This window comes from Pinus tabuliformis, chromosome 3_1, assembly GCF_031772625.1.
Source record: "Pinus tabuliformis cultivar Carrire ecotype Pingquan chromosome 3_1, CPIR1, whole genome shotgun sequence".
In the NCBI taxonomy this organism is placed as follows: domain Eukaryota; kingdom Viridiplantae; phylum Streptophyta; class Pinopsida; order Pinales; family Pinaceae; genus Pinus; species Pinus tabuliformis.
Window position 1 is genome coordinate 651,159,018 of NC_142301.1, and position 72,089 is coordinate 651,231,106.

The following is a 72,089-nucleotide window of genomic DNA, read 5'->3' on the forward strand; positions in this document are numbered from 1 at the left end:
TGGTGCTTGATATCAAAACAAAGATTATAAACCACTTGGAAATTTGATTCCAACTCCTTATACTGAGAAACAATCCATGTGTTGTGGGGAAAAATGCCTATGCAGGACGATCCTATCCACCTAAGGTGTGACAGTGCCTTAGCAACAAACAGAGACAACTATTCTAGTATTCTTCCTTTACGAATTAAGAATGAAGAGAGAGAGATGGGTGGACTAACCGGTGTCTTCCGTTTGTCCCTCGATCCAGCTTCTCTTCTCTTGGAGAGTTCCCAGCTACTTGCCTTCTCGCTCGCCCAGCTTCAAGAGGTTTCTGCAAGATCACAAGAAGAGAACACTACACAAGACATGGATTCATATTCATAACTAGTTTAGGATTAGAAATAAACTAAACATACTAATGCATTCATACATCAAAATACACCAGTATATAGGAGAAACCAAGATAGCTTTATTGATGAATAACAAGGTTCAGGAAATGATACAACCCAGAGGGCTCCAATCCAGCATCTCCTTCCCAGCAAATGGAATTCCTATCTTCACCCCCTTCAAAGCATTAAGCACCCAATGATTCCAATCTCAAACCAACAACAATTCTTTGCAATAATAAAATTCCAGCCTCTAGATCTCATGGAGGAGAGATCCATATATAAATGTTTGGAGAGAGGATGAGTCAGCTTGAGATGTGACTAGTGTCCTCTCCCTCTGTCAGTTCTTGAGTCCACTTGGAGGTTCTTGCTTCCACTTGGAGATTTGGAACCTCTTACTCATCACCAGTCGAATTCCCTGAGGCAAGTGTCATTTTGGAAGCTTCCTGGGTTTTGACACCTTGAGAAATGAGCTTGCCACATGTCCATTCTCATTCAGCGCAGGTAGCCAGTGTTCCAGTTGACATTCAACGCAGGTAGCCAGTGTTGACTTTGACATTCAGCGCAAACAGCTAGTGTAGCCACTGAAATGATCCTGATTTGACTTGTTTTGAGTAGTTTTTGGTGGAGAACTTCTGTGAACTGCTGTGGTTTGTTAGCCTTGTTCCTCTAGGGGTAGGAACAACATGTTTAGGGACTTTGGATCCCTTAGATTATGGAAATTTCATGCTCAATGCTGTAAGGCACAAAAATGTCTATAACAGTTGCCCCCTAAAGTATGAGGCTGTTTATCGGGCGAAATGCTTTATCAGGGGGATCGGAAGTTCATCCAATGCTGAGAGGAGACCTGTAATAAGATACAATACAATACATTATTTTTCATACTGCTTTCATGATCTAGCTGAGGCGGGCATTCCCATGCTCAGCTTTATAAATTCATTTTTCTGTACATAGAACAGACAATTGTCTGATGGTAGACTGATAATTTTGATGAAATTATCATCCTTTGAGTAGGATGATTATCTGCTGCAATGATGTACATGTCAATGTCTTTATCTTTCTTGAATATATATCGCAGCCCAGATGGATGAAACTAGATCTGGGGTCTTCAAACTCGTTCAATATTCACTCTAAGTACAAGTCGATCCATGTGAGAATTGTTCTGAAGTCGAACATGGAAAGACATCGCTTGATTACCGGTCAATGATGTAAACCGTTAACAAGCGCGAGAGGAATCACCGATAATGATAATGACCCTCAAGGTATTGCAGTACAATTCACGTGGTGTGAATAAAGGACTTGGCATCGAACACCACGCAAAATCTTTCGGTCGAAGGTCATTGATGTATACCTATCGCCGGAAGTGAGAAACTTGCCATTGAGGCATGCAAGCTTCAAAGTACTGAAGGGGTTGTTCCTAGATCAACTTCTCAGATAATGAGCTGATGTCGACAAGAAGCGATCCATCACAGGAGGGCCTTAATGAATCCCACATCAGTGACACGGAACGGAGCTAATGATTTTAATGGAGGTGAAAACGATCTGTGACATATGATTCAGGGTGGCGGTCATGAAAGGATGAAGGATAATGTATGGCAGTGGATGGGACACGGTTGACTTTTCTGAACGACTTCTCTTGAACATGTGGCGACACTGATGCGATGGATCAGTAGCATTACCCCAAATATGGATGGTATGGCGAGACAATGGATGTGACCGGTGAATGAAACAACCCAACCCGATTGTGGTACGGAGGAAAAGTGTCATGTTCAAGAGCGACTTGCTACCATCAAAGTTTTCTTTAGTTTCTCCCAATTTTTCCCCAGTCATTGCTGACCAGTACCTCTTTATTTTTGTCAAGATTGAGGAGGATAACATATCCTTGTTCTATAACCTGCCCTTCGAGCAAGCCCATCGCTATGTTTTAACGAGCCTAGCGATAGTGAAACTCGTTCTCGTCTAAAGACAAGTTTGTCGCTATTTAATGATTTTAACGAGTCTAACGACAAAGATAACTCGGTCCTTTTCATTTTTAGAGAGTCTGAAAAGGTACATAAAGTTAACTCCAAAAGTCCTTTTTCGTCATCTAATCCCTTAAGTCCGAAAAAGTATAAAACAATACAGAAGGGATGGGTTTTCGATAGTTTTAACGAGCCGAATAAAACAAGCGCTCGATCTTTTTGTGCAATAATCCCTCAGGTCCAAAAAGATTAAAATCTAGAGGAGGGATAGCTCTTCCGGTCGCTTTAACGAGCTGGAAGGCCAAAACTTGGAAATCTTTTCATATTTTACGAGTCAGATGAAAAGAGCTTAAAGAAGACTCGTCTTTTGAGGAACGAGTGATAAACAGGGTTAGCAGCTGATTCTAGGTACAGGTTCGAATTTTCCAATCACGGCAGTGTCACAAGGATGGCTAGGTGAAATCACTCTTCGCAGCTGTTCCTCAAAATGGGTAAACAATCATATGGAGGTGAACGATCGGCCAAATGAAAAGTGGAGGTGACGGTGCAAACACGACCAAGGATTTAATGGTTGATGATATAACATTCACAGTGGTTATTTACCGGGATAGTTCATTTTTTAACGAGCTTAAACGCGGGTGTAAACATTTGCTCGGTCTTATGTTTATTTTTTAAGGAGCATGAACTATGTGCTAAAACTGCTCGGATCTTGCGTTTATTTTTTAACGAGCATGAACTTTGTGCTAAAACTGCTCGATTACCCAGTCATATGATAAGAGTGTCTCATCAAGATTCTATTTTTTATGGAGCTTCATCTCACTAAGCTTTGCTCCGCATCCTTTCGTTATGCAAGTTCGGAAACGACTAATCCTACGAGTTTAAAGGGTTAGACCTACAGGTTTAAAGGGAGGACCTAAAAATTTAAAAAAATAAATAGTCGCCCCTTGCTTGCACTCCAAAAGGTTTGCATGCCCCCAGGCATAAAGTGCGATTTCAAGGTTACCTCTACTTCATTTCCGTCAAAACATTCGTTTCACCGAGAGAGGCCTACCTCTTTCAGGTTACCCAAAGATTGTCTTGTTAGTAGTTTAAACAAAACACTTCCTCGGCAATGTCTACCGAAATAGACAAAGGTGAGCGACGTAGCCCGCCAACTCACATAACTTTGACAAAAGAATCCTATTCTAGAATAACCCTCTTCCAGCATGGGCGGGGTACAGACTAGTCATATTCTCCCGCGGAAACCTACCGTATACCCAAAGTTTTCCTGCCGAAGCAGACTAGGACGCATGCCCCCTGGGTTCCAGTCATATCCTCCCGGATTACTCGCACTCATCAGGAGGACGGACCGTGGGTTGAGACACTTCTTGTGTGAATAGACCATTTAGGGGTGGTATATGACTATTTGCGATGCGTGATCCAGGAAATGAAAGTTGGTCCACGAGCTTGACCACTCTTCCTTCGTGCGGAAAACACATTACTCTAAAGAGTGAGGAGACGATGGCTCCCATGCAATATATATAGTCTCGTCCAAGGAGTAGGTTATAATCCAAGGGTCCTTGAACGACCATCACGTTCAGTTGAACGATCTTCCCTTTCAATGTAATGGGCACATTGGGGAGGATCCCTAAAGGTCGACTGGTTCCTTTATCAAAGCCTCATAGATTTCTCATTTCAGGCAAAAGCGCTAGCGAACCAAGCGCTTTCCAAGCAATATAGGAAAGGATACTCACAGATGCCCCCTCATCAATGATAGTGCCAGCCATTACCATTCTATATATTTGAACGATAATCCTGAATGGTATGCTGGATGGCAACCGGGGTCTGCCTAGTTGGTTCCAATCAAAGGACACAACCAGGTTGCTTGGTGGTGGGACCGAATAAACGGTCGGATATTACTCTGACGAAGTTCTTTCCTCCGACAAAGGAATGGGCAAATTGCCCCCTTGTTCATCGGAGTCTGTGTTGATGAAGAGAATTTGGACGGTGTCGTCTTTATTCTCCTCTGTGATGGTATCATTCGAAGATAGAGCCTCTGAAGGAAAAACCGGGTCAACTGCAGTATCAACCTTTTGACTTTCATCAGGCATGGATCCAGACGGTTCATCTTCAATGATAGGTGCTTCGGCTGTCCACCTGGGCGGGCCAGCCGGGTTCTCAACTAGTGAAGTACTTGGCAGGAGTTTTTGATATCCAGGAGGAAGTTGCGCTCGTAAAATCGGGCGATCTTCCAAAACTCTTTTCACCTCGTCTAAGAAGGGACAACGGTGGATGGCGTGATCGCCTTCACACAGTTTGCAGGGAAATCTAGCTTTCCCTCTCTGTCCTGGGGCTTCACTTTCACTAGTTGACGGTGAGCAGTCAACATGGCTATCAGAGGTTGATGCTGCCGAATTGTGCAAACGGGGAGACTAGTCCCTTAGTATCCGACGGATGCAGGGACAATCTCTGTGGAAGTGGTCTCCCTTGCATATGATACATGGCGATTTAGGCCTTGTTAGTGCTGTGTGTGGATTTTTGTCAGACGACACTTGTTTGCCCCCAGTCGCTTTTGGCTCCTTCTTCTTCTTCTCTTTCTTCTTCTTTTCCTTCTTCTCCTTAGGAACTTGGTTTTTTGTTTTACCAGTTCCGTCAAGCGAAGAGGAAGGAGGAGAGGAAGAGTTAGATGAAGTAGAAGGCTGGTTGGAAACTCTGGTCTGGTCTAACTGTTGACTCGACTGTTCAGGAATAGTGGTGGTCTGAACGACATTGGTTGAAAAGAGCCAGACTGGCAGGCCAATTTTCATTCCTGGAAGCGACAATGTGGCCATATGGGGCGCACCAACATCTCCCCAAGAGGAGAAGGGACTAGGATTTCCACCAAGGGGAATTCCTTTGTTGGTGTGCTCCATTTTTCAACCTAAAGATCAACACGGGAATAAAGGGTGATTCTTCCGTTTAAAATAAATTTTAACGACGCTTTAGACACAACTTGCTTTTTCAGTTTTAAAGAGTCGAGAAAAAGCTAAAGATGACTCTAGTCTCCTTTGATGTTTTAGCGAGCCCGAAGTGACAAATGCTCGGATGGACTTTTTCTGTTATAGAGTCTGAAAAAGGCCAAAAGGAACTGCTCTAGAGTTCTAGGCAGAGGGTGTGCCAAACTTTTCGCAAAACCACAGAATACTTTTTAGGGTACGGGCGGTCGATCTTCCTGAATGCTGTGTTCAGTGCATTGCGATCAGTAGGGCAGCCGACACGGCTTCCTAAGGATAAAGGTTTTATGCCTATAGGGGTCTCCCAATATATACGCGACGGTACGTGGGAGCACAATCCATAATGGCGCTATCGTCCCTCAGGAGGAATCACCCACCATCCATGAGATCGACAGTCACCAGGCTTAACGACGCCGGAACACATCTCTAGCCTAGACCTCTATGTTGTGCGTTATGTTACAAAGCGTTGTTAAGTTCATTCAATTTATTTTAGGTTGATCTTTTTAAAGTTTGCCTTTCAAGGTTCACCACGAGATGTATGATACAAATTCCTAAATGTAGTCTAAAGATGATAAGCAAGCTTTTTATCTTTTCAACTTTGAAAATCCTAGCTACTAAGGGAAAAGAAAGACACCATCTTTTCTCAAAGAGCAATCAGCACACTCTAATGCACTTTTCCTAAATCTAACATGCAAACTATCAAAATGCAAATGCACAATGCAGGTGTTTGTTTTCTGCTTTCTTAATGTTGATGCCTACAAAAGAAAGCTTTTTGCACAACTTTGAATTTGCTTTTAAATGACAAATACAAACAAGTTTACTTTTTCGAAATCAGAAAGGGTAGAAGAGATTACAACACTTAACGATCTTCGAAATAAACTTTTGTTTCAACACTTTAAAAGAGACAAACTCAAACCAATAAGCAAAAGCAAATGTATAATCAACTGCAAACAGCCAATGAACTCTCTCCTAAGATCACAATCAACAGATCTGAATCAAGGGCTACAGGATGATTACTTCACTCATGCAAAGGAAGACTGCAAATGATGCCACAAACACATAAAAACACTCACAGTATTTTTGTACAAAAGGAGGCGAAATCTAAGCAGAGAAAAGGAGTTATCAGACTAGTACCTATGCTGGTTACAGGCTGCAAAAATCAGAGATCAAAACAAGGCAAAACAGAGTAGAGAACCCCAGCTGTACTAGGACAAACTGGTTCAGCGCAACCTCAACACAGGGGTTTTGACATTCAGCGCAGGTAGCCTTCACAGGACCTGCGTTGAAATGCAGAATCCCTTCACTGGGTCTGCGCTGAAGGAGAAACTCTCGTTTTCCACAGGTTCTGGGTCACAGATTGCTATTTAATTCATTGTTTCAGGCCAAATAAAAGCAACAAGCAAGGTACAATCAAAGGGATGCTTTGAGAGGGTACTAAGATCTATCACAAAGGATCATCAAATCATTTGTGAGTCCATAGTTCAGATCATAGACAAGTCCAGTGATTGGATCAAAGCAGCAACTGTCTACTTTGCATCCAAGAATAGCAGATGCAGTTCGATTGTTGCTGTCAAGTCTATGAAACAAACAATGATATAAACACAAATAAAATGACTAAACAAATACCCCAGCGGAGTCGCCAATTTGTTGTGGGGAAAAATGCCTATGCAGGATGATCCTATCCACCTAAGGTGTGACAGTGCCTTAGCAACAAACAGAGACAGCTATTCTAGTATTCTTCCTTTATGAATTAAGAATGAAGAGAGAGAGATGGGTGGACTAACCGGGGTCTTCCGTTTGTCCCTCGATCCAGCTTCTCTTCTCTTGGAGAGTTCCCAGCTACTTGCCTTCTCGCTCGTCCAGCTTCAAGAGGTTTCTACAAGATCACAAGAAGAGAACACTACACAAGACATGGATTCATATTCATAACTAGTTCAGGATTAGAAATAAACTAAACATACTAATGCATTCATACATCAAAATACACCACTATATAGGAGAAACCAAGATAGCTTTATTGATGAATAACAAGGTTCAGGAAAAGATACAACCCAGAGGGCTCCAATCCAGCATCTACTTCCCAGCAAATGGAATTCCTATCTTCACCCCCTTCAAAGCATTAAGCACCCAATGATTCCAATCTCAAACCAACAGCAATTCTTTGCAATAATAAAATTCCAGCCTCTAGATCTCATGGAGGAGAGATCCATATATAGATGTTTGGAGAGAGGATGAGTCAGCTTGAGATGTGACTAGTGTCCTCTCCCTCTGTCAGTTCTTGAGTCCACTTGGACGTTCTTGCTTCCACTTGGAGATTTGGAACCTCTTACTCATCACCAGTCGAATTCCCTGAGGCAAGTGTCATTTTGGAAGCTTCCTGGGTTTTGACACCTTGAGAAATGAGCTTGCCACATGTCCATTCTCATTCAGCGTAGGTAGCCAGTGTTCCAGTTGACATTCAACGCAGGTAGCCAGTGTTGGCTTTGACATTCAGCGCAAACAGCTAGTGTAGCCACTGAAATGATCCTGATTTGACTTGTTTTGAGTAGTTTTTGGTGGAGAACTCCTGTGAATTGCTGTGGTTTGTTAGCCTTGTTCCTCTAGGGGTAGGAACAACATGTTTAGGGACTTTGGATCCCTTATATTATGGACATTTCATGCTCAATGCTGGAAGGCACAAAAATGTCTATAACACCATGTAAACCTTTGGTGAACCACTATGAACGAAATCAGAGGAAAGAGTTGGTCATTGTGGTGCTTACTAGTAGGAAATAATAATAAAGCATCATGGTGCTCACTATAGGTACAACTCATAAACCAACCCAGTGCTTCTTTTTAGAGAGTAGTTGATAAAACATCTCAACAATGGACTCCATATTTTGAGTGTTTAACCAAGTATTTAGTGTCTAAAGATTTCTAGAATCTTTGTGATGGATCCATGGGTTACTATGGCATGATTTGGTTATGACACCCAGGTTATGAATCATGATGGTACATATTATTGGTGCATTGAGTGCATGCGTTCTTGTATGAGATAATCAATTGCATTACTAAATGTCATGAAAAGAAATAGGTTCTAATAATTTTGAGAAATTTTTGAGTAGTGGAATGAGTGGCATGAATCCTTCATCCTGCAAGGTAAAGTGGAAGTTAGCTACTTATGAATTTAGAGATATGTGTCTTTCAATTTTGACCCTTTGGTTTTTGGAATAAATGTTTGAATACATTATGGAAGGCCTGTAAAGATTGTGATGTAAATAAATAATGTAATGACAATTTAATTTAAATTTATTTTTAAATCAATTGAAATTGATTGAATTATTATGTGTATAATAATTATGAGGTCACTTTAGGGGATGTTATAAATATTGCAATAAAAATATTTTATGTATGAACAATTACTACTGTTTGGTTGATTGAAAGGATATGTTGCAGTTGAGATGGCCTTGATTAATATAATCAAGGTGGAGTACTACCATATGCAAGAGTCAAACACCATGAGAAGAATGTCACATTTATGAAATCCAATTCCTATATGAAGCATGTTTGGAAAAGAAAAAAAAAGAATAATATTTGATTCAAATTATTACGATTAATCTCATGGAAATTATATGTTTGTCAAAGATGATGATTTATCCAAGAAGAATAGGTGATAGTTGTGATAAGCACTAGTATTGTAGCACAAATGCTACAGCGCTTGGGGCTACTAGCTTAACTTTATCAACCCGGGGTTCATAAAAACTTGGAGGTAACAATGTTGTATACACAAGAAGATGTGATGGGTGTGATATTTGTCACTGATAAGATAGAGATAGACCACTAAGGTTTCTCAAAAAATCATTCTATTGATTTAGAAGAAGCTTGATTACCAATGAGGAAAAGGGAAATTTTCACTAAATAAAATCTTGTCTATTGTAGTAAGGAAAAGACTGAAATCAAATTCTTAAACACACCATTCATCTAACTAACTTAAAAGAGGCTTTGCTTCAAAAGAATTCTAATTTAACGTGTGTGTAATCCTACTATCCTAGGCATGCAATTTGAAACATCCAAACATTCTATTGTTGTGCATGTAAATGAACAAAATAACTTTTTCCTCTTTTTGTCTTTTTTTGTGTGAAAAGGTGAATGCTAAATGTTGTCGGTGATGTGGTAGGTGGACTAGGGATGATGGTGAATGATTAAATGGCTCAGGAAGAAAGCAGGGGTCTTCTCCTATCTTCCTAGGTGCTTTTTCCACAATTCAGCCTCAAAACAAGCCAATATAGGTCAACCTATAGGATGTCCTAATGCTCCTACAGGATCCCCTGTATTCCTATAGGATACACCATAGTGGGTTGTGTTATATTCTTTCCATGACTAGCCCACATAGTTAACCAAGGGGTTAGAGGGGGGGTGGATGCCCCCCCCCCCCCTTTGTTGCAATGATTGCATAGTTGGGTTGTCACAGGGGGTTTGAGGGGTGCAGATAACCCCACTCTATGGGCGGATCCACTTATGGTTTTGTGCATGATTTTCGAACATGTTTTTGGATGTGATGGTTTTCAGTCCATGGTTTTGGATGCAATGGTTTTCGGTCCATGGTATTGGATGCTTCAGCATGTATAAATATGTATTGTAACATTGAAAGGAACATAATGAAAAATCAAGATGGTAGTCTTGGTTTTGGGATTCAGGGGAAAATCTCTGTGTATATGTGTTTTATGTGTTATGCTCTCACATTGTTTATTTTATGTGTTCTAGAATTCATATGCAGGTAATTTTTGTGTAGGGTTAAAACCTACATTTGGTATCAGAGCCAAGTTACGATCTTGGGACCTGTGAAGGTTCAATCACTGGGTAAGTCTATGTACTATGTATCATTTATAGATGAATTCTCAAGGAATACATGGATATATTTCCTTAAGAAGAAATTTGAAGTCTTTAATAGGTTTAAAGAATTCAAGCCTGTGGTGGAAAACTAGACAGAGAAGAAGATAAAGGTGCTGAGGACAGATAATGGTGGAGATTTTTGCAGTAAGGAATTTGAAGAATTTTGTAAGAAGTGTGGTATAGCATGGCAGAAGACTACTCCATATACACCTCAGCAAAATGGAGTTGTAGAAAAAATGAACAAGACGTTAATGAAAAGGGCAAGAAGCATGCTCATTGGTGCCGGGTTAGAACAAGAAGTCTGTGCAGAGGAAGTGGAGACAACATGTTACCTGGTCAACAGATCACCTTCATCATCGTTGGAGGATAAAACTCCACAAGAGCTATGGACTAGTAAGAAAACCTCTCTTTCACATCTGAGGGTATTTGGATGTGATGCATATGTACATGTTCGAAAGGAGAAACGAACCAAGTTGGATAGTAAATCTAAAAAGTTCATCTTTATTGGGTATAAGGATGGTTTAAAGGGTTATAAGCTTTAGAACCCCGTAACAAGGAAGGTTGGGTACAACCGAGATGTGGTGTTCATAGAGGTGAGAGATGTTATTAAGAATGAAGTCCAACTAAAGGAACCTGAGAAGATAGAGTTTGAGCTAAAGGAGGAGGAATTAAACTCTACAACAGAGGAGGAATCAAAAGATGAAGAGCCACAAACTCTGGGCATGAGAAGATCAGTTCGAGAAAGAAGGCAGCCAGAATGGTATAGAAGATTAGTTCGAGAAAGAAGGCAGCCAGAATGGTATACTCCATCTACTTTCTATTCAAATTTTTCTTTATCTATTACTAATGATGATCCCAGAACCGTGAAGGAAGCAGTGGATTCAAAAAATAGAAAACTCTGGAAAGAGACCATGGTTGATGAAATGGCATCTTTGCACAAAAATGAGGCTTGGGATCTGGTGGAGTTGCTAGCTGGAAGGTAACCCATTGGTAGCAAATGGGTGTTCAAGAAGAAGATAAATGCAGAAGGAAAGGTGGAGAAATACAAAGCTCAGTTTGTAGCAAAAGGTTATTCCCAGGTGCCAGGAACTGATTTTGGTGATATTTTTTCTCCTGTTGCAAAGGTAACTTCTATTAGATTACTTTTATCTATTGTTGTTACTTTTGATTTTGAGGTAGAATAGATGGATGTGAAGACATCATTTCTGCACGGGAATCTGGAAGAGGAAATCTACATGAAGCAACCTGAAGGCTTTGCAGTGAAGGGTAAGAAATAACCGGTATGCAAGTTAAAGAAGTCTCTGTATGGGTTAAAACAGTCACCAAGAATGTGGTATCAGAAATTTGATACATTTATACGGGGATTTGGCTTCACTAGAAACAAAGCAGATCATTGTGTGTATTTTAGGTTAATTGGTGATCGTGTTATTTATTTTGTCTTGTATGTGGATGATATGTTGCTGGTTGGAAATGACAAAAAAATTATCTAGGATTTGAAGACCGAATTGTCCTCCAAATTCGACATGAAAGATCTTGGTGCTGCAAACTATGTTTTGGGCATGGAAATTAAAAGAGATTAGGAAAAGAGGAAGCTCTGGTTAAACCAGAGGAAGTATGTCGAGACAATATTGCAGAGATTTAATATGCAAGATAGTAAATCGGTAAAGGATCCTATTCCTGTAGGTGTAAATTTATCTACTCAACAGTGTCCTAAGACACAAGAAGAGGAAGAGGACATGTCCCGTGTTCCATATGCAAGTGTAGTTGGTAGCTTGATGTATGCAATGGTCTGTACTAGACTAGACATTGCACATGAAGTGGGATTATTGAGCAAGTTTATGTCAAAACCAGGAAAGGAGCATTGGACAACAATGAAGCAGGTTTTCAGGTATTTGTGTGGCATTAGTGATTATGGTTTGTGCTACCAAGGAAGACAAGGATTGGACATAGTGTTGGATATTTGTGGCTTTGTTGATGTAGATTGGGCTGGAGATCTAGATCAGAGAAGATCTACAAGTGGGTATGTGTTTAACCTAGTTGGAGGTGCAATCAGTTGGATGAGTAAGAAACAATCTGTAGTGGCACTATCAACTACAGAGGCAGAATAGATGGCAGCCACTCATGCAAGCAATGAAGTAGTTTGGTTGCAGAGATTGTGTTCAAGTATGGGGTTAGTATAGGGAGCTATAATGATAGACTGTGACAGCCAAAGTGAAATTTTCTTGCTAAAGAACCCCACATATCATTCAAAGACAAAGCAAATTGATGTTCAGTATCATTTTGTGAGGGATATGATTGAAGACAAAAAGGTGTTGCTGGTAAAGGTGAACACTTTGAAAAATACTGCAGATGCATTGAAAAAATATGTGAGCTCTGAGAAGTTCTATTGGCGTAGAGAAACAATGGGCATTGCAAGGCTAAAAAAATGACTAATCTCTCTTGTGGCCCCCAGTGGAAAGAAAACAATAAGTGGGAGAATGTTGGGTTGTGTTATATTCTTTCCACGACTAGCCCACATAGTTGATAGGGGGGTTAGAGGGGGGGCAGAGCCCCCCCCCCCCTTTTGTTGCACCAATTGCATAGTAGGGGGGTCATAGGGGCTTTGAGGGGTGCAAATAACCCCACTCTATGGGGTTTTGGAAGCTATGTTAGGTTGGGAGGACCCACCTATGGTTTTGTGCATGATTTTTGCACATGTTTTTGGACACAATGGTTTTCGGTCCATGGTTTTGGATGTAATGGTTTTCAGTCCATGGTATAGTATGCTTCGGCATGTATAAATATGTATTGTACCATTGAAAGGATCCAAGGGGAAATCTCTGTGTATATGTGTTTTATGTGTTATGTTCTCGCATTGTTTATTTTTTGTGTTCTAGAATTCGTATGAGGGTAATTTCTGTATGGGGTTAAAACCTACACGCCCGCTAGCAAGAGGAGGGATTTGGAAGATGGTGTAGGGCTTAAGGAAGGTGAATGGTGGGATAAATGAGGCAAGGGAGTCCCTAAGACGCCTTCAAATATCAAAACAAAGTTTTTGAGATGGTTGGATTTTCTCAACAAGCTTGGAGATGTATTCGTATGGAATGATGAATTTGGTGGACGACTTAGTGGAAAAAGTGATAATCATAGATGGATGAGGCTAGGATGAGGTTGATGGTCATAGAATCTCTTTGTACTACTGAAACTCCTGCACTGCATCAATCACTGACATTTATCCATGAATAATGTAAACAAGAAGATTTTCAATGAAGTAAAGAAAACATGATTTCATGAGCTAGCTGCCTATTTACTGCATGGGAAAAATTTGCAGAATAATGTGAAACCTTGAGGAGATCTAGTGCAAGGCTGAAGATATCAAAAATGAAAATTAAGTCCTACTTTAAAAACTAGTAAAATATTTGCCCAAGTAACATAAAACCCTAAATTCCATAAGAAATCAGAATTCCGTCTTTTTGGGGCTGCATAGGAGTTCTTTCCTCAAACCATGGTCCCCGAAGGGAGGAGTGAGGCCAAAGCTACTTACTATCATCTTTCTTGATGTTCCTTTATCTTCCAAAGCTAATGCTAAAGCAATGCAAAAATTGAAGAAAACTAATTAAATCCAAAATTACTTGTAATGAAATAATGCTAAAGACAATTCAACCATTAATCTATGAAATCAACTAAGCATAAAAATACAAGAAGAAGAGCGTTTGCTGCTAGCGATGGGTCCTAACCCAAGAGCTTTAGCCCTCTGAGTCAACTCAGTGTTGGATGAAGGAAATGTTCATTCTCATTATCAAATCAGAAAATTACAAAACAATGTCTTCCACAAGCCTTGAACTCGAAAAATGCTTAGTTCTTTTACATCAAAAATTTGAATCCTAGTGAGGCTATCGGCCTCCTTATATATACAACTGAAGTCTCCAATGACTTCCTTAAATCTAGGGAGGCTCAGCCCCTAAACTCAAGATGAACTAGCTCTTTAACTGTCACTGGCTCGACTACCTTTTGATCTTCATGACTCGACTTCTTGCAACTTCGAGCTAGTGTGTTTTGATGGAGGAATATTCAAATGAGTGTGGAGTAAATGAGGAGGATATATCTCCTACAATCTTTCCTCCTTGTCTCATTTGAGTTTCTGCCCTTGATTAGCCAAGATTGTCATGATTTTCTCTCAAAATCTTGCACTCAATTCAAATTAGTCCACTAGGCATAACATCTCACTAACCAAAATATAATCAAAATATGTAAGGAATTATGAGAAGAATTGATTTAAATAAGCTTGGAGGGGTACTAAGGTCCATATAGTTACCAATGATGAGGCTCATCATCACCCCCTTACTAAAAGTGTTGATCATCCTTTGAGAAACTCAATATATATCCATATGTTTCATTGCTCTAGTGGCCTCCCTGACATCCCATGCTTCTGTTGTAGTTTCCTCTTCCTATGCATAGAATCCTTCCTTCCTCTCTATCTCTTCCCACTGTTTTCTTTCTTCCTCTTCCTTCCTTCCAACATTCCTAAGAGCAGTGGTGGATTAAGTCTTAAGCCAATCCAATTGAATTTGAGTCTTTGGAGAGCTAGCTTGTACATCGGTGTTCTATTTAGTGCCTCTCTCATTCTTTGAGGAGAATGATACTCTCTAATTTTCAAGCTGTACGGAAAAGTGTTCCATCTCCTTTCGAAAGATGGCATGATGTCATCCCCTAACAACATGAACATGTCCTCAAAGTATGTGACTTCTTTCTCTTGGGTAGCAAGGTACCTAGGTCCAAGTTTAGGGTCATTTTCAATCAGGTTGTGGATGTTGATGACAATCATTGGATTTGATTACTCATCTCTTATCATGAGGGGTTCTATCTCTTCTCTTTCCATTACATTCTTCATGTCTGCAACTCTTTCCTCCTCATGATTCATCCATGATGCCAAAGCCATCAATTGCAAGTCCCCTAGTTTTGAATTTTGATCCCGCGCATTCAAATCTGTCAAGGCCAAGTTGTGTAGGTAAAGCTCAGACATTTTAGGTCTATCCTCCAAGGTGCTTTGATCACGAAGATAAATGAATTTTCTGTAGTCTTGGAAGGGTATATTCCCTCTCTCTGCTAAAGTCTTGATTTGGAACTATAGGCATTGGTCGTTAAGATACAATGCGTAGGACTTTGCTGTCATCCTACACTAGATTTCATCTAAAGATAAATTGGCCATGGATGCAAATTGACTTTCTCTCTCATGTAATTGTCCCCTTAGCCATGCATTCTCTGCTTCCAAATGATCTTTCAGCATTACCTCTTTGTCCCTTAGGCTACTCAATTATCTTCCCATCTCCTTTACTTTCTCCTCCATGTGGCCTATATCCTCCACTCCTTTAGATTTCACAATTTTCATCCACCTATGTGTTCTTGCCCTTTCTTTCTCAAGCTCAAAGAATAAGGGGATGGAAAATTTATGTGGAATGAACCTTCCCCCTTCAATGAACTTGTAGTAAGAGTCAAGGTCAGGTTGAGGGCTAGTTTACCTCTGTTATGGATCCTCCTTCCCTATTTCTTGCTGCATGATCCCTTATTGGTCCATTTTCCAAGTTTCCTATAGGTTTACAAGATTTCCTTGTAGGATCGCCTCTACTTCCTGTACATCCTTTTGTGTCTCATGTAGGGGACATTTTCCTTTGCATGAGGCAGATCTGGTGATAGGACTCCTAACATAAGTGATGAGATATTTGGGAGAGGCTTGCCCTAATGATCCTTCTCCCCTGATTTTTCTTAAGGGGAGCTACCTTTTCCTGGTGATTTGTGGAGTCTTCAATGACAATAGGAATTTTGGTGGGTGTTTGAGGTTTTCCTTGCTTGATCCTTGTACTTTTTCTTGCCCTAAAGTACAATGGGGTTTGTCTCTGTCTCTTCCCTTTTTGCTTGATAGGGGTACCTAGGGTAGTGAGGGCACCTACTGACTCTTTCTAAGTGGTTTTTGGAAATACCCTTGGTGATTCTCCCCTTTCTTTGCTTTGAATTCTAGACCTTTGTTCTTCATTGCCTTTTCTATCCTCTTTTCCATTCTCCTTCTCATCCTTGTCTCTCTCTTCTTCTTCTTCCTCCATTTCCTCACTCTATTCATCAACTTCCTCTTTTTCATCTTCTTTTGTCTCTTCATCATCTTCCTCCTCCTTTTATTCTTGTTCTTCCTCCTCTGTTTCCTCTTCATACCTCTCTATTTCCTCTTCATCCTTATCACCAGAAGTGGGGCTTTTGTCATACTGAAGGGCTTTTATTTCTCCCTCTACCTGCATGTCTTTGAAACTTGTCCATGTAATAGCGAGTCTTAGGTTTTGGAGAACATCTTCTAGGATAATTTTAATTAACCCATGGTGGGCTAACTGTTGATGTTTTCCTTCTTGCACCTTGATGCTCATATCTATGACTGATTGAAGAAGAAAGTAGGGCATGCTTAGTGTATTTTGAGGAGGTGTGTCTGCTCCAAACGTCAGTTCTTGGAGAAGCCTGAAATGGTATCCATATACCACAAAGTACCTACCTTCACATGATATATACTTAATGAGATGGTAGGTAATTTAATTCCAAGGATAAGGAAGGCTTTCTCTTCTGACCCCATTTTTGGCTTCCATTGCCTCCTCTCCTTCCAAAAATAATTTCTTCTTTGAAATTTGGTTGTTACCCTTGTCTTCCTTTCTCCAAGGCAACCCTAAAGGAAGTGTGGTGATTCTGCCTATGACTTTAAGGGTGATTTCTACATAGAGGCCTTTCACCATAACAGTCGCATGGGTCCTAGTAAGTGGTATGAGTGCGAAAGCAAAGTCTCTGGCTACCTCATCATTGTATCCACTCTGTCTTTTAAAGAAACCCATCTAATTGTCTCTTGTGAAGATCTCTAATATAGGAGGGTGTCGATGAATTTTTATTGTGTTTGTGGGTTCCCTCTTATTAAATACCCTTGTCATTTTTCCTTTGATGATTGTAGAAGCTTGTAGGGGTCTAATTCCAAATTCTAATGGGTGAGAGATTTTAAATGACAATTCTGTATACAATTCCCCTAGACTGCAATCTCCTTAACAAAATAGAAGGTTTTTCTATATTTTTTTAACTTGGAAAGTGTGGGAAGGTATAGCTCCTACCTCCTTGTCACTGCCTGATGAAGCCAACCTTTGGTTTTTTCCTTCTAAAATGCTCACTGCCAATCCTGTAGATGACTATTATGTATCCTATAGGTTCTCTTGTAAGATCCTGTAGGTTTTCATGTAGGAGCCTGTAGGTGCTCTTGTGTTGAAAAACATTTCTCACTGTCTTTCCTGTAGACTGTTTTAGGGGCAAAGAGCAAGCTTGCTTCAATGTATCCTCAATATTACAAATTCCTCTTATGCATGGAAATCATTGCTTATTTCCCCATATAGGTGATTTTTTTGTTATGGTGTGCTGGCGAACCAAGTATGGGCACCCACTTTTCGACCGTTGGTCCAACTACCACTTCATCATTACTCCTAACTTGTAATCAACTCCCACTTCAGTCATCCGTAACTTAACCACTATTGGGCTCATCTACTCTGTCTCCTAATTTGACAATTGCCACATGTGTAGTGAACTAAATGTATTCTCCTTGTTGATTGGACGAAGGTGGCCAATTTAACTTGCCACCTTTGCTTATAAAACCAATTCACAAATCTACATGTTTGATCATATTATGCTAACGAGAGAGTATAAGCGAGATGACATACTTGTGGTAAGATAACTTGATTCTCCTTGTTGGAGAGTGATGTCCTTGCTATGTATTTGTTGCATGTGTTTTTCTCCTTTTTTTTCCTTTGATGTTTTTTCTTTGATTTTCAGGCACTAGATGGTGATGCTGATGATCCTGTTGCCGCTTCTAAGCTCTGCAGGAGCTTTCTTGACATTGGGATCTCCATGATGAAGAAGACTACAACCTGTGAAATTTTTGTTTTGTGATATATGCTGCTACAATATTTCCTATAGGATGTCCGGTAGCTGCCTCTCCCCTAAATTTTTATTCATTCCTTCACTTTTGGAGCATGAGGACTGTTGTCATGCATAGAGAAGGGGTCCAGTGATTGATAGGTGAGAGGTATAGCCTTCGGGTGTTGTCCCCTTGTCCTTTGTTATTATCCTCTTTTATTTGTTTTGTTTTTTGTTTTTGTTTTTTTGTTTTTGTTTTATTTTGGTTTTGTTTTGTTTTGTTTGTTTGTTTTTTTTTTGTTTTTTTTTGTTTTGTTTTTTGTTTTTGTTTTTGCTTTTTGTTTTCTGTTTTTTGTTCTTTGTTCTTCGTTTTTGTTCTTGTTTTTGATTTTGTTTTGTTTTGTTTTGTGTTTTGTTTTTTTGTTTTTTTTTTTTGTTTTTTCTTGTTTTTTTGTTTTTTGTTTTTTTGGTTTTTTTTGTTTTTTGTTTTTTGTATTTTTTTTTGTATTTTTTTTTGATTTTTTGTTTTGTTTTGTTTTGTTTTTGTTTTTGTTTTTGTTTTTGTTTTGTTTTATTTTGTTTTGTTTTTTGTTTTGTTTTTTTTTTTTGTTTTTTTTTTGTTTTTTTTTGTTTTGTTTTGTCTTGTTTTGTTTTTTTTTTTTGTTTTTTTTTTTTTTTGAAAACTATAATCTTTTTTAAACTAACTTATTGGATGAATTCATGGGTAATCATGGTGGAGAGAGGCATGTTGATGAGGTGATGGAGTAAACATTTATTTTTTTGGCACAAGAAGGTCATCCCCTTGCTCTAGGGTCGCTTTCCTTGGCATTCGTAAGTCATTGTAATTCCTACAGGATCATCCTGTAGGTTTTCAAGGAATCATGTAGGTTTAGAAGGAATCCTGTAGAAAACACAGAACCCTTGCAAACTGAGCTAGATGACTTGACAAATGGAGGGAATGATGGGATGATGAAGAATATGAAATGGAGGAATGGAAACATGAATTGTATATGTCCTTTTTCTCCTCTCTTATTTCTCTAATCCTCCTACTACTGTCCTACAAACAACATTTTCAAAGTTTTTCTTTTCTTTTTTCTTTATATATATATTTTTTGTTTTTTGTTTTTTGCTTTTTGTTTTCATTTTTAAAACAACTGGTCTGCCTCCAAGGGGTTTTCATCCGAGTTGCTTGCTCTAGGTGCCTCAAAAGATGTTTTCACCTAGAGATCCTTTTATCTCCTTTTTTTGTTTTGACACCACTGGGCCACCTCAAGAGGTTTTCAACCTAATAGTGGGACTTAAGTGCCTCATGGAGGTTTTCACCTAAGTCTCTTTACTTTTTTTTTTTTTTTCTCTCTTTTATTTTTTTCAATGAATTGATGGGGTAGGAGCTGAGACTTTCTCCACTAGCATCATTGTCTTGTTAATTCCATTAATGAATTCTTTCTTTGACAAGGGCTTCTTGTAGACCTTCAATCTGTGCCCATCGACAAGTAAAGGAATAGCCTCTGAATCAATGGTTCTTATCTGCACTGAACCATTAGCACGAAATTTTTATATGACATAAGGCCCTAACCATCTAGTCCTTAACTTGCCTTTAAAATCCTTATATCTGGAACCATACAACAAAGCCCAATCACCTTCTTGAAATTGTTTGTCCATTATGTACTTGTCATGCCAGATCTTCCTTTGAACTTGAGTCACCTCTATGTGCAGGAGGGCCTGCATTCTGAACTCATCTAACCCATTCAGTTGGAGCAATCCCTCTTGTTGTGCCCTGGTGAGATCTAGATATTGTTTTGCTGCCATTCTTAAGGTGTTGTATTCAAATTCAGTGGACAACATGACATTTTTCCCATAGACCAACTCATAGGGAGTGAATCCAATGGTTATCTTCTAGGTGGTATTATAGGCCCAAGTGGCCTCAACTAATCTATCATCCCAGTCCTTTCTGCTGTTGCTAATCAATTTGGTCAGAATGTCGTCCAGTGCTCTATTGGTTACCTCCACTTGCCCATTAGCTTGTGGGTGGTAAGGAGTTGACATTCTATGCTTGATCTTGTGCTGGCTTAACAAATTTTCAATCATGTGGGAGGTAAATTGGTTGCCTTGATCAATGACCAGTTCTTTAGGGTACCCAAACTTATAAAATACATTTTCCCTTAAGAACTCAACCACTTTCTCCTATGTTACTACTTTCATAGCCTTGGTTTCAGCCCACTTGGTTAAATAGTCAGTGCAGACAATGATGTACTTCTTTCGCCTAGATGGAGGGTCAATGGGTCTAATGAAATCCATGCGCCACTTGTCAAATGGCTTGAAATTCACTTGAGGTTGCAGAGGAATTTCATCCCTTGGGGTAGGTTTTCCGATCCTTTAGCACCGATCACACTGACTAGTATACCTCCTCACATCCTAGTGAAGAGTGGGCCTATAATAACCATCTTGTAGCACTTTGAATGTTGTCCTCTTGGTTGCAAAGTGACCTCCACAAGGCCCATCTTGATAGTTCTGAAGGATGTCGAAGACTTCCTCCTCCATGACACATCTTCTCAGAATTTGATCTCGTCCTGGTTTGAAGAGGTTGCCCCCAATCCAAATGAATGGGGCACTCTTCCTGAAAATCTTGATTTTTTCTTTGGAGGACAAGTTTGGTGGAAACTGTGCAAACACCAAGTAGTTTTTTATGTCAGCAAACCATGGAGAGAGAACTAAAATGGAAAATTAGTGTTCATACAGTAACTGATCATCAACCATTTCTCCCTCCCCTGCAGGCAAAGCTAATATGGATAAAAAATTTGCAACGACATTATCCTTGCTAGGCTTATGAATAATAGTTAGATCAAACTGTTGTAATAAAAGTAGCCATCCAATAATCCAGGCATTTACATTAGGTTTATTCATTAAGTATTTAATTGCAGCATGGTCAGTATGTACAAATGTTTGGTAACCTATAACGTAATTCCTAAATTTTTTCAATGAATGCACAACAATTAGGAGCTCCTTCTCAGTCACTGTATAGTTCAGTTCGACCTTCAACAAATTATTACTGATGAAGTAAATGGCATAAGGTAACTTGTCATCCATCCGGCCTATAGCTGATCCTATGGCTTTGTGAGAGGCATCAATGTGTATATGGAAGGGAAGGGCCCAATTTGGGCCTTAAAGAATAGGTGCAAAGGTTAAGTTGTCCTTCACAGTGTCCAGGGCCTCTTGACATCTTTCTAACCATAGAAATTCAGAGTCTTTGGCCAATAACCCAAATAAAGGAGAAGCTAACTTGCTGAAGTATTTTATAAATCTCCGATAGTATCCAGCTAAACCTAGAAAACTTCTGACATCCCTCTGTTTTTTCCGAGGTGGGACCCTTTGGATGATTGATATCTTATTTGGGTCCACTTGCAGTCCTTTCTGGGATATTGAATGACCTAGAACAGACCTGAAAATCATCAAGAACTCACTTTTTTCAGGATTAGGGGACAAGTTTATTTCAATGTATTTGTTCAACACCTTACCCAAGTTGGACAGAACCTCCTGTAAATCACACCCATAGGGTGTAAAATCATCCATATAAATGTCTACTGCATCATGGACTAGGTTGGAAAAGATACTCATGACTGCCCTCTAGAAAGTGGCCGGGGCATTAGATAGGCCAAAAGGAAGGAACCTATAAGCGAAAGTACCCGAAGGACAAGTGAAGGTGGTTTTATCCTCATCTTCTGGGTTAATCTAGATTTGATTGTACCCGTTGAACCCATCTAGGAAAGAGAAAAACTTCTTCCCTACCAGGCCATCTAGCACTTGGTCAATGAAAGATAGATGTAAATGTTCCTCCTTTGTTTCTTTGTTTAACTCTCTTTAATCAACCCATTCACTATCTGAGATAGGGTAAATGAATCCTGCATCCAACAACTTTTGTAGTTCTTCTTTGACAATATCTTTGAGAGTTGGATTCATTCTCCTTTGGGGTTGTTGGACTAGTTTGCAACCTTATTTGATATAAATGTGGTGAGTACACACCGAGGGTTGCACTTCCTTCATCTCCTTATAACTCCCAGGAAACGCATCTAGATGTCCCCTTAGCATATTGCACAACTTTTCTTCTTGGTGTATAGAAAGAGAGGGGTTAACTTTCAAAGTCCTTTCAAGGCCAAATTCGATGGTTTTGACATGGGTAGGGTTTGGATCAACTAAGCATAGATCAATTTGATGGTTGCTCTTGGTTTCCTTTACTACTTCTTCTAAGGACAATGTGTTGGGAGTTGGACTTTGGAGTATGTGTTCAATCAAATCATCTTCATCTAGTTGTCATCCTCCCATGGCTGTTTCTAACGCATACAGTTGGGATGTGTAGACTTCATCTTCTTCCCCCTCTTCTAGCCATAAAGGTAAGTCATGTTCTAGAGATGACTGAGCAAGAGGTTGCAAGACTAACTTCTTAGACAGATACCCATTTTTTATAGTCATATTTCCAGCCCTATAGCTGATGTAGGCATCAACAATGGCTAACCAAGGCCTCCCAAGGATGAGAGGATAACTAGTAAGCTTGGCCTTAGGCTAGAGAACTAGGAATTTTGCAGGGTACTCCCAAGAGTCAATGGAGACCATCACATCCCCATCAATCCCCTTAGGGCTTTCTGTAGAACGATCTGCAAGTTGCAAGACTATTGGGGTCTTTCTTAATGAACCTTAGAGATTGAGATTGCACATGGTGTCCTCAGTCATTACATTGATGGCATCCCCAAGATCAATCAAAGTGTGTGGTACAATTGTGCCATTAATGTGCACATCTACTACAGGGCTTCCAGGGTCCAAATACTTTGGGCAAATTACTTGCCCCAGCATTAAGTCGGACAACTGTCCAATGACATTAATGGTAGGGATGTCTCTTTTTCACCTCCTTGGATGTTTGAAACACTTATCTTTAATCAAATTGTTGTAAATAGGTACATACTTGATGGCTTGGGGAAGTGGAATTTTGACACATAGATTGTTTAATTCACCTAGAAGTTCATTCTCTTCTGGGGTAGGCTGGACTAGATGAGTTAATCTTTCAGGAAAGGGTGGTGGATTCATTCTAGACATGATTTCCTCTCTTTCCTTGTCACTTTCCCAAGGAGGAGGTGGAGGTTGGTTGTCTGGGAGCACTCTCCCAGATCTTAGGTTGATTTCCTAAATCTGCACAACATAAGCAGGGTAGGATGTTTCTCCACTGTACACTTGTTGTGCATGTTTGTTGTTCGGGTTTGGATTTGGATGGGAAGGCATCTGAGGTTGTTTAGGTGGAGAAGGGTGTAAAAGTTTTGGTTGAGTAGGAGGTGAAGGCAGTAAAGTTGGAGCATTGTTGTATGGGGGCCTCCACCCCTGGGGTGGTGCATTCCACTGAGGCTGTGGCGGAACATATGGCTAAAATGACTGGCTGGTTAGTTGGGAATGGTACTGATGTGCAAAAGACTAAGGAGTAGGTGTACAACAGGAAGGATGAGCACGGGGTTCCCAAGAGGGAATGGATGTGTTCTAGTTAGGGTTGTAATATGCATGGGATGACCCTTGCATGCCTTACTAGTATGGTCAAGGTCTATGAGGTCTCCTTTGATTTATGTAGTAGAGATGTTCAACCACCCCTTCAGTTCCCTGATACACATCTTTTAGTCTAGGAAGAGAAGGGCACTTGTCTATGGAGTGGTTTTCTTTACATGCCGAGTAGATTTCAATCAGATCTAATGGCCATTCATTCCTAGGGTGCCTCCTTGTGCATCTAGGGCAGAAAATGGATAATGCTCTTTCTCCTTCCTCCTACTTCCTGTTGATGTGCATAGTTTCCATCTGTAGGGCAAGGGTTTGCAACATTTCACTCTTGAAATCTTATAGCATCTTTCCAATTTCACCTTTGATGGATGTGTTGGAAGAGGATGGGCTAGTCATTGGTTGACTACCCCTACCCTTTTTCCTAGATGCCCTAGAATGATTCCTAAAGACATACTTGATATCTTCATAGGGTAGCTGGTAGATGTCCCCTCTTGCTAGCAGGTTTAGGGTATCCAGGAGATCTTTCCTTACCCCTCTGAGTAGGACTAGCATCAGTGACTCAGGATCAAGTGTGCACCTGGCCCTTTTGTAGCTAACCTGAAATATTTCTTCATAATCATATAGGGATTCATCATGCCCTAAGGTCATCCTAAGAATTTCCTCTTTAATGTCTTTGGACCTACAGTAGTCTCGATACTTGTTGTTGAAGGCTTGTTGCATCTGAGCCTAGGTTGTGATGCTCTCCCTAGGTAAACCCATGAAAAAGTACAGAGATGCATCCTTGAGAGTGGATGGAAATAGTTTTAACTTCTACTCATCAGTGGTGTAATCATAAGTTTTGCATATGATAGAAAACTCAAACAAGAAAGCGTCTGGATCTTCTAAGGTCAGACCATGGAAATGATGAAGAACAAAGGGGCTTATGTTTTTCATCTTGGTAACCCCATTATTTTCTCTGATGGGAAAGGCACCCTCAATTCTTTCTATGTCTCTATCATTTCTATTATCAGCCATTATGTCAGTTGGAATGGGTTCTCCTTCTTCTTATCCCCCTTCAGGCTCTTCAAATATCTCTGGTTTTTCACCTAAGGGGTCCTCCAATTTGCAGCCACCTAAGAAGAGGGAAGGTTGGTTGTTTGAAGCGGTGGGGGTATTTGGTAGAAATTTTCCTAAGTTATCCCTATTCCTACGAGGCATGGAAGAAGTTTTTTTTTTTTTTTTTTTTTATAAGATTTGAGACTAATTGTAGAATTGAAATCAAAAACTAAATGTAAACTAACTGCTTGAATGAAATCTCACTTGAAGAATGGAAAAGAAAGGAAACTAAATTACAATTACTTTTGCAGAAATAAAGTTAATAGCAGAATGTTAGAGATAAGAAATGGAAGAAAGAAACTAGAAATCACATCTTACTCAGACACCTCCCTGGCAACGGTGCGAAAAAGTGATGAGCACTAATATTGCAGCAATAATGCTACAACTCCTAGGGCTACCAACTTTAATTTATCAACCTGGGGTGCGTACAAACTTGGAGGTGACAGTGTTGTGTACACAAGTAGACGTGATGGGTCTGCTCTTTGCCACTGCTAAGTTGGTGATAGACCACCAAAGTTTCTTAAACTAGCCTTCTATTGATTCAGAAGAAGCTTGATTACCAATGCGGAAAAGGGAAATTTGTACTAAATGAAATCTTGTCTACTGTAGTAAGGAAAAGGTTGAAATCAAATGCTTAAATACAACTTTCATCTAACTAACTGCTAAGAGATTTTTCTTCAAAATAATGCTAAGTTAACATGTGTGTAATCCTATTGTTCTAGGCATGCAATTTTAAACATGCAAACATTTTATTATTGTGCATGTAAATGAAAAAAATAACTTTTTTCTCTTTTTGTCTTTTTTTGTATGAAAAGGTGAATGCTAAATGTTGTTGGTGATATTGTAGGTGGATTAGGGATGATGGTGAATGATTAGATGGCTCGGGAAGAAAGCAGGGGTCTTCTCATATCTTCCTAAGTTCTTTTTCCACAATTCTGCCTCAAAATAGGCCACTACAGGTCAACCTACAGGATGTCCTAATGCCTCCTACAGGATGCCCTAATGCTCCTACAAGATCCCCTGTATTCCTATAGGATACATTTGAGAGAAAGAGGAGGGATTTGGAAGATGGTGCAGGGATTAGGGAAGGTGAATGGTGGGAGAAATGAGGCAAGGGAGTGTCTAGGACTCCTTTAGAGCTCAAAACAGAGTTTTTGAGCTGGTTGGATTTGTTGAACAAGCTTGGAGAAGTATTCTTATGGAATAATGAATTTTGTCGAGGGACTTAGTGGAAAAAGTGATAATCATAGATGGATGAGGATAGAATAGGGTTGCTGGCAATGAAATCTCTCTATACTGTAGAAACTATTGCACTGCATCAATCACTGACATTTATCCATGAATCATGTAAACAAGAAAGATTTTAAATGAACTAAAGAAAATAGAATTTCATGACCTAGCTGCCTATGTCATGCATGGAAATTCTTTTCTGAATAATGTGAAACCTTGAGGAGATCTAGTTCAAGGCTAAAGATATCAAAAATTAAAATTAAATCGTACTCTTAAAACTAGTAAAATGCTGGCCTAAGTAACAGAAAACCCTAAATTCCATAAGAAGTCAAAATTCTATCTTTTTGGGGCTTCATAGGAGTTATTTCCTCAAACCATGGTCCCTGAAGGGAGGAGTGAGGAAAAATCTACCTACTATCAGCTTTTCTGATGTTCCTTTGTCTTCCTAAGCTAATGCTGAAGCAATGCACAAATGGAAGAAAACTAATTAAATCCACAACTACTTGTAATGAAATAATGCTAAAAACAGTTCAACCATTATTCTATGAAATCAACTAAGCATACAAATAAAAAAAGAGGAGCCTTTGCTGCTAGGGTTGGGCCCTACCCCAAGTTCTTCAACCCTCTGAATCAGCTCAATGCTAGATCAAGGAAATGTTGATTCTCATTATCAAATCAGAAAATTACATAACAATGTCTTCCACAAGCCTTTAACTCGAAAATTGCTTAGTGATTTTACATCAAAAATTCGAATCCTAATGAGGCTCTAGGCCTTCTTATTTATACAACTAAAGTCTCCAATTACTTCCTTAAATCTAGGGAGGCTCCGCTCCCAAATTCAAGATGAACTGGCTCTTTAACTGTCACTTGCTCGACTTACTTTTGATCTTCATGACTCAGCTACTTGCAACTCTGAGCTAATGTGTTTTAATGAAGGAATATTTGAATGAGTGAGGAGTAAATGAGAAGGATCTATCTCCTAAAACCTCTCCTCTTTGTCTCATTTGAGTTTCTGCCCTTGATTAGCCAAAATTTCCATGATTTTCTCTTAAAAACCTGCAATCAATGCACATCAGTCCACTAGGTATAACATCTCACTTTTACTCCTCTCACTAAGAAAATATAATAAAAATATGTAAGGAATTATGAGAAGAGTTTATTTAAATAATATTGCAAGGGTATTAATGTCCATGTAGTTACCCAATGATCAGACTCATCAGGTTCTGACTCTGAAAATCCTAGGAACAAGCCCACGGTTGTGACACTAGAACCTTATGACATACATTGACCGCCATGAGTCATGTTATGACAAATGTGTTGTATTATTTAGAGCAAGACAAAGGGTTGCCTTGGATGCAACACTCTATAAGTCTTGATACTCTTCTTGTGAAAGGAATCCTTGCCAAGGAATGGATCACCCAAGGGATTGGGGAAGTAGAGAAGGGGCTTCCTGAACTTGGAAGGCGTGTGATTTCCAGGAAGAGGAGACTTGAATGAATTGGTTTTCAAATGTGCATGTATATACTTTTCGGGATCATGAAAACATTGGGTGTTTGAAAAAAAAGAGAGTTGAACTTGTTCCCTGTGGAATCTTTGTGAAGTAATGAACAACTGTGCAAGAATGTGCTAGGATGCTAGGAGGTATACAGGTAACTAGACTGTGAAAATGAATGAAATTTCTTAAAGTGGTAATTAGGGACATGGAAAATGTTGTCTATATGAAAGTGGTATATCCTTTCTTTTGCATAGAATGGTTCTACAGAGAGTAGAACACTAAGGTCAGTGTTCCTTAGAGGGGGAGGGGATTGTGGCACCCCTTTCATTACCCTAAAATTTGTAATGTAATTAAGAACATGTTAGGCCCCTATACTACTAGTGTAACCTCTTATTGTTATTAGTACAACCCACTTATTATATTGATGTACCCATGTAGTGCCCATATTGTTACTATTGTGCCACATAGAAACCCACTATTGTTATTATTGTGCCCTTACATTATTATTGTTATGTCGGCTCTGATTATGTTATGACCCTTTAGACTCCTATATATAGAAAGGAGGTATTTTCATTTGTATCATCGAATATTTTTTCATTTATGTAATGTAAGGGAGGTTTCCCCCTCAAAGAGGCTGAATTCTAAGGCATTGATCTATCTTTTCTATCTTTTCTTGAGCTGGTTTCATAACATTTGGTATCAGAGCTTTGGATTCTAGGGTTTCACTACTCCAAACAGGTCATCGTGGCATTTTTGCTATAACTTTTTTTCTGTGATGTTTCAGAAGTCGAAAAAAAACCCATTTGAGAAGATATCGCACTGAACCTTGGGTCTGAATTTCAGAGATTTTAGCTCGATATTTGCGGAGATATGATCTGAGGAAGTTGGCCTTTTTGCAGACTCCTAAATTACATTCAAAACAAGTGATCTAGGGAAAATCGTCATAACTTTCTTTCTGAGCATCGGATTGAAATTTCGTAAGAAGGTACAAAAAGAGAACGTACTGTAGCTTTCTTGTATATATTTTTTAGAGTCAAAGGTCAAAATAGTGACACGTGGCACTTAACACAAGTTCGCTATTTTTGAAAGGTCTATAATCAGGTCATCTTGGGAGATTGTGCATAACTCTTTCTTGGAGAATCCAATTTGGATCATGCGGGTGGCATTGGAAAGAGGAAATAGAGGGCTACCACAGGTCACAATTTCAAAACTTAAATATCTGAAAGTACAGAGTTACAGTCGTTTCAAGATTGAGGTCCTAAAATCAAGAAAAAGCAAGATGAGGAAGTTTGATGGCAAGGATTCGGTAAATTGGATACTTCAGATGGAGCAATATTTTGATCTACATGGTGTACCACTGTTACAAAAGGTATGTATTGCATCTTCATATTTAGAACCGGATCAATTTTTATGGTATAAAGGGCTTTGTTCTCGTAAACAACTTGTTACATGGTCAATTCTCATGGAGGAAATGATAGCACATTATGAGGATACAAAGTGCAACACCTTCTTTAGAGCAACACCAAAACAATTGGAAGGAGTAAAAGGGCTTTGTGTTTTATTGGAAAGTAAAATTATGGCAACAAGGAAGTCTACCCCTCATAACTATAAAGATGGAAGTGTTGTTTCTCCTAGCCTTCCACAACCTACAAGGGTTACACCACAACAATTGGAAGAAAAAAAGAAAAAAAGGGCTTTGTTACAATTGTGATAGCAAATGCACTAAAGGTCATAAGTGTGTTGAGAAGAAATTATTTGACATAGAGTATGAAGAGGAGGAAGAAAAGGATCAAGAAACATCAAAAGAAGAGGATATATGCCAGGACCCAACCCCAGAGAAAGAAGAAATGAATCAGACCATATCTTGTAAACTATTGGCAAGAATGACCACTCCTCAAACTCTCAAGATAGAAGGACATATCAAGAATAAAAAGGTGCACGAACTGAAAGATCACATCAAGAAAGAAGAAATGAATCCAACCATATCTTGTAATTCATTGGTTGGAATTACCACTCCTCAAACTATCAAGATAGAAGGACATATCAAGAAGAAAAATGTTCAAGAAGTGAAAGATCACATCGAGCGTCAAGAAATGAATCCGACCATATCTTGTAAATGATTGGAAGAAATTACCACTCCTCAAACTCTAAAGATAGAAGGACATATCAAGATGAAAAAGGTTCAAGTAGTGAAAGATCACATCGAGTATCAACAACAAGTTCTCCAACTTTTAAAGGATAACGACACTTCGGTGCAAAATCAAATGAAATAACAAGTAGATCAACATCATAGTGAAAATTTTTTTGATGTAGGTGGTTGGGTGTTTTTACTGCTACATCTAAAGCAAGCTATTTATGAGAAGGAAATGTTGGCAATACTACATGCACTTAAAAAATGGTGACCTTACCGAATGGGAAGACTCTTCAAGGATGAGGATGTGGAAGCAATGTTTTGTGCTATTTCTATTATCCAACCAGATTGGATAAACGAAGCAAGGGATGAATGGAAGAAGGATGAAGAAGTATGGCCACTTATTCAAAAGTTGCAAAAGATCCCAATTCAAACAATATTGCCAGAAATTGAAGAGGAAGGAAAAATCATATTGGAACCTGGAGCAGTCACAGAAACAAGAACCCGACAGCTACGAAATCGATCAATTTCAGAGTATCTCATCAAGTGGAAGAACTTACCCGCTGAATATTCCACATGGGAGGACAAGAATTTTATACATAAGCATCAAGAACTACTCAAGCGTTGAGGACAACGCTTTTTGAAGGAGAAGGGCATGTTAGGCCCCTATACTACTAGTGTAACCTCTTATTGTTATTAGTAAAACCCACTTATTATATTGATGTACCCATGTAGTGCCCATATTGTTACTATTGTGCCACATAGAAACCCACTATTGTTATTATTGTGCCCTTACATTATTATTGTTATGTCGGCTCTAATTATGTTATGACCCCTTAGACTCCTATATATAGAAAGGAGGTATTTTCATTCGTATCATCGAATAATTGTTCATTTATGTAATGTAAAGGAGGTTGCCCCCTCGAAGAGGCTGAATTCTAAGGCGTTGATCTATCTTTTCTATCTTTTCTTGAGCTGGTTTCATAATAGAACATATAATCCTTGGGTGCCAACACTGATGCTATGATGTCAAACTCTATTATATATTGTAATGTGTATTTTTAATAGTAAAAAATTTAGAGCTAAAAAAAGGGGGAAACCAACATATTGATTCCTTGGGGAGGGGGAATATTTGACTTAAGAGGAAAAGTATACCTTGGGCGAATATTAAGATTGCTCACCCTATTTTAGTTTCCAGTAGTTTTATGGACAAAATAGATAAATATTTGTTTGTGTTAATTATATTTATAGCATACATAGTTTAGTGACATGCATGATTATTTATTGTTATTACATCATTTAATTTATTGATCTTGGTGTTGGTTATGGAATCAAATTCTAAAATTAGATAAGTGAAGTGAGTTTTAATTCACTTGATTTTTAAATTTAAGTGAATTGGGATGCATGGGAAATGCATGATATTTTTGGTAATTGCATTACTTACCTATTAATCACATGATGTATTTTCTTTAATTTACTTTATAGGATAGAAGTCCAAACATTTTCCTTTCATTTAAATAAGTTGAGGAAGAGTTTGGGGTGATTCTTGGATTTTAAAGATGGAAGCCAAAATGTGATTTATGAGGTAAACCATCCATCTTGGAATTATTTCCACAAACTTTTATCTAGGATGTTTCAGAGGCTGAAACTCTAGAACCATATTGAGGGGAGACATCACTAAACATATGGTTCAATTTTTTAGATCTTGGTTCGATATATTTTCAAATTTATGATTTGAGGAAGTCAATATTATTGAATGCTACTTTAACTAGGACATATTGGATTTTTCACTATCACTTTTCCTATGTAAGCTTTCGTAGGCTTAAACTTGGACCATATTAAGGAGAAATATCACTAAACATATGGTTCAATTTTCAAATATTGGTTCACTATAAATTAAGATATATGATCCAAGAAAGTTGGGCTTCCTGAACGCCCTTGAAGACATGCTTCAAATAGGCTAGCTTTGGATTCTTAGTATACATTTGTTTCTTAGATATTTCAGACCCTAAACATTAGAGGAGAAAGAGAATATATATAAAGGAACCTATGGTACAAGTTTCATGTAACACCTCCATCCACCCCATTAGATATCCTAACAATGGATGAAGGTATTACTATCTTCGACCTGACCTCCAAAGTTTTGTCATGGAAATGGGGTCTTAACATTTTGTCATTATTTAGTATCCTCAAAAATTAAAATATACATCAGCATTGCATCTTGATTTTCGATATCTTTCTGGAGATATAAAATTTTATCGAAAATTGACTCCCAGATTAAAAGATATGTCCATTTCTAGTCATCTCATTCAATTATTGCCATGTTAGCATTGTGTTTCCATATGGAACTCATGTTGTGCCCATTGGTTATCCCTCCATCCCTCATTGTAGGTCCATGTGTCCATGTTCTATCCACATTTCATAGCTTTCCCATGTGGTATTATCGTCTAACTAGCTCATGATCCCACTTAACCACCACCTTTTTCTTGTAAGCTAGCCTTTTCTCCATTACAAGAGATGTCAGTGTCTATAACACCCTCCTCCCACATCCACCCAAGTAACCGACCAACCAGGGTAAACGTGTGAACAAAAGCTACTAATATATGATTTGACTCCCTATGTGTCAGGAAAGGAAGTGGAACCGATGGAACACATCACACAGACCTTCCACATTAGCAACAAAACTCCTAGGAGATATCGTAACCACTCAGGTAACCATCCCCTAAGACTAACTAAATTTTTAATAAATCAAACCCCTCGACGCTCCCTTGATATGGACCATCATGTGTCTAGGGGGCTCTAGACTCTCCAAGAGAAAGGGAAAGCGAGTGTCTGGGGACTTTTTTTCCAAGTGTTTTACATCAGAATATGGGATTTGTGCCACTTTTTTAGGCCTAGAGCCCAGGTCACTGCCTATAACTCAATGACACCTTCATAAATGAATTTACACCATAGAACAATGATACATTTGTAGAAACATTAACAAGGAATACACTAGACCCATACAGGCCATGACAGGAATTTTGTCAAACATGTCACACACATGAAAGCTACATGTATTAATAACAGAACTTAACATAGGGGATTCATACTTATCGGAGAATTGCTAAGAAGCATTGATGACTCAAGACATTAGCTACAATTTCATCTATTATGGCATAAATAAATTTTTCATTCATTTACAAGAAAAAACTTGATGATAGCCATACATAGCCACTGTCATAATACATGTTCATAACCAACATAATAACAACATAAATACCAAGGAAACAACAACCATATGATCCACATATAAACCGATATAATACTCACGAAATAACAAAGAGAAATAACCTCATATTAATGATGCAAAGGCTAACAAGGTGTGGGATTTCCATGAACCACCCGACCATAGACATGGCAGAGCCAGATATCTCTTCAACTAGTCACCCCAGTGCCATATTCCAAGCATGAATGTGGGATCTCATGGAACAATACACCAAAACCAAACCAAGGCTTCCAGAGGCCAAATTGTTACAGATTTATTTGTTCATATCAACCCCAACTTATAGATCAATGTTATTAGGGTTCATTAACCCCTAATATAGTTGTTACATGCCCTAAAGAGGCTAATCATCAGAATACCTTACTCCTAAAGAAGTTCCATTACAGAAAGCATCCAAAAGTACTCCTAAAGGGATCAGCACAGGAAGCCATCTATTAGGCTGCAATGCATTGCAGGTGCTACACTGACTGGGTGCTATGCATTGCACTTAGTCCCTCTTTAGCCTATGATGAGTGAACTTAGGAAATTTTCCATAAGGGTTTGAAGATTCCTTATCCACCGGAAACCTCTAGAAGTTTCTCAAATGCCACCTACCCTCTGAGTTCGCCCTTAGATAATAAAAGGAAGTAGGAAACATCAACCTCCTATCTCCCTCTTTCATGGAACCAATTTCTAAAAATAGAAAGGCATTCATCATCATCATTGATGACCCAACCTCCTTCTCTCATCTATAAATAGATCACTCATCCAAGAGATCTATAGGCTGAAAAATACTAAGTTGCAAGGAGATGCTGGTGGTGTGAGATTAGGATTGAGTGAAAGTATTGTGATATTGCTGGAATGTTATTCTTTTCCTGAGGTGAAGAAGGATTGAATTGGAAGGATGACACTAGATCGAACTCGCATTGGTTCTAATATTTCCTCTTATCAATAAATCTTTTGAGATTTTTCCCTTATGTTTGTGTTTATGTAAAATGCATTCATGTGTATATCATGCTTTCGATTCTGTGCTATTTATGAACAATAAATCATTATTATTTGACAAGTTTTTGTTTCTATAAGTTGTGCAGGTACTTCTAAAGTGATTTAAGTATGAGAAGGAGCAGTGAAATCGGTCAAGGGAGATAAGGAACAAACAGAAGTCACAAGTAGGCTTTCTGTCTGTTATCTTATTTGTTGTTTATAGGAAAAATTAAGATCGCTTTGACTATTGCTCCTACATCAGCTACTAGATCTAGAGGGTTAGGTGTTTTGTAGAAACACTAAATATTCCCAAAACAAAATGGCAACTCCACTGGGGAACTCATTTTCCCTTTTTAGTAGCTAAGTAGCCTCTCAGAACATCCCAATATATTGTACTTGCTGTCGATCATTGAATTAAATTCTAATCTACTGAAAATTGAATCTAATCTGAGCCAAAAACACCTTCAAAATTGCTCACTGTAATCATCGCTTGTCCTTAACTGAGACCTGCAATGCATTGCAGTTCCCGAAAGGGAATAGAGCGACTTAGTGCACTGTCTATCACCACAACCTACGCTGAGCTCTTGAAGATTAGTTCTCCCATCTAGGAACTGAAGTTTTTGTCAGTTTTCATCTTTCATTGAATTTTTTGTTGAACATGAATGATGTCTCATCTCTGAAACCAGCCTTCATCTCTTTAATTTGGCCCTATTTAGACTAGGATTGGTGAATGTTTTTTTATGTATTTACTGTATCATTTGCAATCCATTGTCGGAAGGTAGTTTTTGATCGATTGTCATTTCGATAGAAAGGTGTCGTAAAGTCCTCCTTCATAGCTAATCGATTGAACTATTTTGTGGATTTGATTTGATTTTCATTCAAAGTGTCGAAAAGCTTCATTTCTTCAAATTTGAAAGTGTCGTTCAATCTCTCTTTCTCTCCTAGAAGAAAATTGTCATAAATTGCCATTTTTTATGAAAAAATCTAAATCGTTTGTGCATTAGTTTCTCTTATTGTATCATTCACATTAACAGAAACTTAAAAGAAATACGTGCATTTGCATTTTAGAGTTTTAGTTTGTATGCTAAAAGGAATTGTTTAGGAAATTGCATTAGTTTGTGCTCTTTTTTGTTTGTTCAAAATTACTTCTATGCTGTATCCCTTATAGTTAGGATTTTCATTGTTTAAATTAAATGAAAAGAGTGCTTATCATTCTAGTTGCATTCTTAGGAATTTTAGAACGCATTTCACATTGAACCTTCAAAGGAAAATTTCTAAGCAAGATCAACTTAAAATAAACATCAATTAACCTAAAAACCCTTTGGAACTTAGCGAAAACATATAGAGGTCTAGGCTAGAGACGTGTTCCAGCGTCTTTAAACCTAGTGGCTATCATTTTCACTGAAGGTTGGGTGATTCCTCCTCTTTGATCCGATAAGTGTGAGTATGGATTTGTGCCCCCTGTACTATCGCGTATAGAGTGGGATACCCCAATAGGTTGAAATCCTTTATCCCTAGGATGCCGAGTCTGTTGCCTTACCGATTGCAATGCACCGAACACAACATTCAAGAAGCTTGAAAACATCCAATAAAAATGCAAATCCATCAGAAAACACTCTTGCCTTGATGATTAATGCCGTGTCATCTGACAAAGGCAAGAATCCAAAGCAGCCAGGAGATAAGAAAAAGGGGAAGAATAACAAAAAGAAACAAGAAAATTCCACTCCTGAGAAATCATCTGAATCCCCTACTACAGCTAGGAAAGCTCATTATCCATGTCTGATATGTAACAACGAGAATTATACAAGAGATTGTCCACATCAATTTGAGGTCTCTAAACTTCTAAAGACTTCGAATACCTCAGTAGTGTTGACAAATATATTTCCAACCCGAGAAACGCATTTGTTTGCAACTAATAATGCTTCCACATCCCAAGTACTCATGTTGTCTATTACAAATCCACAAAATGATTTTTTGGTGTCAAAATAGAATAAAGATTATGGAAATCCATTGGCGTTGAATAACTAGGCTACTGATCAACCTAGTACTTCGACCTCGACTTCACTAGAAGTTGTTCCACCAATTGTGCCTAAATTAACAATAAAGCCACCAAAGGGAGTTGTACACAAATCAACATTCAATCCTTGTGCTCAAGTAGCTCAAAACTATAATATAGTGGAAGATCTGGCTCAATCACCTTCTGCTATGTCGACACTTGAGGTGTTGCAAAACTGTCCCTCCTAGAAACAAGCTTTATTGTCAGCAATAGGTGGAATAGATCCTACGGATTCAAATCTTGTGGTTTTTAACCATGCGGGATGTACACCATACTTACCATCATAATTAGCTTTCCTAATACAAGTAACAGCTCTCAATAAAAAAGTTCACCGAACTATTATTGGTGAGGGAGCGTCTACTTGCATTATGTCCATGAGCTATTGGAAAACTCTTGGTTCACCGCCCTTGTCATGATCACCAACTACATTAAAAGCTTTTGATGGAAGAACATACACTCCGTATGGGATTTTGAGTAACCTGTAAATTGAACTAGGGGGTAAAACAGTAAATGTTGAGGTTGAGGTAGTTGACGGACTCCTTGATTACAACATTTTACTAGGAAGGCCTTGGGTATATGCTATGGCTACCATTGTTTCCACATACTTTCGAACAATTGCATTTCCCTTCAAGGGTGGAATCACAGTCATTGATTAGCGAGCCTTCTTTGCCAATAGTTCATAGGCTACAAGAAGCATTCCATTGATACATGGAAACTCATAATCACTTCAAAATGTTGGAGTAGGTCTCCTAAAAGATCCTTCCCTGATGGGCACTTTTACCCTCCCGTCACCATCTGGTTTCGCAGAAGTGGCAAGAGTGGAGACCTGCAACATGATTTCTTCTACATCATCTGATTTTAAGAAGAATTCCAACTACTTTGAAAGTGATGATTATGGCGAGGCAATGCCGCCAAGCCCCATTGAATCATTATAGCAATCAATCTATTGGGCTTGTGCGGCAAACCCTAATCCACACTCAACAATTGCATGGGTAGATAGGTCTTTAGAATATGGTACCTCTTTGGATCCTTTTTTACGTATACATTCTACGAATGAAGGAATCGTCCAATCAATGATGATAGGAGGGACACTCTAGGAAGATTATTGTTGGCTAGTTGAATTGTTTATTAATTAAACAGTCAAGTACCACATTGATTTGTCAACCTGGGAAAGTCTTTTATCTCAAAGGCTACCGCGTACTGTATGTACTTAATTTTTAAAAGCATTACAGAGCTGTAGTATACGTAATTCTGTTTCTCACTCTATGTTATAACAGTGCATTGCAAAACTAAAATGAAAGCAGTTAACTAAGAACACAAATCTTAAAAAGAGAAGTGATGGATGCTCTGTTAGCAGAGGATCAGGACCCTATCCTCCAGGTAAGGACGTTCAGCACCTGCCCCTGTAACCAGATTGCTAATACACACTGCAACTCTAATTCACCGGCGAAATATCCTTTTACAGCTTCAACCAATTAACAGAACAGAGTACTAGCAAAAATGAAACCATCAGAGGTAATGCTACAGAATCCAAAACAGAGTACCAGCGAAAAGAAATTACCAAACACACATACACACTTGACAGGAAAGTAAATGGGTGAATCTTGTGAGGAAGGTGGGCCCGGTCCCTCTCACAAGATTCCCCAGAACACAAATGCTAGATTAGGTGCTCAGAACTATCTTCTATTCATCCGCCAAAAGATCCAGTTACAATAAAAGTTCAGACTTTGCTGTTGTCTTTCAAAATTCCCCTTACAAAACTATTTTTCTCCCCCTCTCTAATGTAGATGTCTCCTCTTTATAGAGGAGACATCTATTACAATAGACTATCATAATTCATTCAGTTAAACCTCTCTGTCAAAAATAAGAAATCCATCCTTGTTACAGGATGTTGTTACAACAGTGTGACAATGTGTTCTTTCTTGGGTCTCTTACTGTTACACAGCTGGTAACTGAACTTCGACCATCTTCTTGGAATCCTCGCACTATTCTTTGCCGCTTCCCCATGGTTGCTGATTTAGTAAACCCGTGCTGTTCCTGATATTTTAGCAACTGTAACTGTGTTTTACCCTTTTTGGACAGTTGCTGATCATGCTGCGTCAGCGTGGAATTCTGGCGATCTTCTGATAGTTGCCGTTTGTTATCTCCGGTATTGTTGCAAAATAACATTTCCCTGTTTTAGATAGTTGTTGTTGCTGGCTGTAGCAACTGCGTAGTTGCTGTTTCTGGTGTTGCAGCAACTGCGTAGTTGCTGTTTCTGGTGTTACAGCAACTATGAATTATAATTCCTGCAGACTTTAGACAGTTCAACGGTTACTTGGCAACTTAGTTAGCTTTTCCAAAGATAAATATAAAGATAACATGAATATGTAATGAACAATTAAACATATAGATATGCGGAGAGTTACTTCATACCTTGGGGTGATTAAGTCATTATGTAATCAAAGCTTTCAACTTATGGACTGAAAAAGGATAATATTATGGCAAAAATATAAGGTCAAAAATGGTCAATTCTGAGTCCTAACATCCCCCCCAACTGAAGAGATTGCATGTCCTCATGCAATGCTTACTCTGAGTTTGAGTCAGAGTACTGGGATGAACAGTGTAAATTACTGAGACAATAGTTATAGGAAGTGGCATCAAACTTATCCCTGAACCCACAGACAGCCTGTATTTTCCTCCATGCTGCTGCTTCTTCCTTTTTGGATAATCCAAACTGGCCCTTGTATTGTTCACCAGATAACCATAGAAGTGGAAATTTAAATCTGTAGCCAATCCAATTTTCAGCACAGTGTTGCATGCATCTAACATAGTAAGGTACCCTTGAGAGTGCTGCCTGTAAATTAGGTGGATTATAAGGGTGATATTCCTGCCTCTCCTTGGGGCAGTTTTCCCAGAATAAGTTATTAGCCTTAATAGCCAAGGGTGCTTTGGTTTTCACATAATGTTGGCAATCTCGTAGGACCACTGCTTGTAGTTGCCTGACGCGATCCTTCATTTCAGGGTCACTTATCATTCTTTGATGCTGTGCAATGAAGGTGGCTGCATTCTGAGGTTCAACCCTAATCCACAGAAGGCAATTCTATTCATTATGTTGAGCTGAGGTAAAAGTGTTTTGCCATGTAAGTTGGTTGGCTAAAAAGGAGATGAAAGCTCTCAGCTGTATGTCGCCAACAACAGGTAGCATATTCATGTTTCTCTCTTCGGACATGGCTTCATTATGGAGATAAAGCTCGCATAACAAATTTTGATCATTTTTAGGTGCCTCTGCAAAGGTTTGCATAAATTGTTCTGATGTAACCACCTGATGAGGTCTACCTTCTCTAACTGCCTTTATCTGTAAGAATGTCAGTCTTTCCCTCAAAAATGTTGCATAATTGAAAGAGGGTTTCCTTGTGGCAAGTGCTCTTTGGAATAACTCAAACATCTGGGACAATCTGGCTTTTAGTTCCTTAATTTCTTTGTACTGAGCTCTACATTGCTCAAGTGCTTCCCAGTTCTTATATGCATAATTGAACCAGATCCCCTTTTGCTGTTGGAATGCTTTGCCTTGTGACAACTCATATTCTCTCCACCATTTTCCTTTTAATTCTTGAAAACTATCTGTTTCTGTGCATGCATCACTAACAGAGGGAAGTTCTGTTTGTGTAAAGGCATCAACAAGGATAATCTTCTCTGTAATAATTTGAGTAGGCCGGGATGATCCAATGTCTTCCTTTCCATTCCCAGCTACTATTTCTTCTTCTTGTTCTATATTCTGTACTGATTCCTGTGTATCTGCTTCCTCTTCTTGTTCCGTGGCAATTTGGGTAGGTCGGGGTGAGTCTATGTTCTCTTTTTCATTTCCTCCTAATTCCTGTGTAGCTGCTTCCTGTTCTTGTTCCATAGCAATTTGAGTAGACCTGGGTGAGTCTATGCCTTCTTCTTCATTTCCTCCTGTAACTACTTCTTCTTCTCGTTCCATGGCAATTTGAGTAGACCTGGGTGAGTCTGTGCCTTCTTCTTTATTTCCTCGTGTAACTACTTCTTCTTCTCGCTCTATGACAATTTGAGTAGACCTGGGTGAGTCTATGCCTTTTTCTTCATTTCCTCCTGTAACTAATTCTTCTTCTCGCTCTATGACAATTTGAGTAGACCTGGGTGAGTCTATGCCTTTTTCTTCATTTCCTGATTCTTGTGTAACTGCTTCCTCCTCTTGTTCCATAGCAATTTGAGTAGGCCGGGGTGAGTCTATATTTTCCTCTTTATTTCCTCCTGATTCCTGTGTTACTACCAATACAGCAGTTTGGGTAGGCCGTGGTGACTTTATATCTTCCTCTTCTTTATTCCCTGTTACTTCCTGCATAGTTTCTGGAGAACTTGCTGGTTCTTGTGTTTCAGCAAGTTCTTCTGTTTGCTCCTGTGCAGTTTCTGGAGAACTTACTGGTTCTTGTGTGTCAGCAAGTTCTTCTGTTTGCTCTTGTGTAGTTTCTGGAGAACTTACTGGTTCTTGTGTGTCAGCAAGTTCTTCTGTTTGCTCCTGCACCTTTTTTGGAGAGCCTGTTGGTTCTTGTGTGACAACAGGTTCTTCTGTTTGCTCCTGCACCTTTTCTGGAGAGCCTGTTGGTTCTTGTGTGACAACAGGTTCTTCTGTCTGCTCCTGCATCTTTTCTGGAGAGCCTGTTGGTTCTTGTGTGACAACAGGTTCTTCTCTCTGCTCCTGCATCTTTTCTGGAGAGCCTGCTGGTTCTTGTGTGACAGCAGGTTTCTTCTGTTTCAGCAGAGGGTTGTGGTGTTTCTGTCTGTGTAACAACAGGTTCTTTTGTTTCAACCACAACAGCAGGGACTTCATTAATTGGTTCTACCACTACTTTGCATCCTGCTTGAGTATATATCTCACCACAATTGGCACACATATATTCATTCCCCTTACTCTTCTCTGCCGCAGATGCTACTCGTGCTAAAATGTGCAGACTAAATTCATTTTGGTAGGCTTCCTTGATCCTTATTATTTCCTCCTGATAATCCTAGATTTGGGATTTCAGAAATTCAATTTCTTCTTGCAGGGCAGATATGGTAGGCTGATCTTGTGGAGCAGCAGGTTCCAGTGGAGACAGAGGTTGTGCTTCATCATTGATTTGATCCTTTATATCCTCGACAGGTGGTTCTTGTGTGTCACCTGGGGTAGTGGATGTTTCTTGTGTTGCAGCTTCTTGGCCAATATTACCTTGGGTGTCGGCAGCTGGTTCTTGTGTGTCAGCTACCTTAAAATATGATGTCACGAAACTATGAACACTCTGCATCTCAGCCTCCGAGGGTGAGGGAGAGGAGTTTTTAGGGCTGATGGGAATGCGGGTTTTTAACGTGATGGGTGGTGATCTGGGGAGGGTGTGGCTAGGAGATTCAGCTATTACAGACGACCGAGTCCTTTGCTTTGGTAGAGAAGAAGGGAATTCATACATTTTTCTTTTCCGGCTGGCTTTCTTTAAGATAGGGACAGTGGCAGGAATAGCAGCTGCTTTAGCCAAAGCCCTAGTTCTTCTTCTTTTTGGTGGGGTTCCATTTTTCTGCTGCATTTTTCGTTTGAGGAGAGTAATAGGGATGTTATCATCAGAGTCATCGGTAGAAATACCAAGTATGGGGATGGATGGCTTGGTTCTATTGGGGGATGGGGTTGTTTCCGTGGGTATTTCTACTGCTGATTGTTCATTTGCAGCAACTTGTGGGGGTGTTTGCTGGAGGACTTCTTTGGGCATTTGTTCTGGAATGTCGTCTGCTTGCTGAGGGATTTCTTCGAGTATTTGCTCAGGAATGTTCTCTATTTGCTGAGGGATTTCTACATCTGGCTGTGGTATGTCCTCAGCTTGGTGAAGAATTTCCTCTTCCTGATGAGGAATTTCCTGTTCCAGCTGTGGAATTTCTACCTCTTGATGGGGATTAATGGGGGTGGAGGGTTATTTAAGGCGAGGCCTCTATTTATCAGCAATTGAGCTAAACGGTGGTGTTTCAAGGAAAGAAGCGGACACTTTGCGTTGACAGTGTAACGTGACATATTTTTGAGACATCCCAATAAATAATATGGCATATTTATCAACTGACCATTCCTAAAATGATTCAACAAGACGAAATCATGCTCGTAAATTACCTGGTACCGGCCTTCGCACATCAGGTATTGCTTCACAAATTCAACAACTTTCGGCCACGGTTGGGGCAATGACTGAAGTGCTACGCCTCTGCCCTTGGGTTCTACCTGCTCGCCCGGTTGAAGAAAATCCTGCTGCGCATTAAGGATCAAGTGCTTCCTACTGAACCACCGTATGCCATTAGCTGGTAGCCTGGTAACTTGGGCTATGACTTCCTCTATGACTGGGATTTGGACTCCTTGAATGACAGAAAATCCTTCTGTTAAATTGCATGCAAACTCGAGGACTTGTTGCACGTCGAAGTCTGTAAGTCTCCTGAAATAATCTAGCCATCCCGCTTGCAGAAAGATTTGATAAACCTCGGGATAGAGCTCAAGAAGTGCTGTTGTGCCAGGTTCATATGTGATGAGATTTCCTCCCATAGCTACTGTTTCAGTGAAATTCACAGTTCAGAGCCGAGCTTCCGAGTTCAGTTTATAGTAAACGTTGCAAATGGTAACACGCCGTGATGGAATGACTTTTACGTATTACCGGGAGAGTTAAGGGCGGCGGCAGTTGGCGTAGTATGCAATTATGAGAGCGCTTTGGTAATCCCCCCCTATGCGTAAGTGATATGATTGGAAGTACAATTATTTGGTAGTCCTATCAGCTTCTCCGCATTAACTATTATTTAATGTCCATACATAATCATGCGTACCTTTATGTTTTACCTTTTGGGTTGCTGCATCGAAAAGTCTTGTCTTATCTTTTGCTGGATCATAATGATTACAGCGGGTCTAAGAGCATGGGAATACAGGCATTTTTTAATAATAATGATGGGAAGTGATAGTGGAGTATTGTAATCATCACATGAAATGGTTTATTTTATAAAGAATTCGTTTCTTGGGGGCTGAAGTGGAGAGACTGGTGTTTTTATAAATGAGAGAATTGCTAAAAAGGTATTACGGGATCAGGAAGTGGTGTTGCAGCAACGGGATTGGTGTTGCTGCCACTGGAAGTGATGTTACATCATCGGGAAAAGATGTTGTAGTAACGTGAAAAGGTGTTGCAGCAACGGGAAAATGGTGTTGCAGCAACGGGGGTTGGTGTTGTAGCAACGGGAAATGGTGTTGTAGCAACAGGAATGGTGTTGCAGCAACGGGAATTGGTATTGCAGCAATGGGGCTTCCAAGTCCGCAAAGTGATTCCTTTGAAGCTTTCATTCTCAGCTATTTTCCACAGCTCAAATCTGCAAAATACTGAAATATAATATGGTGACCCTTGGCAGGGATTATTAGTAGTTAAAAAAAAGAATAAAAAAAATAAAAAAAATGCATAAATAAATAGAAATTTAAGTGCTTTGAGGGACAGCAAGTTCCCCTGGAAAATAATACTGTTTAATTGCCATGCAAGTGGCTTTAAAATCTTCTTTAGAAATAGGCCTCTGATATAAACGGAGTCGATAGCCATTCACTAGTAGTGGTGTTTTGCTTCCATCAATTGTTAAAAGTCTAACTGTCCCATTTGGAAAAACAACATCCACTTCATAAGGCCCTAACCACCTTGTTCTTAACTTACCTTGGAAATTCTCGAAATGGGAATCATAAAGTAGAGCCCAGTTACCTTTCTGGAACTGCTTTTGCTTGATGGTTTTGTCATGCCACCTGCTTCTTTGTTGCTGTATCATGGTTGTTTGATGGATGGCATCCAGTCTTTTCTCGTCCAATTCTTGAAGTTGCTGCAACCTGGCTGTCTGTGCATCAGTCAAATCAAGGTTAACAGCTAAAGCAGTTCTTAAAGTTTTGATCTCAAACTCTACAGGGAAAATAACGTTCTTTCCAAAAACTAATTCATAGGGTGAAAAGCCCGTAGTATTCCTCCAAGTAGTTCTATAGGCCCATAATGCCTCAGGCAACCTTTGAAACCAGTCCCTTCTATTCTCCTTTATTGTTTTTGTTAGGATGGCTTCTATGACTTTATTGGTGATTTCTACCTATCCATTTGCTTGGGGGTGATAAGGTGTAGTCATTTTGTGCTTAATATGATATTTCTGGAGCGTATTTTTGAAGCCATGAGAGTTGAAAAGAGGTCCTCCATCTGTGACTAATTCTCTAGGCAATCCAAATCTAACAAAGATTTCTTCAAATAAAAATGTTAGTACTGCTTCTTCATTAGCTTTAAGGAGTGCCTTAGCTTCTACCCATTTAATCATGTAATCTGTGCATACTAATATGTACACTCTTTGATTGGATGGAGGATTAATGGGACCTATAAAATCTAATGCCCATTTCTCAACAGGTTCAAGAATTACCTGGGGATTGAGTGGAATTTCATCCCTATGATTAGGCTGGCCCATTCTTTGACAGCTATCACAAGTCTTCACATATTTTCTAGCATCCTTGAAGAGTGATGGCCAATAATAACCCATTCTGAGTACCTTGTGTGCTGTTTTTTATCTGCAAAATGTCCTCCACAAGGGCCATCATGACAAGCTTTTAGTACATCATAAATTTTATCTTCACCAATGCACCTTCGGATTTCCTGATCGATTCCTGTATGGAAAATACACCCGCTTATCCAGCTGTACCTAGCACTTTGCTGGATGATCTTTCTTCTTTCCCTATGTGATACGTGTGATGGTAATTTTCCTGCAACTAGATAATTGGCAATGTCTGCATACCAAGGTGAGTGAGCAGATACTGCAAATAAATACTCATCAGGAAAAGAATCATCTACTGGAGCATTTTCATCAGTTTTTAATCGAGAAAGGAAATCAGCAACTACATTTTCTTTTCCTGGCCTATCTACAATTGTGATGTCAAATTCTTGTAATAATAACAACCATCTGGTGACTCGGGCATTTGTAACTGATTTATTCATCAAATATTTAATGGCCGAGTGATCAGTATGCACAAAAGTAGTGTAGCCAGTAATATAATGTCGAAATTTATTGATAGCATAAATGACTGCTAGGAATTCCTTCTCAGTGACTGTATAATTCAATTCAGCTGGTGTCATATTCTTACTGATAAAATAAATGCCATAGGGAAGACTATTTTCTTCCTGGCCCAAGACAGCTCCAATTGCAGTGTCTGAGGCATCAGAGGATATATGAAAGGGTAGTGCCCAATCAGGTCCTCTCAAAATGGGAGCTACAGACAACTGATGTTTGAGTTCATTAAATGCTTTTTCACAATCATCAGTCCACTTAAATTCAGCATTCTTTGTTAATAACACAAATAGAGGAGAAGCTATTTTGGAAAAATTCTTAATAAATCTTCTATAGTATCCAGCATGTCCTAAAAAGATTCTTACATCAGTTTGTGTTTTGGGGATAGGGAGGGTCTGAATTACCTGTATTTTTGCTGGATCGACTTGAATTCCTAGGAATGAGATGAAGTGACCCAATACAATACCTTGATTCATCATCATATGACACTTTTCAGTGCTTAAAGCAAGGTGTGCTTCTATACATCGCTTGAGTACTTTTTCAAGATTCTGCAGTGCATCCTCAAAAGTCACTCCATAAGGAGTAAAGTCATCCATAAATATTTCTAATGAATCATTTAGCATATCAGAAAAGATCCCTATCACAACTCTTTGAAATGTTGCTGGAGCATTACATAGCCCAAACGGAAGTACCCTATAAGCAAAGGTCCCCCATGGGCTAGTAAACGTGGTCTTGTCCTGGTCTTGGGGTGCAATCTTAATCTGGTTGTATCCGCTAAATCCATCCAAAAATGAAAAGAATTTCTTACCTGCCAAGTTATCTAATACCTTATCAATGAATGGTAAAGGGAAATGGTCTTTCTGGGTGGCTTTATTCAGTGCTCTGTAATCCACACATACTCTCCATTTGCCATTTTTCTTAGGTACAATTACAAGTGGGGAGACCCACTCACTATCAGATATAGGGTATATAAATCCTGCATTCAACAGTTTTTGAAGTTCCTCCTTCACAATTTCCCTTAGGTTGGGGTTCATCCGCCGCTGGGGTTGACAGACTGGCCGAGATCCCTCTTTAATATAAATACGGTGAGTGCATAGCTCGGGGGAGATCCATTTCATGTTTGTATAGTCCCATGCAAATGCTTCTTTATTTTCCTGGAGTAACTTTATTAACTGTTGTTTTTCATTATCAGTTAAGTTAGGATTTATATTTAATGTTTTGCCAGGCTCAATTTCTATTGTTGTACTTTTGGAGGGGCTGCCTACTGTTGTCTGAAATAAACTTTTATCTTTCAGGTTCTGCTGAGATTCAGATTCTAAGATTGCAGTGAAGTGATTATACATTTCTGGGCTGACCGAAGAAGGTTCAGAAATGAAGCTGTTGATTAATTCATCTTCGGTAGAGTCTTTGAAAGGTAAGGCTTGTCCGATAGTCAATATAGGTTGGGTTTCTTCATCCTCATAATCTACCCATATAGAATTGTCATTATTAATCATGGGTGTCGCATGAGGATAGAGGGTAAGCTGTTTGGTTTCTTTCCCATTAGAGATGGTCATTGATCCTGATCTACAGCTGATGAAAGCATCTTCTGTAGCCAGCCAAGGTCTTCCTAGAATCAGCGAATGACCCCCCAACTTTGTTTTAGTTTGTAACACCACAAAGTCAGCTGGGTAATTCCAGGATTCTACAGAAATTATTAAATCTTCAATGACCCCTTCCGGTTTAATTGTAGAGCGATTAGCCAATTCTAGGATGGTTGGAGTTTCCCTAATAAAGTTTTTTAACTGAAGCAATTGTGTTGTTTCAAGTGTCATAATATTTATTGCAGCACCTAAATCTACTAGAACTTTAGAGACAAAAGTTTTTCCAACCTGGACTATTACTGTAGGGTGACCAGGGTCACCATATTTCACAGGATGATCTTTTTCTATCATTAAAGCAGTCAGTTCTCCCATCACATGAACTGTGAGGGGGTCCTTAGCTTTTCTTCCAGGTTTTTTTATGCAAATATCTCTAACGGTCCTAGCATAAATGGGAACATCTCTTAATGCTTGCAATAATGAGATTTTAACGTATAAATTTTGTAGCTCGCCTAAAAGGTTAAAAGCAGGTTGCTCAAGTGTTTTAGTGAGAGCTAGTCGTTCAGGAAATGGCGGATCTGCTGTTTGATCATTATTGTTAGCTGCTGATTCTACTGTTTTAGCATTATTGTTAGCTGGTTTTTCTTTTGTAACTTCCTCTTTATCAGAGTCAGTAATGTCAACTATGATTGGTTCAACAATTCTCCCTGAGCGAAGGTGGATATCGTTACATTGCATGGGGGAGACAAGCTGATTTTGAATATCAATTGCTTGCAAGGCTTTATTATTATTTGGGTTGGGGTTGGGTTGCACAGGCAGCTGCAGTCTAATTGCCTGGTTATTTGGAGGAGTATTGGATGGTAAGGAAAGAGACTGTTGATGTTGAGGAAATGGCATCTGTTGGGCTGCCCAGTTTGGATTCCATTGAATAAATACGGTTGCTGGGGAGCCCAAGGATTCCATATGGTAGGATCAGGAAAAGGAAGATTTGGTTGCTGCATAGGTGGAAAATTCATTGTGTTAAAGGGTGGGTACTGCAATTGGTTCATGGGTGGGAAATTTGTTTGAAAAGGAGAATGATTATTCCAACGACTAAATGTTGTGTTAGAATTCATACCTTGTCTTTGTGGCCTGTTATAGACATTTTTGTGCCTTACAGCATGAAGCATGAAATGTCAATAATCTAAGGGATCCAAAGTCCCTAAACATGTTGTTCCTACCTCTAGAGGAACAAGGTCAGTAAACCACAGCACTGAATATCGGTTCTCCACCTGAAAACACTCAAAAACAAGCTAATTCTGGATCATGTCAACTGCTCCACTGAGCATCTGCGCTGAATGTCAACTGTTCCACTGTGTACCTGCGCTGAATGTCAACTGCAAAGAAGGCTACCTACGCTGGGCGAGTTTGGCCAAGTGGCACAGTCATTCCTCAAGGTTTCAATGCCCAGGAAGCTTCCAAAATGACACTTGGATCAGGGAATTCGACTGGTGATGAGTAAGAGGATCTAGATCTCCAAGTGGAAGCAAGAACCTCCAAGTGGACTCAAGAACTGAAGAATAACTGAAGTGGGAGAGGACACTAGTCAGCTTCATGCCAGCCTCAAGCTGACTCATCCTTTCTCCAAAACTCTTATATATAGAGCTCTCTCATGAGGTCTAGGGAGGCTGGAATCTTGTGAATGTAAGGAAGTGCTGTTGGTTTGAGTATAGAACTATTGGGTGATTTGCTTGAAGGAGGTGAAGAGGAGATTTCTTTCTGCTGGGAGGTGATGCTGGATTGGGCCTTTTATGGTTGTATCACTTCCTGAACTTTACTTCTTCCATTAATAAAGAATTTGAGGTTCTTCTATATACATGTGTCTCAATGGTGTATTGTTATACTTGTGTATTTGATTTATTCTAATCCTTGAATCAATTATGAATGTATGCTTCTTGTAGTTTCCCTCTCTTGCCATTTTGCAGGATCTTGGTGTAGCTGGGCCAGTGAAAGAGCAAGGAGCTGGGAGCAAGCAGCAAGGAGAGAAGATTGGATCAATCATTAGAGGAAGACATCGGTTAGTGGATCTCTTTCTCCCCTCTCTTACATCTCATAAAGAAGTAATCTTGAATAGCTTTGCTTTGATTGTTGCTGAGGTACTATCACCCTTAGAGTGGGATAGGGTCATTCCGTATTGGATACTTTTCCCAACAACAAATTGGCGACTCTGCTGGGGATCGTATCTTGTTGATTGTTTGTGTTTTTTCTATTCATTTCATAAACACAGGGAGTACCGAATCGAACTGCATTTGGATCTTTCCAATGCAAAGTAGAGGGCAGCTACTCTAGCTCAGTTTTCTGGGCATGTTTATGATTTGAAGAGCTGATCCACAAGGACTCTGAATAGCTCTTAGTGATACCTTTTCATCCTCCTTTTCATCCGTTAGTGTGTACTTGATTGATAGCTTCTGATTTGGCCAAAAACTGTGAATTTTTGAGCAATCTGTGACCCGGAAACTGAGAAAAACGAAAGTTTATCTGTTCAGTGCAGGCACTATGAAGGCAGTCTGCATTTCAGCGCAGTTCCCGAAGGGGCTACCTGTGCTGAAGGTCAAACTGCCAGTGTACTACCTGCGCTGAACCAGTTTTGCCTAGTGCTACTGGGGTTCCCTGCTGTTTATTGCCCTGTTTTCATCCTTGTTTTTGCAGCCTGTTACCAGTCAATGTACCTATCTGAAACCAACTTTCCTTGCCACTATTCCGCCTCGGTTGTATAAAGAAACTGTGTTTGTTCTTTGTGTATTTCTTATATCATTTGCAGTTTCCCATAACGAAAGTGAACTAGTCTTGCTGTGGCCTCTTAGATCTAGACCTGTGATAAAGTGTCGTTTTGATCTTAAGAGTTAGTTTGTTTGCTGTTCATAGCTGATTGAGCTTTTGCTTTCGTCATATGGTTTGAATTTATATATTTCTAGTGTCGAAACAAGTAAATCTTAAGGTGTCTTTTGATTTTGGACAAGCTTGTTTTCTTTCACTTGAAATTGAATTCAAAGTTATACAACAGCTTTCTTTTTGTATTACATCAACATTAAGAAAGAGAAAAGAAATACCTGCATTGTGCATGTGCATTTTGACAGTTTGCATGTTGATTTAGGAAAAAGTGCATTAGTGTGTGCTCTATGATCTGTGTGAAAAGATGATGTCTTTCTTTTCCCTCAGTAGTTAAGATTTTCAAAGTTGAAAGATTGAAAAGCTTGCTTATCATCTTAGACTGCATTTAGGAGTGTTATCATACATCTCGTGGTGATCCATAAAGGCAAACTGCTAAACAAGATCAACCTTAAAATAAATTGAATTTACATAACAACGCATTGAAGCATAACGCAAACACATAGAGGTCTAAGCTAGAGACGTGTTCCGGCGTCGTTAAACGTGATATCTTAGCGTTGAGTGGTTGGGTGATTCCTCCACTGTGAAGCGATAAGTATCAATACTGACTTGTGCTCCCACGTACCATCGCGTACATATTGGGAGACCCCTATAGGAACAAAGCCTTTATCCATAGGAAACCGTGTCGGCCGCCCTACTGATCGCAATGCAGTGAACACAGCATTCACGAAGATCGACCACTCGTACCGTAAAACGTATTCTGTGGTTTTGCGAAAAGTTTGGCACACCCTCTGCCTAGAACTCCAGAGTAGTTTCTTTTGGCCTTTTTCAAACTCTATAACTGAAAAAGTCCATCCGAGCATTTGTCACTTCGGGCTCGTTAAAACATCGAAGGAGACTAGAGTCATCTTTAGCTTTTTCTCGACTCTTAAAAAGTGAAAAAGCAAGTTGTGTCTAAAGCGTCGTTATAAAATTTATTTTAAACGGAACATAATCACCTCCTATTCCTGCATTGATCTGTAGGTTGAGAACATGGAACGCCCCAACCAAGGAATTCCACATGATGGGAATACTAGTCCTTTCTCCTCTTGGGGAGAAGTTGGTGCGCCCCACATGGCCAGATTGTCGCTTCCAGGACTGACAATTGGCCTGCCAATTTGGCTATTCTCAACCAATGTAGTTCAGAACACCATGGTTCCTGAACAGTCGAGTCAATAGTTAGATCAGTCTAGAGCTGCCCACCAGCCCTCTACTTCCTATAACTCTTCCTCCAATCCTTCATCTTCGCAAGGTAGAGCCGGAAAAAGCCAAGCTCCCATGGAGAAGAAGGAGAAGAAGAAGAGAGAGAAGAAGAAGAAGGAGCCTAAGGCGACTGGGGGCAAGTAAAAGACATCTGACAAAAATCCACACACAGCACAGACCGGGCCTAAATCGCCATGTGTCATATGTAAAGGAGACCACTTCCATAGAGATTGTCCCTGTATTCCCCGGATACTAAGGGACTGGTCTCCTCGTTTGCACAATTCGGGAGCATCAACCTCTGATAGCCATGTTGAATGCTTACCGTCGACCAGCGAAAGTGAAGGTTCAAGACAAAGAGGAGGAGCAAGATCCCCCTGCAGACTGTGTGAAGGCGATCACGCCATCCACCATTGTCCCTTCTTAGACGAAGCGAAGAGAGTTTTGGAAGATCGCCCGGTTTCACCGTTGAGACTTCCTCCTGGATACAAAAAACTCGTGCCAAGTCCTTCGTTGGTTGAAAATACAGCTGGCCCGCTCAAGTGGTCAGCTGAAGCGTCAGTCATTGAAAATGAACCTACTGAATCCAGACCAGACGAAAGTCTAAAGGTCGAAACGGCAGTTGACCCGGTTCTGCCTTCAGAGGTTTCATCTTCAAATGACACCGTCAATGAAGATTCATCTTCAAATGACACCCTCACTGAAGAGAATAAAGATGACACCATCCAGATTCTTTTCATCAACACCGAATCTGATGAGCATCAGGGCAATGCGCCCATTCCTTTATCGCAGGAAGGAACATCGTCAGGGTCATATCCAGCCGTGTATTCGGTCCCACCACCAAGCAACCTGGTTGTGTCCTTTGATTGGAACCAACTAGGCAGACCCCGGTTACCAGCCAGTATACCATTCAGAATTATAGTCCAAATTTACAGAATGGTAATGGCTGGAACTATCATTGATGAAGGGGCATCTGTGAGTATCCTTTCCTCTATTGCTTGGAAAGCACTGGGTTCCCCGACGCTTTTGCCTGAGATAAGAAATCTCTCGGGTTTTGATAAAGGAACCAGTCGACCATTAGGGATCCTCCCCAATGTGTCTGTTACATTGAAAGGGAAGACCGTTCAAATGAACGTGATGGCCGTTCAAGGACCCTTGGATTATAACCTACTCCTTGGACGAGACTATATATATTGCATGGGAGCTATAGTCTCCTCACTCTTTAGAGTAATGTGTTTTCCACACGAAGGAAGGATGGTCAAGCTCGTAGACCAACTTTCATTTCCGGGATCACGCATCGCAAATAGTCACATACCAACCTTGAATGGTCTATTCAATCAAGAAATGTCTCCACCCCCAGTCCTCCTTCCCGATGAGTGCGAGTGATTCGTAAAGATGGGACTGGAACCCAGGGGGCATGCATCCTGGTCTGCTTCGGGCAGAGGAAACCTTGGGTAGAAGGTAGAATTTCCGCGAGAGAATATGACTAGTCCGTACCCCGTCCGTGGTTGGAAGAGGGGTTGTTCTGGAATAAGATTCTGTTGTCAAGGTCACTTGTTTGACAAAGGTCATTCACCATTGTCTACTTCGGTAGACAGTGCCGAAGAAATGTTTTCGTTTGAAGAAGTTAACAAAACAATCTTTGGGTAACCAGAAAGAGGCAAGCCTCCCTCAATAACACATATGTTTTGTCTTTGAGTAGTGTTCTTCTCTTGTCGCAAGTAGCTGCTCTCTTGTCGCAAGTAGCTGTTCTCTTGCGATCTTGCAAAAGAGCTGTCAAAAGTTAGGCTGACGGGAAGACAAGTACCGCATAAGACCTGTTAAAAATAATGAGAAGACAAGTATCGTTAACATTAGACTAGCAAGATGACAAGTAACTGTGAACACCCAAAGAAAAGCAGAGGTGGGGGAGAGGAGGGGCAGCCTTGAAATTGTACCTTATACCTGGGGGCATGCAAACCTTTTGGAGTGTAAGCTAAGAGCGGTTATTTATCTGTTTTTGGGATTAGCCGTTTCCGAACTTGCATAAAGAAAGGATGAGAGGGAGCATAGCTTATGTGAGGCGCGAGCTCTATAAAAAATGGGATCTTACAGGAGACATTTCTTATCTTATGACTGGTATATCGAGCAGTTTTACCGCGGAATTTATGCTCATTAAAAAATAGAAAAACGAGATCCGAGCAGTTTTAGCACATAGTTCATGCTCGTTAAAAAATAAACATAAGATTGAGCAGTGTTTTGGCGCATTCGAGCTCTTTAAAAAATGAACCCAGTACCGGTAAATAACCATTTGTGATTGTAAAATTATTAGCCATAAAAAGCCTTGGTCGTGTTTTGCACCTGCGACCTCCATTCCATTTGGCCGATCGTTCACCTCCATATGATTGTTTACCCATTTTGAGGAACAGCTGCGAAGAGTGATCTCACCTAGCCATCCTTGTGACACTGCCGTGATTGGAAAATTCCAACCTGTACCTGGAATCTGCTGCTATCCCTGTTTATTACTCGTTCCTCAAAAGACGAGTCTTCTTTGAGCTCTTTTCATCTGACTCGTAAAATATGAAAAGTTTTCTGAGTTTTGGCCTTCCAGCTCGTTAAAATGACCGGAAGAGCTATCCCTCCCGTAGATTTTAATCTTTTTGGACCTGAGGGATTATTGCACAAAAAGGTCGAGCGCTTGTTTTATTTGGCTCGTTAAAATTATCGAAAACTCATCCCTTCTATATTGTTTTATACTTTTTCGGACTTAAGGGATTAGATGACGAAAAAGGAATTTTGGAGTTAACTTTCTGTACCTTTTCAGACTCTCTAAAAATGAAAAGGACCGAGTTTTCCTTGTCGTTAAACTCGTTAAAATGATTAAATAGCGACGAACTTGTCTTTAGACGAGAACGAGTTTCCCTATCGCTGGGCTCGTTAAAACATAGCGATGGGCTTGCCCGAAGGGCAGGTTATAGAACAAGCATATGTTATCCTCCTCAAGCTTGACAAAAAATAAAGAGGTACTGGTCAGAAATGACTGGGGAAAAATTGGGAGAATCTCAAAGCTTTAATGGTAGCAAGTCGCTCTTGAACATGAAACTTTTCCTCCGTATCACATCGGGTTGGGTTGTTTCATTCACCAGTCTCATCACCATGGTCTTCGCCAAACCATCCGCATTTGGGGTAATGCTACCAATCCATCACATCAGTGTTGTTATATGTTCAAGAGATGTTGTTCAGAAAGAGTCAACCGTGTCCCATCCACTGCCATACATTATCCTTCATCCATCCGTGATCGCCACCCTGAATCATATTTCACAGATTGTTTTCACCTCCACTAAAATCATTAGCTCCGTTCCGTGTCACTGATGTGGGATTCACTAAGGCCCTCCTTTGACGGATCAGTTCTTGTCGACTTCAGCTCATTATCCAAGAAGTTGATCTAGGAACACCCCCGTCAGTACTTTGAAGCTTGCATGCCTCAATGGCAAGTTTCTCACTTCCGGCGACAGGTATACATCAATGACCTTTGACCAGAAGATTTTGCGTGGTGTTCGACGCCAAGTCCTTTATTCACACCACGTGAATTGTACTGCAGTACCTTGAGGGTCATTATCATTATCGGTGATTCCTCTCGCGCTTGTTAACGGTTTACATCATTGACCGGTAATCAAGCGATGTCTTTCCATGTTCGACTTCAGTGCAATTCTCACATGGATAGACTTGTACTTAGAGTGAAGATCGAACGAGTTTGAAGACCACGGATCTAGTTTCATCCATCTGGGCTGCGATATATATTCGGGAAATATAAAGACATTTGACATGTACATCATTGCAGCAGATGATCATCCTATTCAAAGGATGATAATTTCAGCAGAGAATTATCAGTCTACCATCAGACGATCGTCTGTTCTATGTACCAAAATGAATTTATAAAGCTGAGCATGGGAATGCTCGCCTCGGCTAGATCATGAAAGCAGAATGAAAAATAATGTATTGTATTGTATTTTATTACAGGTCACCTCTCAGCGATTGAATGAACTTCGGATCCTCCTGATAAAGCATTTCACCCGATAAACGACCTCATACTTTAGGGGGCAACTGTTATAGACATTTTTGTGCCTTACAGCATGAAGCATGAAATGTCAATAATCTAAGGGATCCAAAGTCCCTAAACATGTTGTTCCTACCCCTAGAGGAACAAGGTCAGCAAACCACAGCACTGAATATCAGTTCTCCACCTGAAAACACTCAAAAACAAGCTAATTCTGGATCATGTCAACTGCTCCACTGAGCATCTGTGCTGAATGTCAACTGTTCCACTGTGTACGTGCGTTGAATGTCAACTGCAAAGAAGGCTACCTGCGCTGGGCGAGTTTGGCCAAGTGGCATAGTCATTCCTCAAGGTGTCAATGCCCAGGAAGCTTCCAAAATGACACTTGGATCAGGGAATTCGACTGGTGATGAGTAAGAGGATCTAGATCTCCAAGTGGAAGCAAGAACCTCCAAGTGGACTCAAGAACTAAAGAATAACTGAAGTGGGAGAGGACACTAGTCAGCTTCATGCCAGCCTCAAGCTGACTCATCCTTTCTCCAAAACTCCTATATATAGAGCTCTCTCATGAGGTCTAGGGAGGCTGGAATCTTGTGAATGTAAGGAAGTGTTGTTGGTTTGAGTATAGAACTATTGGGTGATTTGCTTGAAGGAGGTGAAGAGGAGATTTCTTTCTGCTAGGAGGTGATGCTGGATTGGGCCTTTTATGGTTGTATCACTTCCTGAACTTTACTTCTTCCATTAATAAAGCATTTGAGGTTCTTCTATATACATGTGTCTCAATGGTGTATTGTTATACTTGTGTATTTGATTTATTCTAATCCTTGAATCAATTATGAATGTATGCTTCTTGTAGTTTCCCTCTCTTGCCATTTTGCAGGATCTTGGTGTAGCTGGGCCAGTGAAAGAGCAAGGAGCTGGGAGCAAGCAGCAAGGAGAGAAGATTGGATCAATCATTAGCGGAAGACATCGGTTAGTGGATCTCTTTCTCCCCTCTCTTACATCTCATAAAGAAGTAATCTTGAATAGCTTTGCTTTGATTGTTGCTGAGGTACTATCACCCTTAGAGTGGGATAGGGTCATTCCGTATTGGATACTTTTCCCAACAACATGGCCACTGCCTCCTCTGTGTCATCAGGTACACTACTTCAGCCTCTTCTTCAGTTGACTGAAATGCTGCTTTAATTCCAGGTAGAGAGGGGCATTGCTGGGTTTCATGGTCCTTTTCGCAGATTGTGCAGATTGGTACCTTATCTAGTGGGCATTCCCTGAGTGGGTGTTTTTCTCTGCATTTGGAACAAAAAATAGCTAGGGCAGCTTCTGCTTCTGCCTGTTTCTTTTTTACCTGCAGAGCATCAATTTGTGAAGCAAAAGAGCTTAACATCTCAGTTTTAAATTCTTCTAACAAATTACCTATTTTTCCCTTGTTGCTCCTCCACTTGCTGACTTCTGAACTCTTGAATATACATTGTCCCTGCTTTTTGATCTGCTCACTGCTCCTCTTGAACATCTCATGCAGAGATTGATAATTTCATCAAATGGTTCCTTGGAAATGTCCCCTTTTCCCAGCTTGTTCAACATGTCCAAGCAGTCATCTCGTACCCCTTTCAGCAATATTGTTTTCAGAATATCCTTACTCATGTTAGGGTGGTCAGACCGCTGTAGATTATACTACAGTCTTTCCACAAAGTCTTCCAGATTCTCGTCCTCCTTCTAAACCAATTTAAACAATTCTTCTTTCCTTTCTCTTGTCCGGCAGTAATCCTAATATTTGGCCAGAAAGCTTTCTTTCATCTGATCCTAGGTAGTGATTGCCTGAGCTCCTAAGCTCATAAACCACCTTAACGCATTCCCTTTCAGTGTTGCTGGGAACATTTTTAGTTTCTGATTAGGGCTCACATAATCATAACTTCTACATAGTATATCGAATTCAAAGAGGAATTCATCCGGGGATAACCCATGAAAGTTGGGTAATGCTGAGAGTGGAATGTTCTTCATGGGGGTTGCTCCTCTTGGGAGCTCCCCAATAGGGAACTCCAGGGTAGAGAGTGAATTTTCTCCTCTTCCTTCTGTTCTGTTATCCTCCATTGGTCTTTTTCCTGAATCACTTGCTTTATCTTCTGTATCTTCTGTTTCTTCAGGTTCTTCTACCGGTTCCTCAGTATATTTTGGTACTTCCAGCTTTCTTTCAGGTCCTAGTACTTCCTCCGTCTGTCGATCTGTTTGTGAGGAATGTTGGATCTGAGGCCTTCGGGAACTCGTCCTCTGTGATGTCTCAGCTTTGGAGATAATTTCGTCAATAAAGGTTTTTCTTCCTCCTCCGCCTTTGCCGCCTGTGAAATTAGGTTTCCTGCGTCCTCTCATGCACCTGTTATTCTCAAAAAGAAATCATTAATGCTTTTAGAAATCTCTAGTCGCCTTCCCCGGCAACGGCGCCAAAATGTTGGCTAGTTGAATTGTTTATTAATTAAACAGTCAAGTACCACATTAATTTGTCAACCTGGGAAAGTCTTTTATCTCAAAGGCTACCGCGTACTGTATGTACTTAATTTTTAAAAGAATTAAAGAGCTAGTATACGTAATTATGTTTCTCACTCTATGTTATAACAGTGCATTGAAAAAATAAAATGAAAGCAGTTAACTAAGAACAGAAATCTTAAAAAGAGAAGTGATGGATGCTCTGTTAGCAGAGGATCAGGACCCTATCCTCCAGGTAAGGACGTTCAGCACCTGCCCCTGTAACCAGATTGCTAATACACACTGCAACTCTAATTCACCAGTGAAATATCCTTTTACAACTTCAAGCAATTAACAGAACAGAGTACTAGCAAAAATGAAACCATCAGAGGTAATGCTACAGAATCCGAAATAGAGTACCAACGAAAAGAAATTACCAAACACACTTACACACTTGACAGGAAAGTAAATGGGTGAATCTTGTGAGGATGGTGGGCCCGGTCCCTCTCACAAGATTCCCCAGAACACAAATGCTAGATTAGGTGCTCAGAACTATCTTCTATTCATCTGCCAAAAGATCCAGTTACAATAAAAGTTCAGACTTTGCTGTTGTCTTTCAAAATTCCCCTTACAAAACTATTTTTCTCCCCCTCTCTAATGTAGATGTCTCCTATTTATAGAGGAGACATCTATTACAATAGACTGTCATAATTCATTCAGTTAAACCTCTCTGTTAAAAATAAGAAATCCATCCTTGTTACAGGATGCTGTTACAACAGTGTGACGATGTGCTCTTTCTTGGGTCTCTTACTGTTACACAACTGGTAACTGAACTTCGACCATCTTCTTGAAATCCTCGCACTATTCTTTGTCGCTTCCCCATGGTTGCTGATTTAGTAAACCCGTGCTGTTCCTGATATTTTAGCAACTGTAACTGTGTTTTACCCTTTTTGGACAGTTGCTGATCATGTTGCGTCAGCGTGGAATTCTGGCGATCTTCTGATAGTTTCCGTTTGTTATCTCCGGTATTGTTGCAAAATAACATTTCCCTATTTTAGATAGTTGCTGTTGCTGGCTGTAGCAACTGCGTAGTTGCTGTTTCTGGTGTTGCAGCAACTGCGTAGTTGCTGTTTCTGGTGTTACAGCAACTATGAATTATAATTCCTGCAGACTTTAGACAGTTCAACGGTTACTTGGCAACTTAGTTAGCTTTTCCAAAGATAAATATAAAGATAACATGAATATGTAATGAACAATTAAACATATAGATATGCGGAGAGTTACTTCATACCTTGGGGTGATTAAGTCATTATGTAATCAAAGCTTTCAACTTATGGACTAAAAAAGGATAATATTATGGCAAACATATAAGGTCAAAAATGGTCAATTATGAGTCCTAACAATTATGATCATCGTTCCCACCTTTGAGATGACAATGAAGATTATTCAGATGAACTTGTTGAGTCCCAAAACTGCCTCTTTTTCAAGAAATTTCTTCATCCTTCTTCCTTTGTTTTCCCACGCCAATGCATCAGAAACCATCAAAAGCCATTGCATGTTGCTTCCAGGAGTACATTTCAGTGACTTTCAAATTATATTATTATGTGTGTTATTTGGATAGTTTTTTGTTTTTTCAGCTACTGAATGTAGCCACTTTCCGCAGCTAACCAGCCATTCCATAGCCATCTCTATACTTTTGTAGGTTACAGGTGTCAATAGAAGAAATGAACCACATGGGTAGCTGGGGAAATGTTAGCACATGGATGGATTCCTATCCATTTAATCAAATTCGAGGAGAAAGACCCCGGTCAAAGGGGAGTCAATGGAGAAGTCCTACAACAGCTAGAACTCTATTTTGGCATGCAAATGAATCCAAGGCATGTTCCTGAAGCTGAGGATGTTGTTTTCCACCTACTTGCCACCTACATAACCAAATCCAATAGCCACTATTCAGAGATTTACTGTTCAAGCCAACCAAAGACTAAATTCTCGGATGCACTACCTGTTCACGTGTCTACTGTAGAAGACTTTTCTCTTTAAAACTGTTATGAATTTTTCCTATAAATTCCAGCATTTGGAATGCAGAACTAGTTAATGTTTTGGTTGCTAAAGTAGTGTAATTTCCATTTGTAAGAACGAGACATTCAGTACTCTGTTTTCAATATAAAAACTCTGTTTTTTTCCATATGGATACCTGAGCGTGTGAAGTGATTTTGCGTTGCTAGTCCTAGGCCATGCAGAGGGCCCCTGCTTGGTCGAGGTTACTTTTCATTTCTGTACATTTCCATTTGTTATTTTCTTTCATTCAGCTGTACATTTATTGTGTTTTTATTTATGTCTATAATCGTTTCTAACACTGTGTTTATTGCAGCTTTTGTCACTTGTTTCTACTAACTCAGATAGGTGCATTCTAGTTTAGAAGTAGTTCTTTAGTTTCTTTCATGCTCTAGCTTCTTAACTGTAGTTTTTAAACTGTGTCAAGTAGCATCATTTCTTCTGTTGTTCTTTAGTTTTTAAGCTTTTGAATTTAAGTTGTTTCATGCCTTTGCTTACTAGATAGTCACTCATTACATAAATGAATGTTTCCACAGCCTTTCGTTGATGGTTTACCCTCAAACTAAATGGTGAAATATGGAGTTTATGAATGATATTTTCTTGCTGTTCAGTACCTTTTCCTTCTTAGTGTAGTCACTCATGTTATAAGCAAATATTTCCATAGCCTTTTGTTGTTGATTGATCTTCAAACTAAATGGCAAAGTGTTATGTTTATAAATGAGATTACTTGCTTTTCATTAGTTTAGAATTAGATAGTTTGATGCCATTTTCTTGTTAATTTAAGTAACTCATGATTTAAAGAGATATTTCAAAAAGCCCTTTGTTGATGGTTGAACTTAATACTAAGTGGTGAAATGCTTCACTAATGACTGAGTTTTTCCTTTCACTTTTAATGCTTACTTCTTTTAGAATGGTGAAGAATGGAATCTCTCAATTGTTGCTATCATAAGGAGTTAATTTCTCCCTAAATTATATAGCAGAGTGGTAATAGTGCTTCATCTAGTTTTACTTTCACAAATAGTAGAGTTTCAGTTTCAGTTTTGTTTATTTCCTTTAGTTTAATTAAAGTAGTTCATTAGACTTTAATTTTGCAAGTAGAATAGACAGCAGAAGTAGTTTTGTTTCCAGTTTTCATTCTCAGTTTGATATAGATAGCCGCACTTCCATTTTCTCACTTAAGTTTTGGTTTTGTAATTAGGTAGACAGTAGTTTTAAGAGTCTTTTAAGCTCATATTTTGGAAACCGTTACAATAGCAAGAAGATAAGCTTTGTCTTCACTTTCTTGTTTTAAAAACTCCACTTCCAAACTTGGCCTAAAAATCACTTTTAGAATCTCACTTCAGCAGTAGATGATGTAAACTACATTGTAGAACTCTAGAAGTCAAAAGAACAAAACCCAAAAACAATATAAACTTGAAAATAATGAGGTGAGAAGGGGTTATTTAGCACATATAGTGCACTGCACTTTATTAGTTTACGACACCAAGATTAATAATTTATGTAGCAATTTAGGAGACTAAATTGACTAAACATTTTAGTTTTTTTTCCGGGGAAGTGTAACTAGGTAGCCTTACTTCTTACATTCATAAAAAAAAATTAAAAAAAAATGACATGCATAGAGAAAGAGATTATAGGGGTAGATTTATAGCTAGGGGTAGAAGTTCGATTTTCACAACTCCAACTACTCCACCAAGGATTAGAAAGGACACACCTCTATACCGAAATCATGCTCCTAACCTTAGGATTTGTGGAATTCAAGGGATAACAACTCAATTAGAAGATTCTCCCACTTCATCTACTAAACCAGATCTAGGAGAGGAACCCTTTTTCACCTCTATAGGGGAGCCTATTGTAGTTGAAGAAGTAAGAATACCTAGAGAAGAATAAGAAGTAGAAACTCTCTCTCATCGGCCATTAATAGAAGAACCATAAGATTCTAAGGAAACTATCATGGTAGAAGAAGATAAAGACGAAGAATTTTCACTATTTGGAGGAGGGGGTAGAGGTGCAGGTAACAATGGAGGAGGTAGGGGAAATAGGGAAGGAGATAACTCATTTGGATTCCCTATAGTAGATGAGGAAACACATACAATAATGAAAAACATATCACCATCTGTCCTCCCAAACTTTTATGGGTTGAGAAGTGAGGATCCTGAAACATTTTTGTTTGAGTTTGAAGTCTTACGCCAAACTTATGACTATCTAGAAGACTCTCAAAAACTCAAATTGTTCCCTTCAACGCTAAAAGGGGCTGCTCTAAAATGGTTTATGGGATTAGTCACTCAATCCATTAGGACTTGGAATGATATGAGGCAGGAATTTTTGGATAGATACTTGGATTACTGTATGCCTACCAATCATATGGGTGAGGTATTCAAAATGATGCAAAATGAAGATGAAAACTTAGAGGATTTTCTTGAGAGGTTTAACTACAATTTGAAAAGAGCAAAAATGAACAATTTAGATGAAGAGACCTTGAAAACTCTTTTGTTCAAGGCCATTAGAGATGAATGGACAGATATCCTAAATATGATGGGAAGGGAGACATCTCTCAACTTCCATTGAATGATATAGCAGAACTATGTGTCCATCTCTCAAGAGGAAAATCTAAAACTGGGAAAGGACCAAGAGATCCTTCTCTTATTAGAGAAAACAAATCTGCAACTAGAATTGTAAGTAGGGCAAAAATTGGCAATATGCTTGATAAGTTTAAAACTGATATTTTAGGGATCCTTAGTGAGCAGCTAGAGACCCTCAAAATCCAAAACAAGCAGAAAACAAAAGTTGATTCTTTAGCCATCTTTTGTCCAAAATGCAGAAAGAAACATGCTCTAAGGGAATGCCCCTTAGATGCAAAAATTGTAGAAACTTGTATGATTTTTTTAGAAAGTCATGAAACCAAGGATTGTCCTTCAATCCCAGGTTTTAAGTCTGTCTTTCAAGAGGAATTATTCCCAAATTCTGTAGAACCTCTTTGTTTTGTTGTAAGAATACCTTGGCAAGGGCCACAAAATCAAGGATTTAACAATCCAATGAATTTTTAGCTCCCACCAAAATGGAATTCTTGGCAACAACCTTGGCCTCAACCTCAAAATCAGTATCAATCTCAACCATGGGCACAAGGGGTACAAAATCCTTATGGGGGATTTTCTAAATATTATCAATATCCTCCATCTTATCAGGGCTATCGTTCCCCACAAAATCAATAGAAAAATCAACAACCACAACTTTCAAATCAAAGCCCTCACCTTTCATTTCCATTTCCACAGCAAAAACCTCCACAACAAAGTCAAAGTCCTCAACTCTTACTTCCATTTCAACAAAATCCAAATCAACTGCCAGCCCAACCATTGCCAAACCCCAATAATAAAATCCCTGAGAATGCTTACAAGGTAGGACAACAATTTCCTACTTACATGATTATTCCTCTACATCTTAATGATGTTCAACTTAGATCTGGTCGGATTTTAGAAAAGGAAAAGCCTTCTATAGATATTCAAGAGCAAGATGCTTTTGAGGAGGACTCTCTGAAGGTCAATAAAATTTTTGAGGGAACATCTTCAAAACCAAAACATTCAAAAATAAAAACAAAAAGAGTCAATAAACACAATGCCTATAATTGAGAAACCTGCATCTACTTCTACACCTCCTTTTCTTGAGAGATTACAAATTGATAGAGGGGTAGAAAAAAAGATCTTCTTGCCCAATTATGATTTCCTAGATGAATTAAAGAATGTCTGTATCAAGATTCCCTTATTACAAGCCATTAGAGAAATTCTATTCTAGCATAAACAATAAAGGAGTTGAGCATCAAAAGACTAGGTAGAAAACCAAGATACACAAAAAGAATTCACTTGGTAGGAAAAATAGAAGATATCATGATGGGAAAGATTACCATGCAGAAATATGTGGATCCAGGAAGTCGAATTGTCAATACACACATAAATGGGATTGAAATTCCAAATACATTGATTGACTTAGGGGCAGCTATAAACATTATGAGTAGACAGAATATGAAATAGCTTAAACTTCCTAATATTCTTTACACGCCTACCTTACTGTAACTTGCAAACAGATCCATAATCAAACCAGATGGTGTGTTAGAGGATATTTCAATCTATTTAGATTCTTGGGAATATTATATTGATTTTATGATTTTAACTCCCAAGAATAATCTAGGAAGACACCCACTTACCTTAAGAAGACCTTGGTTGGCCATAGCTAATGCTTTTATTTGTTGTAGATCTGGTGACATGTACATTTCTAATGGTAATTCAACACAGAATTTCACTTCATATCCTCCAGCAAAGGAAATCACAAAAATAGATGACAAGGAATGGGTCGATGATGAAGATGTTATACAACCTATCTTTACTATATCAGAAATTAGTGAGGATAGTCAAATTTTGAACACATTAGAAAATTTTGAAACATCTTCAGAATATGATCATGCACAATTTAAGGTAATATCTAATGTAGAATACTTGTCATCTAGCAAAATGTCTCTTTATTCTATGGAAGAGTTTGATAGCTCTACAATTGAAATTTTTTCAGGTAGAACATTGAATATAAAAAAAAACTTGGAGAAATTACAACAAGAGGAGCTAACCAAAATCTTAAAAAAACATTCTACTGCATTTGCATGGGAGTATACTGATATGAAAGGTATTGACCATAAGGCTTTTATCCATCATATCTATATTGAGGAAAACAGTAGAACAATCAGACAACCTCAGAGAAGGATGAATCCAAATCTTAGGGAGATTGTGAAAGAAGAGCTCCAAAAACTACTCAATATCAACTTCATTTAGCCAATCTAAGATAGCCATTGGGTTTCTCCTTTCGTAATTGTGCCTAAAAAGAATGGTAAATGGATGGTGTGCATTGATTACAGAGAATTGAATAAAGCAACCTTGAAGGATCACTTTCCTTTGCCCTTTATAGATCAGGTACTAGATACATTAGCAAGTAAAAAGTACTTTTCATTTTTGGATGGTTTTAGTGGTTATAATCAAATTCAGGTAGCACCTGAAGATCAGGATAAGACCACATTTACTTGTCCATGGGGAACTTTTTCCTACTGAGTGCTTCCTTTTGGATTATGTAATGCACCCGCAACATTCCAAAGAGTAGTACTAGGAATTTTTTTCTGATCTAATACATGATTGTGTAGAGGTATATAAGGATCATTTTACAGTCTATGGTAACACATTTGAGGAAGCCTTGGAAAATTTGGAAAAAGTACATAAAACATGTAAAGAAACAAACCTTTCACTAAGCCATGAAAAATGCTTTATGATGTTTACAGAAGGTATTGTTTTAGGACATCACATTTTAGGAGATGGGATTAAAGTAGACAAATCTAAAGTTGAAGTCATCTCTAAGTTGCCAATTCCAAATTGCCAAAAAGATGTTAGGAGTTTTCTAGGATTTACAAGATATTACAAAAGGTTCATAAAAAACTTTACTAAAGTAGCATCTCCACTCTTCAAATTGCTTATAAAAGATTGTGAATTCAAGTGAAATCCTCATTGCCAACTAGCATTTGAAACCTTAAAAACAAAAATATCTGAAGCACCTATCTTAAGAGGACCAAATTGGAAGCTTCCTTTCCATATTTCTACAGATGCTTTAGGTACAGCTCTAGGATCTGTCCTGGGACAAAAACATTTGATTCCTTATGCTATTTACTATACAAGTAAGAATTTGACTCCCACTGTGTTGAATTATACTGTGTCTGAAAAAGAGTTCTTAGCTGTTGTTCATGCAATTAACAAGTTTAGACATTATATAACAGGCTATGAAACTTTTGTTCATACAGATCACTCTAGAATTAGATATTTGATGAATAAACCTATTACTAATGGCAGGTTACAAGATGGCTTTTACTTTTGCAAGAATTCAATGTTACTGTGCTAGATAGACCTGGAAAACAAAACACAGTAGCTCATTTCTTGTCTAGGATTCAGAATATCAAAGAAGACTCTCTAGTTGAGGATAAGTTCCTTAATGAATATCTATTTGCAATAACTACTCAAAATCCTTGGTTTGTAGATGTTGCTAACTATATGGTTACAGGGAAGTTACCTTCACATTTATTTCCTAGAGAGAAAAGAAAGATTACTCAAAATAGTTCAAGATATTCATGGATCTCTAATGAATTGTATAAAATAGGGCCAGATCTTATGATCACAAGATGTGTCAGGGAAGATGAAATGCCTGATATTCTCAAACCATGTCATGATGAGCCATGTGGTGGAAACTTTGTTGACAGGAGGACAACCTATAAAATCCTTTCTTTAGGATATTATTTGCCATCCATCTTCAGAGATGCAAAATAATATGTCAGAGGGTGCGACAACTGCGAAAGGGTATGGAAACCTACTCCCTCAAATGAGATGCCATTACAACCTCAGGTACTTATCAAACCCTTTGAAAAATGGGCTTTAGACTTTATTGGACCTATTAATCCTCCATCTAAGTAGAAAAAGTATATATTGGTATGCACTGATTATGTCACCAAATGGGTAGAAGCCAGAGCATTACTTTTTGCTAATGAAAAGACAGTAGTTAGTTTTCTTTTTGAGGATATTTTTACTTGCTTTGGTGTTCCAAGAGAAATTGTGACAGATCAGGGATCTCAATTCACATCCAAAATGATAAAGAGGCTTATGGAAGAGTACAAGATCAAGCATAGGAAATCCACTCCCTATCATCCACAAGAAAATGGTCAAGCAGAGTCTACAAATAAATTAATTGAAGGAATCCTCACCAAGGTTGTGCATCTACATAGAAGAGATTGATCAGAAAGGCTTCCTGAAGCCTTGTGGGCCTATAGAACTACATGGAGGAACACAACAGGACATACACCTTATGAACTTGTTTATGGAAAGCAAGTCCTGTTCCCCATTGAGTTCCAAGTTAAAACTTTCAAGATGGCAGTTAAGTTGGGGATGGATCTATCAGAAGCTCAAAAGCATAGACTGGAGTAGTTGAATGAACTTGATGAAATTAGACAAGAAGCAGTTCAAAGGACTGGTCTAGTTCAGCAACAAAGAGCTAAGTGGCATGACAAGTACATCAAGGACAAAAGGTTTCAAGAAGGAGATTGGGCATTGCTATTTGATTCAAAGTTCAAGGATTTTCAAGGTAAATTTCAAACTCATTGGCTTGGGCCATATGAGATTGAAAAAGTTTTTAGTAATGGAGCAGTAAGAATCAGAACCGTAGATGAGCATCAAACTCCTCTCCTTGTGAATAGCAGTAGGTTGAAGATTTATCAAAAGCTAATATCAAAGAAGGAGTTTATTAAGATATTTCAAAATAATTCTGAAATGAAATTGGTGAAGAAGAATTATATATATATATATATATATATATATATATATATATATATATATATATATATATATATATAAGCTTGAAAACCAATCATTGATTGGCGTCCATATACAGAATACAAGGTGAAAATTAGAAGACTCTGACACCTTATATTTTCCAAAAAAAAATAAAAGAAGGTCTTTCATTTTATTCATGGTTCATTTCATTCCATTCCATTTTATTTCTGCAAATTTCACTCCATTTCACCACCACATTCCATCAATAAACTTTTCTTCAGTATTTCTTCATATCAACTTTTCATCTCCATTCTGCCATATTTCATCCATACAGTCATTTTCTATTTTCATTCAATCATCAAGTCATATTTCATTCACTGTGTTACATTTCGCAGTTGTTCTCCAATTCTGCAGCTGATCTAATTCCGCAGCTGATCTGATTCCGCAGCTAATCCTGTTCTACAGCCAATATGACTCTGTAGTAACAGTTGGATCATTAGCCAAAAATAAAAATAAAAAGCCAGATGCAGGTGTTGAAGGGGAAATCAACTTCTAAAGACACATAAGCACCTACAAAAGAAAACAATCAAAGGTTAGCAAATGGAAAAGGTATGGTTCCAAAGGTGAGAATAAAACCTATTTCAAATAGCACTATAAAAGCATAAGTTGTATAATTTGAATAATCACTACTCCTTAACATGTCATAATGCGATTTGATTGTTGTCATAACTTCACCATGCCTTCTGATTTAATCCTTAACGGTCTCATGATTTGCCTCCGACTTTAACTCGTACTTCACTGTACTTTCCTACTCCACCTATTTAAATAGCTAATTATGTGAGCATAACTCAGTTGAATATGGCTCTTTCACCCATCGAGTTTCCCGTTTTCTTACTCCCGTAGCCTTCTTATGAATGCAAAGCACTCGAACTTCATTCAGTTTTCGGTTCTGTGCATGAGTAATACTCTGCCTCCACACAGTCTACGTGTGCACCAGTCCTTACGTCCTCCACACTGTTCCTGTGCATACGCTCTTCCTGCTTCGTATACCCTCCATATTTCATTCCACAACCATCGATTTTCTCCACAGTTCTCTGGTATTCCATTTCCATCCCTATAACTGCTCTGTTCCCATATAACCACCGTTTACAGAGTTTCTACACAGTGAAGAAAAGCAGAATGGGTCTCATTGTAAGATCAGAGCCCATAGGAGTCAAGTTTATGGAGGGATACCCTCAGTTGAAGGGGACATTGAAGAAGGCTAGCTGGCTGAAGTTTATCAAAAAATTCAATGGCCATCACAAAGAAGTCACCAAAACATTTGCAAGGTCTTTTGATGGGGTAGAAGTGGAAATTGGTGATATAAGGTTCTCAATGACTGAATCTTCCATTGTAGCTGCAACTAAAATTCCAAAAGATGGAGAAAGGTGGTTCAAAAACAAGGAATTCGATGATGAGGCTTGGAAAGTTATTCTCCAAAACCCAGGTATGGATATCTCAATTTTCAAAAGAGGAATTCCTATCTCAACATTAAAGGATAAATGGATTATTTTGCTCTTGATTATTTAGAAATTTATCACGTGTGAGGGTAGATATGGTTCAATGTACATGTATCACATAAGGTTGTTGATGAACTTTTTGGAAAATGGAACCATCATTATCCCTTACTTTCTGTTGAATAGCTTAAATAAGATGTCCACCACTGTTCAAAAGAAGATAGAAGATATAGAACCTCACCTTTATCACCATGGTCTCATAAAAAATTTAGTTGAAAATCACTTGAAGGATATAGGAGACACATGGGAAAACTTCCTGATCAGGAACTTTTTCCAAGATCCACCTGAGTTACTTGAAGGGAGTTCAGTAAAGAAGAGTAGGAGGAGAAGAACAACTCTAACAATTCAAAATACTCCTACCAGTTCAGCAAAAGAAAACAGTGAGGAAGAACCTCTCTCTGAAACTCTAACTGAGATCATGAAGCAAACAAAATAGAGAGGAAAAATAAAAAGAAAAGTTGAGGAAATCTATCAAACTCCTGAGCCTTCATCAGAAGAGGAACAATTGCTCTCTAAAAAATTAGTCCACATTAAAGAATAGTCCAAGAAAGAAAAAGAAAAAGGGAAAAGAAGACAGGTCATAGAAGAAGAGAACATAGGCACACAAAGTCTAAGGAGAAGCTCTAGGCTTAAAGGAAAAATGAAGAAAACAAAGACAAAAGAAGCCCAATTCATAGACTTAGGAGGGGAGACTCCAACTCGATCACAAGATAACACTTCATTTGAGCAAAGTCCACAACATTCTCCTCAGCTAGACTTTGAAAGTAATCCAGGAAGAGCATCTCTAGAGATTGACCCAGTTCATCAATAGATCTATGATTATATTGAATCATTGGAGCTAAAGAACACAACAAAATATCAAGGGACTTCATCTAACCAGCTAGCTACATCACAAGAAACTCTGATTCACTCACTAAAGCAATAAACCTATGAATTAGAGGTCTTAAATAGGCATATTCAGAAGGAAAATGAAGCTTTGAAGGAACAAAACAAGCTGGATAAAATCATTCATGACAATACCATGCTTCATTTGGGTCTGCAGCATAAGAAAAACATAAAATTGAAGAGGAAAAATAGGAAGCTAAGTAGGGCCCTCATCAACCTTAAATTTAGATTCCTTGTGAGAAAGCTTAGAATGGCAGTGGCAACAAAGAGAAACGGGAAATGGTTGGATGTTCTAGCTGAGGTTTCAGAGTAGATGTAGTAGAAGAAGGATTGTTACAATTTTGGTTGCATGAGGACATGCAACAGCTTCACAGTGGGGGTATGTTGAGTCCCAAACTGCCTCTTTTTCAAGCAATTTCTTCATCCTTCTTCCTTTGTTTTCCCATGTCAATGCATCCTAAACCATCAAAAGCCATTGCATGTTGCTTCCAGGAGTACATTTTAGTGATTTTAAAATTATATTATTATGTATGTTATTTGGATAGGGTTTTGTTTTTCAGCTATGGAATGTAGCCACTTTCCGCAGCTAATCAGCCATTGCGCAGCCATCTCCATACTTTTGCAGGTTACAGGTGTCAATAGAATAAACGAGCCACATGGGTAGCTAGGGAAATGTCAGCACATGGATGGAGTCCTATCCATTTAATCAAATTCGAGGAGAAAGACCCCGTTCAATGGGGAGTCAACGGAGAAGTCCTACAGTAGCTAAAACTATGTTTTGGCATGCAAATGAATCCGAGGCATATTCCTAAAGCTGAGGATGTCATTTGGCACTTGCTTGCCACCTACATAACCAAATCCAACAACCACTATTCAGAGATTTATTGTTCAAGCCAACCGAAGGCTAAATTCTCGGATGCACTAACTGTTCATGTCTCTACTGTAGAAGACTTTTCTCTTTAAAACTGTTATGAATTTTTCCTATAAAATCAAGCGTTTGGAACGCAGTACTAGTTAATGTTTTTGCTACTGAAGTAGTGTAATTTCCATTTGTAAGAATGAGACATTCAGTACTCTTTTTTCAATATAAAAACTCTTTTTTTTTCCATATGGATACCTAAGCGTGTGAAGTGATTTTGCGTTGCTAGTCCTAGGCCATGTAGAGGGCCCCTACTTGGTCGAGGTTACTTTTCATTTCTGTACATTTCCATTTGTTATTTTCTTTCATTCAACTATACATTTATTGTGTTTTTATTTATGTCTATAATCATTTCTAACACTGTGTTTATTGTAGCTTTTGTCACTTGTTTCTACTAACTCAAATAGGTGCATTCTAGTTTAGAAATAGTTCTTTAGTTTCTTTCATGCTCTAGCTTCTTAACTGTAGTTTTTAAATTGTGTCAAGTAGCATCATTTCTACTGCTGTTCTTTAGTTTTTAAGCTTTTGAATTTAAGTTGTTTCATGCCTTTGCTTACTAGATAGTCACTCATTACATAAATGAATGTTTCCACAGCCTTTTGTTGATGGTTTACCCTCAAACTAAATGGTGAAATATGGAGTTTATGAATGAGATTTTCTTGTTGTTCAGTACCTTTTCCTTCTTAGTGTAGTCACTCATGTTATAAGCAAATATTTCCATAGCCTTTCGTTGTTGATTGATCTTCAAACTAAATGGCAAAGCGTTATGTTTATAAATGAAATGACTTGATGTTCATTAGTTTAGAATTAGATAGTTTGATGCCATTTTCTCATGATATAAGCTAATATTTCCAGAGCCTTTCATTGATAATTGGTCTTCAAACTAAATGGCAAAGTGTTATGTTTATAAATGAGATTACTTGTTGTTCATTAGTTTAGAATTAGATAGTTTGATGCCATTTTCTTGTTAATTTAAGTAACTCATGATTTAAAGAGATATTTCCAAAAGCCCTTCGTTGATGGTTGAACCTAATACTAAGTGGTTAAATGCTTCACTAATGACTGAGTTTTTTCTTGCACTTTTAATGCTTACTTCTTTTAGAATGGTGAAAAATGGAATCTCTCAATTGTTGCTATCATAAGGAGTTAATTTCTCCCTAAATTATATAGCAGAGTGGTAACAGTGCTTCATCTAGTTTTACTTTCACAAATAGTATAGTTGCAGTTTCAATTTTGTTTCTTTCCTTTAGTTTAATTGCAGTAGTTCATTAGACTTTAATTTTGCAAGTAGAATAGACAGCAGAAGTAGTTTTGCTTCCAGTATTTCATTCTCAGTTTGATATAGATAGCTGCACTTCCATTTTCTCACTTAAGTTTTGGTTTTGTAATTAGGTAGACAACAGTTTTAAGAGTCTTTTAAGCTCATATTTTGGAAACCATTACAATAGCAAGAAGATAAGCTTTGTCTTCACTTTCTTGTTTTAAAAACTCCACTTCCAAACTTGGCCTAAAAAGCACTTTTAGACTCTCACTTCAGCAGTAGATTAAGATTTCAATTACATTGTAGAACTCTAGGAGTCAAAAGAACAAAACCCCAAAACAACATAAACTTGAAAATAGTGAGGTAAGAAATGGTTATTTAGCACATATAGTGCACTACACTTCATTATTTTATGACACCCAGATTGATAATTTATGTAGCAATTTAGGACACTAAATTGACTAAACAGAACTTAATCATCCATCAATAATTGATTTCTTATCGAATTTTGTAAATATTATAGATTCTAAGCGTAATCTGTCTAACATAGAAGAAAAAATTTCTATAAACATTTCAACCAAGCCTAACATTGTAGAAAATATTCATGTCGGAAATCTTGTTCTCCATTGGAACTAGATAATTACTGTGCTCTTTTCCATGAATTTCGAGATGCCAGGCATTGAATCAAGCATTGTTGAACATGAGATTAAAATGTAACCTGATGTCAAAATAGTATGACAGCGTCTTCAACCTATTCATCATAAGAAAGCTGTTGCCATTAAAGCAGAGGTTAAAAAAAATTTGCACGCTGGCTTCATTTTCCCTATACCTCCTACTAATTGGGTATCTAATATTGTTCCAGTGATGAAAAAACAAGGGACAATTTGAGAGTACATCGATTATAGGGATATAAAACAAGCATGTTGAAAGGACAACTATCCTACACCTTTTATTGACCAGATTATTGACGAATGTGCCGGATGCAAAATCTGTTCATTCATGGATGGAT